This window comes from Furipterus horrens, unplaced genomic scaffold (assembly GCF_987537825.1).
Source record: "Furipterus horrens unplaced genomic scaffold, mFurHor1.1.pri manual_scaffold_11, whole genome shotgun sequence".
Classification (NCBI taxonomy): domain Eukaryota; kingdom Metazoa; phylum Chordata; class Mammalia; order Chiroptera; family Furipteridae; genus Furipterus; species Furipterus horrens.
In genome coordinates, this window is record NW_028327181.1 from 88666908 (window position 1) to 88735812 (window position 68905).

Here is a 68905-nt window from a genome sequence, read left to right on the forward strand (position 1 = left end):
TATAGTACAGGAGGGGTCGACACAGCTCTGAAGCCACAGCCATTCTGACACAGCCCCCCTTTGGGGGACCAGGTGGGCCCTCTTCATCCCAGGGGACACTTACACAGCGATATCCTGCCAGTGCACACCTGGACTCAGATTATGCCTTTCTGCCCTCCACCCCTTAAAACGAGAACAGATTGGATAGTCTCTCCAGTTGAGACCCTGTGTGCCCAATCTTCACAGGGCTGGTGACGGTGGAGAGGGGAGCAAGCCTGGGGGACATGACCCCAGGAGAGGAGCGGGAACAGGATGAGTGGGAGGAGGTTCTAAATTATCCATCAGCAGAGGCCCACCAGCGGGACCGTACATAAATGCATAGAGAACACAGGCAGGGGCGGGGGGTGGGAGGAAGAGCGCCGGGGCCAGGGTATAAAAAGGGTCTGCAAGGGATCAACTCCAGGATCCTAGGACCCAGCTCCCCAAACCGCTCAGGGACCTGTGGACAGCTCACCCAACTGCGATGGCTGCAGGTAGGTGCATCTAAAACCCCCTGGGCTTGCAGATGGCTGGGGGCACTACCCTGGGCTGTGGGGCTTCTGAATGAGAAATAGACATCCATCCCCAGACATGTGGCTGAGTTTCGAATGCTCTCAGTTGCTGGGGGACGGAGAGGAGAAAAGGAGGCCCCTGGGGCAGAAAAAGGGCTGGCTGGACACTTCAGCTTCCTGCTCTCTGCGGCGCCACCCTCAGCCTCCGTGTCTCCCTAGGCCCTGGAACCTCTGTGCTCCTGGCTTTCACCCTGCTCTGCCTGCCTTGGCCCCAGGAGGTGGGCGCCTTCCCCACCATGTCCTTGTCCAGCCTGTTTGCCAACGCTGTGCTCCGGGCCCAGCACCTGCACCAACTGGCTGCTGACACCTACAGAGAGTTTGTAAGCAACCCAGGAAACTGGTGGGGGGAAGGTGGCAGGAAGGGGTTTATCCCAGTGAAGATGCTGTCAGGTGAGTGAGTATAAACTGAGGCACGTTCCAAAGAAAGCAGTGATGAGAACTGAGCACCGGCTTAGACGGGGCCAATGTTCCTTCTCCCAGGAGCGCATGTATATCCCAGAAGGACAGAGGTATTCGATCCAGGCTGCCTTCTGCTTCTCGGAAACCATCCCGGCCCCGACAGGCAAGGAAGAGGCTCGGCAGAGATCTGTGAGTGGCCTCCACGACCCAGCAAAGGAACAGCCACCTCCCTCTTTCTAAGAAGGCAGCCCCATCTCTCCACAAGAGCCTGGGCAGCGGCACCTGCACCCGGGCCCTGGGCTGCCTTCTCCCCCAGGTGGTGGAGGGTGGCAGTTGGTGGCGGGATGAAGGGGACAGCCTGCAGAGGCTGCCATTGGTGGGGCTGCCCGGCGCCCACCACAAACCCCTCCCTGCAGGACGTGGAGCTGCTCCGCTTTTCCCTCCTGCTCATCCAGTCCTGGCTCGGGCCCGTGCAGTTCCTCAGCAGGGTCTTCACCTCGAACCGCGTCTATGAGAAGCTGAAGGACCTGGAGGAAGGCATCCAAGTTCTGATGCGGGTGGGATGGTGTTGTGTGTCCCCAACCCTGGGGCCATCCCTGCCCTCCCAGGGGCTAGGAGGCCCCGCTGGCTTAGCTGAGGGGTGGGGGCCACCCATCTGCTGGAGAAGAGAGATACCGCTGCTCTCTTTGAAGCAGCCCAGCCCTGACCCAGGGGAAGTCATACTCCTCATTTCCCGTTTTGAACCCTCCAGCCTTTCGGAGTCCGGGAGGGGAGGAAGGGACACAGAGGGGCAAGGGCAAGGACTGAGTCTCTCTCTCCTTCCCTTTTGCAGGAGCTGGAAGATGGCAGCCCCCGGGCTGGGCTGATCCTCAGGCAAACCTATGACAAATTTGACACCAACTTGCGTGGTGATGACACAGTGCTCAAGAACTATGGGCTACTCTCCTGCTTCAAGAAGGACCTGCACAAGGTTGAGACATACCTGCGGTTCACGAAGTGTCGCCGCTTCATGGAAAGCAGCTGTGCCTTCTAGCTGCTGGGCATCTCTGTGACCCTTTCCAGGGCCTCCCCTGACCCTGGGAAGGGACACTCCAGTGCCCACGGTCCTTTCCTAATAAAATTAAGTTGCATCATAATGTCTGAGTAGGTGTCGTTCTGTTATGGACGGGGTGAGCTAGTGTGTACGGGACAAGGGGCAGCTTGGGAGAACAACCTGCGGGAATCCCGTGGGGTGCGTTAAATAGTACCAGGACACTGAAGGATGACTGACCTGGAAATTCTTCCTGGGTTAGAAAGAGGCTGACACATTCACTCCTCTCTGCTACACACCAGGTTCAGTCCCCAGCTCCGTGGTCCCAGATTACCATAGGTAGGATCACCCCCATAAGGTCCTTGGAGGCATTTCCCACCATCCATCCCAGCACCACAACCCCAAACCTAGCCCCCAAGAGTCGGGGGGAAATGAAAGCAAGACAGCTATTAAGTACAGAAGCGAAACACCCCAACACAATGAGAGAAATCAGAGAATTACTTTTGTGCAGAAACTTTAAGGGGAACATGCAACGGGCCCCGCTCCCCTTAGGAAATGGGAACAAGGCGAAAATGACTTTGGGATATGAACTGGGGCAAGAACTGGAGAAGTTCTAAATTAGGGGTTGCAAATTCAGCGTAAACAGGTGCCTGGTAGATAATTACATAAGTAATGGGGGCTGGATATGAAGAGATAAATCGCAACTGACACTCAGCCTCCTTGTGAGGAATACAACACGAAGGGGTGGGGACTGGAGTAACATAAGGAACTCAGGCCCTAGCTAAGGCGGGGCCCATCCAACCTTGTTCAGGACTGCAGGAGGAGGGCTGCCAGACCTGCTGATTCTTTGAGACAGACAGGACATCTAGACCTTAATGTGAAATCTAATTTTTAAACAGCATTTCATATTGAAAACATTTTTAGGGGAACAATTAACCCATATACATTGGTCTTCAAGCAGCTGGTGAGCAATTTGTTCTAAGAGTCGTGAACTCAGATAACTTGGTGTAAGGGAAAGAACCTGAAAGACTTTGATTTGAATTTATGCTCATGAATAGATTATGCAACCCTCCAGAGACCTAGTTTCCTCATCTACAGGATGGAGATTATAATAAATCGTCTTATAGGCCATATGTGAAGGTTAAATGAATTGATGTTTCTGAAGGGGTTGACACATTACAACACTCAAGAAATTGCAGCTGTTTTTGTATTGAATTTTGGGTAGTCCACGTTTTCTGATGGAATGTTTAAATACTTGTTATTGAGTCATATTCCGTAGTCTAATTTTTTTAAAAATTTCCAAATGAACTTAAAAGGGCACCCAAACACCTTGGCTAAGTAACCAGTAAATCGATACTTACATCCTCAAAGTAACTATATCACCCAAATATAATTTTACAAAATCAGTAATTCTTTTACAATCCAAATAATCACCCTCCTAATTAATCTTCCTGCAAAGTTCATATTTTTTATATGCTATAATTCATTTTCTTTAAAACAGGACTCACCAGTATTTATTTTTAATATTTTACACTTAGTAACATAAATATTTGGGAAGTGGTTGAAAATGAAAATAATCAAAACTCCAGAGTTTCATTTCTTTCTTTTGTCTTTTTTTTAAAAAAATTTAAGTATATTTTATTGATTATGCTGTTACAGTAGTCCCAATTTTTTCCCCCTTTGCTCCCCTCTGCCTGGTACCCCCCTTCCCTCCAGCAATCCCACCTGTTTAGCTCATGGCCATGCATATAAGTTCTTTGGCTTCACCCTTTCCTATATTACTCTTAACTTCCCCCTGTCTATTTTGTACCAAACAATTATGTTTCCTAATCCCTGCACCATTTCCCCATTTCTCCCTCTTCCCCCTCCCAGCTGATAACCCTCAATACAATCCCTTATCTATGATTCTGTTCCTATTCTGGTTTGCTTAGTTGGATTTCGTTTTTATTTTTTAGATTCAGTTGTTGATAGTTGTGAGTTTGTTGTCATTTTAATGTTCATAGTTTTGATCTTCTGTTTCTTAAGTAAGTCCCTTTAACATTTCGTATAATAAGGGCTTGATGATGATGAACTCCTTTAGCTTCACCTGGTCTGGGAAGCACTTTATCTGCCCTTCCATTCTAAATGATAGCTTTACTGGATAGAGTAGTCTTGGTTGTAAGTCCTTGCTTTTCATCACATTGAATACTTCTTGCCAGTCCCTTCTTGCCTGCAAAGTTTCTTTTGACAAATCAGCTGATAGTCTTATAGGCACCCCTTTGTAGGAAACTCTGCTTTTCTCTTGCTGCTTTTAAGATTCTCTCTTTATCTTGAACCTTTGACATTTTAATGATGATGTGTCTTGGTGTGGTCCTCTTTGGATCTAGCTTGTTTGGGACTCTCTGTGCTTCCTGGACTTGTATGTCTACTTCCTTTGCCAAATTTGGGAAGTTTTCCTTTGTTATTTTTTCACATAAGCTTTCGATTTCTTGCTCTTCCTCTTCTCCTTCTGGCACCCCTATGGTTCAGATGTTGGCACATTTAAAGTTGTCCCAGAGGTTCCTAAGCCTCTCCTCATTTTTTTCAATTCTTGTTTCCTCATTCTGTACTGTTTGACTGCTTTTTTCTTCCTTATATTCCAAATCATTTATTTGAACCCCAGTTTCCTTCCTTTCACCATTGGTTTTGTGTGGCTTTTCCTTTGTTTCATTTAGCATAGCTTTCACTTCTTCCCTTATGTATTTGCCATACTTAAGCATATCTGTTAAGTCTGTGAGCATCTTTATCACCAGTGTTTTGAACTCTTCATCTGTTAGGTTGGTTATCTCCTCACTGCTTAGTTCTCCCACTGGAACCGTGATCCGCTCCCTCTTTTGGGCCATATTTCTGTGTCTCCTCGTCTTGACAGGCTCCTGTGTTTGTTTGCCTCTGTGTCGTAGGTAGAGCTGCCACTTTTGTTATGTTGTAAGGGGTGGAGCCTTAGGTATTCATCATAGAGGGCAACCTGTTTCACCATGTGGTGGCACTCTTTGTGGGGGAGGGGTCTGAGAGGGAACAATGCCGCCTGCTCAGCACTTGCCCCTTTTCCAGGCACTTCTATCACTTCCGTATGGGACAGGCACCTCTCTAGCTGTTGCCCTGGCTGTTGTTCCCAGAGTGAGTGGGTCTGCAGATGCTCTAGCACTGTGGGGGGCCCTTTAAACAAGCAGACTCTGCTGAGAGACTGGCAGTTTCTTCCTCCACCTCAACCCCCACTGGTTTGCACAGTCAAAAGCAATAAGGTTCTATTTTCCCCGGCACTGGGACCATGAGCTTCGAGGTCTGGTCTGGTGCTGGGAGTGCTCCCCAGGTGTCCCTCACAACTCTTTAAATTGTGTGACTGTGCTTTCTGCCAGCCAGCTGCTGCCTCTGCTGCTGCTGCCGCTGCTGCCACCACTACACCACGTCCTCTCTGCCCCAGCTCCACCCTTCCTACCTGTCTGGATGAGTATTTCTTCTTTATATCTTTGTTTGTTGGACTTCCATGCAGCTTGATTTTCTGGTGGTTGTCTCTAGTTTTGAGGCAGTTGTATCCTTCCTAGTTGTAGAGGGAGAAGCAGCGTGTCAGTCTAGGTCTTCATCTTGGCCGTAAGTTCAGAGCTTCATTTCTTAGCTCAGGAATCATTCATCTGCCTTAGGTCATTCTTTTATTTGTCTGACTTTAAAATCGTGGCATTTTGGAGCTAGAAGGGCCCTTTAAGGAATCTTACTCTATAGCATCCCTTACAGATGGTATTCACTTGTGTAGCACTAGCATCAAGGAAATCACTCTTTCACAAGGCAACTCACTCTACTAAATCTCTCTAGTTTCAGACAGGTATTTCTTACATTAAGCTGAAATAAATATCCCTATAATATCCGTCATTTGACCTTAGAATTATTTGGAAATCTCATGGTCTTTAGAAGATGATGTAATTGGCACAAATATATTATTATGTCTTGGCTTGAATACGTGTCCTAAAAAGAAACATGAGCCATCTTAAGTATTTGTTGAATGAGTATAGCCGCAGAGGGATTCCTAGAAGGATGTTTTAGCTACTGGTAAGAGGATTCTATGTTGTCATGACAGTAGTCGACTGCAGGGGGAACCACACTCCAGGGAGTTTCAGCTCAGTTTCTTCCCAGGATGGCTGAATCAACTGCACCCCTGCTGGTTGAGGATTTCAAAGAAGCGAGTAGATTTTGCAAAATTTTAGAATTTAAAAAGACCTTGAAGACCATCTACCCTAAACTCTTTGATTTAACAAATGTTGTTCTGTCTTTCAGCTCTTCAATTAGGCAACCTCTGCTGCAAATTAGCAACGCCTGCAATGTTTTCTAAACAACTCTGCAGGTAGCTTCAACTCCCTATGATTCTGATTTAATTGGTCTGCAGAAGGATCCAAGTAAGAATATATATATATATATATTTTTTTAAACAGATTTTAGAGAGAGATAAATCTTTTTGTTTGTTCCACTTATTTATGCATTCACTGGTTGCTTCTTGTATGTGCCCTGACCTGAGATCCAGTGGCAGCCTTGACATAAGGGGACAATGCTCTAACCTAATAAGCTATCCCACTGGGGTAGCAAGAGTGTTTTTCACAACTCCCGAGGTGAGTCTAAACTGCAAACTAGGTTGAGAACCACTGACTTCAGGACCACAAAGGTAAGATACATGTGTCTCAGCTATTATATTGGTTTTTTTTAAAAGGGGGAGGGGGTGGTGGCGGTAAAAGGAGTTGTGAGATCTGGGCCAATTGTGGTTCTTGCTAATTCTAACCAGTCATTCAAATTTTTTTCTAATAAGCTAGTAACAAATAGGTAAATTCTATATGGTTTCATTCAATTTTTTTCTAATAAGTCAGTAACAAAAAGGTAAATACTATATGGTTTCTTTCATATCAGGTACTTAGAGTGCTCAATTCAGAGACAGAAAGTAGAATGGTGGTTACCAGAGTCTGGGGGCAGGGAAACAGGGAGTTGTTTAGTGGCTTCAGAGTTTCAGTCTTACAAGATGAAAAAGAGTTCTGGAGATTGGTTGCAAACAATGTGAATGTGCTTCACACTATTGAACTATACACTTAGAACATTTAAGATGGTAAATATTATGTCTATTTTACCACAAGCTTTTAAAATTTTAAGTATTTTTTCTTATTTATTGATTTTAGAGAGAGAGGGAGAGAGAAACATCAATTTGTGTCTGCGTATGCATAACATTTCTCTCTCTCTCTCCCTTCCTCTCTCTAAAATTAATCAATAAAAGAAAAACAAAAATCTTCCCAAGAGTAAAATTAGCAAGATTTGCACAAGAAAATTCAACAGGCAGAGTTCAAGCAATCCTAGAGGCCTGGAATAATGTTCTTCCAACTCAATGTAAACTTTTATTTATTTGTTTGTTTATTTTCAGTATATTTTATTATGCTGTTACAGTTGTCCCAAATTCTTTTCCTTTGCTCACCTCTGCCCAGTACCCCGCTTCCCTCCAGGAATCCCACCCCTTTAGTTCATGTCCATGGATCATGCATAGAAGTTCTTTGGCTTCACCCTTTCCTATATTGTTCTTAACTTCTGTCTATTTTGTATCAACCAATTATGGTTCTTAGTCCCCGAACTACTTCCCCATTTCTTCCCTTTCCCCCTCCCAGCTGATAACCTTCAAAATAATCTGCATACTTATGATTCTGTTCCTGTTCTGGTTGTTTGCTTGTTTTGTATTTGTTTTTACTTTTTTAGGTTCATTTGTTGATAGTTGTGAGTTTGTTGTCATTTTAGTGTTCATAGTGTTAATCTTCTTTTTCTTAAGTCCCTTTAAAATTTCATATAATAATGGCTTGGTGATGATGAACTCCTTTAGTTTTCCCTTGTCTGGGAAGCACTTCATCTGCCCTTCCATTATAAATGACAGGTTTGCTGGATAGAGTAGTCTTAATTGTAGGGCCTTGCTTTTCATCACATTGTATACTTCTTGCCAGTCCCTTCTTGCCTGCAAAGTTTCTTTTGACAAATCAGCTGATAGTCTTATAGGCACCCCTTTGTAGGAAATTCCCTGCTTTTCCCTTGCTGCTTTTAGGATTCCCTCTTTATCTTGAACCTTTGACATTTTAATGATGATGTGTCTTGGTGTGGTCCTCTTTGGATCTAGCTTGTTTGGGACTCTCTGTGCTTCCTGGACTTGTATGTCTACTTCCTTTGCCAAATTTGGGAAGTTTTCCTTTGTTATTTTTTCACATAAGCTTTCGATTTCTTGCTCTTCCTCTTCTCCTTCTGGCACCCCTATGGTTCAGATGTTGGCACATTTAAAGTTGTCCCAGAGGTTCCTAAGCCTCTCCTCATTTTTTTCAATTCTTGTTTCCTCATTCTGTACTGTTTGACTGCTTTTTTCTTCCTTATATTCCAAATCATTTATTTGAACCCCAGTTTCCTTCCTTTCACCATTGGTTTTGTGTGGCTTTTCCTTTGTTTCATTTAGCATAGCTTTCACTTCTTCCCTTATGTATTTGCCATACTTAAGCATATCTGTTAAGTCTGTGAGCATCTTTATCACCAGTGTTTTGAACTCTTCATCTGTTAGGTTGGTTATCTCATTTGTTAGGTTGGCTGTGTCTTCATCACTTAATTCTCCCACTGGAACCTTGATCCATTCCCTCTTTTGGACCATACTTCTCTATCTCCTCGTCTTGACAGGTTCCTATGTTTTTTTGCCTGTTTCTTAAAGCTGTTACACCTGTTACGTTATAAGGGGCAGAGCCTTAGGTATTCATCAGTACAAGGTGACCCGTTTCACCACATTGTGGCACTGTGTGTGGGTAAGGGGTTCGAGAGGGAACAATGCCGCCTGCTCAGCACTCACCCCTCTTCCAGACACCTCTTCCACTTCTATATGGGCCTGGCACCTCTCTAGGTGTTGCCCTGGCCATCGTTCCCAGAGTGAGTGGGTCTGCAGATGTTCTAGGACCATGGGGCCCTTTAAACAAGCAGACTCTGCTGATAAACCAACAGGTTATGCCTCTGCCCCAACCCCTACTGGTTTGCACAGTCAAAAGCAATGAGGCTCTGTTGTCCCTGGCACTGGAACCACAAGCCGCACAGTCCAATCTGGTGCTGGGAGCACTCCCCAGGTTCCCTCTTGACTTTTTAAAATGTTTGACTGTGCTTTCTGCTGGCCTGCCGCTGCCACACTGCATCCTTTCCCTCCTGGCTCTGCCCTTCCTACCTGTCTGGATGAGTATTTCTTCCTTATATAATATCCTTGTTTGTTGGACTTCCATGCAGCTCAATTTTCTGGATCTTCTTGTTGTCTCTAGTTTTGAGGTGGTTGTATTCCTTCTTAGTTGTGGAGGGAGATGCAGTGTGTCTGTCTGGGCCTCCATTTTGACTGGAAGTCTATTTATTTATTTTACTTTATCAATTCCTTTACTCAAACATTTTTTAACTTTTTTATTGAATTTATTGGGGTGACATTTGTTAATAAAGTTATACAGGTTTCAGCTCTGGCTGGTGTGGATTGAATGTTGGCCTGAGAACCAAAAGGCCACTGGATTGATTCCTGGGTCAGGGCACATGCCTGGGTTGCATGCTGGCATGCGGGAGACAACGAATTGATTTATCTCCTGTACATTGGTGTTTCTCTCCCTTCTTTTCTCTCTCCCTTCCTCTTTTTCTAAAAATAAATAAAATAAAATAATAAAATAGGTTTCAAGTGTACAGTTCTGTAATACCTTTCAAGTAATCTTTTAAATTTAACCTAAACGACCACTTCTGAATTTCTTCTTTCAGTGTTGCTCAATACAAGCAGTGAGTGAGTTTTGTCCCCTTATACACATTCGAGGACAGAAATGACCCTTTCCCTTTTCTTCACCCGCCCTCCTCAGAATTAGAATTACAAGACTTGGGCTTCTGGGTCAAGCAAACATGATACTTTGCCTTGCAGCCTTTTATATTCTGAACCCCCACCCCAGCCCCACCCAAAGCTGAGAAAAGACTTTAAGTGATACCAGTATTACAGTCACCAACTCATTTTGGTTCGTACCACACTTTCTCAGTTTTAGTGCTGGGAAATCCCATGTCCCAGAACTCTTCATCGCAATGCAAACTGGAACAATTGGTCATCCTACAAGTAGTCCTAAATCTTGGGGAACAAAAAAGGAGGAAAGAGAGAAAAAAGAGGAATAGAAAAGAAGAGAGAGCACAGTGGGAAAGAAAAAGGAGGTGTCTGCGATATATATGACTTTTGATGGCTGTCAGTGGTTGCCATGGTTTTCTGTTTTGAGTTTCTTATAATTATGGTATGATTACCACCAGCATTATGGGTGTAATAATAAAAACTAATACTTGTTAACACATGTATACAACACCATGCTAGTGTTTTTACAAGTACTATGTCATCTCTTTCCTACTATAATCCTATAATATAATAGGTAAATACTATTATCCCTATAGTAAGAAACCCCACTTAAGATTTAGCATTTTTCTCCTCAGGTTTAAAAAGAAAGACACCAAAAAGTTACCTTGACTTTTTTAAGAGGATAAACTTTTGAAGTTTATCCCTTCCCTTGAAGATAATCAAGGGAATAGCTGCAGTTGAGTGTGAGCTGGTTGCTCTATTGTTTAGAAGAAAAAAAGGTATGATCCAAACGTTTCAGGGGGTGGGGACCCTGGAAACAAGAAAGCTACCCTTAGAAGAGTGGGCAGAGACTAGCTCTATTATTTTAGAAGAGATGTAATGAAACCCTTTGTGCTTTCAGAAGTGACTAGGAAGGGGCACCTGCTCTCTGGTTGTGTGGCTCTCTGGGGAGGGCAAGGGGAACCGAAATTCCAAGTCTACAGGAGGGACGGGTCTACCTAAATCTGGAGAGCCTTGCTGGACAGCTAATCCAAAGTACTGAGCTCTGAGACGGTGACCCTGGACATGCATGCGGGGTCACCCCTAGCTTGAGCAAGCCCTGAGGAAGCGCATCAGGCTCCTGAAAGAGCCACAGCAGCTGACCCGGACCCTGGACCTGCAGAACCGCGATGTTTCGTGAAATGTGTGAGACACTGTCAACAGCGACACCACGTGTCAGTGAAAAGCAAAGGCAGAGGCCACCTAAGCTTGCAAGTTTTCCCCAAGGTGGAACCGGGAAGTCCAAAGGAACACCCTTCCTCACTCCTGTTTAGTATTCACTGTGCTTTGGGGCACTGCGGTCACTAAGTGGGGTGTGTAGACTGAAATAACTCCAGACCTGAGGCAGCTGATCCCAAGACACCGATGTGGCGGGAACTTCCTGGATTAGACAGCTCTATACTCATCTCCTAAACCTGCTTCCTATTTCCCCAAGTGCTCAATTCAGAAAAGTGAATAATTTATATTACTCTCATTATGAGAGAGCAGTAACTACTATATTTAGTGGAAAATTGAGGCTGAAAAGGTCATTTTGGGGGCATGCTGTTTTGCAAAATCAAGGTATTTCCAATCTCCTCCCAGGAATCCTTGGTCCTAAATTGTTACCCATGTGTGCTTTCCCGGTCATAGGAGTTAAGGCAAAATCGTAATTTCCTGTTGACTTGCTCCAGCTTCCCTCAGAGACCGTAAGCTTGTAGATGGCAGACAGCGTTTTGTTCACCATTGTATCCCCCGTCTGGTATGAGTTGAAACCAAAGTGTTCATACCTAATCTACAAGCCAAACTCAGGAAAGGTCTGGGAAGAATGAACTTTTTCACGTTGATGCCTGATGCTGTGTTCTTTCTGTGTGAAAGGCTGTGGACCTCTCTCTATCTGGAAGTCTGAACTTGAGTTTTGAGGGCACGTCAGATAGGCTGCTGCCCTGAGCTAACGTACCACCTGCCCTGGGCTGGTTGCTTATGCTATCGACTTGACATTCTTAGAAATTGTACTTAAAGCGCAACCATGTGGCTTTTACCAGCTCCAACATTTCAGTGACCCACATGTGACTGATTTGGGAGGAAAGATCTGGTTTTATGGTTCCTGAAGTTTTCTCTTCCCAAAGAACCAAGAAGGAAGCTGAATCATAAAATCACATGGTAAACATTGTCACAGGAGGAGCCCTCCTAAAACTTAAAGGAAATAGTTTGCAAACATATGAAAATACATATTTATTTATGGAAAGGGGGCATAAACATTGAAACTCTACCTAAGAGCCTGAATAAGTAAAAATAATAATAATAATAATTATATATATATGTTAAATGTGAACTCACAGATGATTACTTTATAATGGATTCTGAAAAGGAATTCAGAAATGTTTGGCACCCTTAATCTATGAGGCCAATTTCATGGAAGAACTCTTAACTTCCACAGCAGGGACAAAACTCTGGGCTAGGTAAAACCCCACATGGAACGTCTTAGGATTTTTATTCTCCTCCAAGGAACACCAGATGGTTAGTGAGCTGAAGTCTAACAAGCTTGGGTCGGGAGCTGACATTCCGGAATCCCAGGTTAGAGAAGCCAGGGAGTGCATAGGCAGGAATAGGGTTCTGATTTCTACTCCTCTGTTTGGTACTTACTCCCTTCAAAGTTCTGTCCCTGCACTAAGAAATTGGTTTCCACTTAGTTATGAGGAAACCATAAGAAATGAGTTGCATTTCTGCAACATTTCTATCTCTTCAGTATGATATTTGGGAGCAAAGGGGAGTGGTAATGGGGACAACAAGGCACAGACAGAACCTTCTTTTCTGAATCGGAGTGGAATGATTGAGCACACAGTCCGAAGCAGCAGCCCCACTGAGAACTTCCTGGAGACTACAGCGAACTCAGAGGAGTGCAGCATATGGATGGACTGGATACAAGGGACATGGGGCCAATAACACATTTTACGGGACTTCATAACACAGAGGATGTCTCTTCCTTTCTCCTCTACCCCCTTCCTCCCTTAGAAAACCCCAGCAGTAGAGGTCACCTTCAACCAAAGAGCTGTTTCTATTTAACAATTATTTGCAATGCACATTTCTACTTGACTGCAAACTGGCTTCCCTCTGTATCTCGAAGCGCAGGTAGTCCAAATACACTGCTATGAGCGTTACACTCCCTACGAGGGCGAGAATGGTGATCACGTAGGTGAATCTCATGTCTTCAGCCAGTCCTGCCCAAGCACAGAAGACACAGAATTGGAAAGGTTCAATGGCAAGAGAATCACCCTGTCCCAGCCCACCAAGCCCACTTCTCGGTCTCACCCTCCCCAGCCCAGTGAAATCTTTCTTCTTCACGTATTTGGATAAGAATCCCCACACCCTGGGCCATTTCCATCTTGGGCCTGGCAGCAGGGGACCCACAGTCACCTTGAACAAGGAGAGAGATGTCTTTGCTGACAGAGCCCAGCTGGTTAGTGGCTGTGCAGTAGTACGTCCCAGTCTGGTTCTGGGTTGCCTTCTGCGGTACTTCAAGGTCGAAGATCACTCCATTCCAGGTACACACCAACGACGGCATTGGGTTTCCCTTCGGGACACAGGTGAGCGTCTGTTCCATCCCTTCCATCCATGTCTGGTTGCTAGGGCAACCAGATTCCTCCAACCGTGGCCCATCTGGAAAAAAGAAATCCCAAGGGAACAGAGCTCATTGTGCACCTTCCTTCCTTCTTGGTCATCCTCACCTCTCCCTCCCCTAATCCAAATGCTGTGTCCCCTCCACCCAAGGGCAGATCATCAACTTCCTGCTTTTAGCCACTCTTATTTCCTCCTGTCCCTAAGGGCAAGGAGTCTGAGGCGCAGCACAGGGCATTTTCACAGACACTGACTCAGTGGGGTGGAGTGCTCCGCCAAAGGCGGCCCTGGGGCCCTTGCTTCTCAGTCAGTGAGAACATGGGTAGTGGTGAGCCCGGAGATGAGAACTTCTCCATTTTTCAAAATACAAACTTTTATGTGGAAATTTCCTTTCTCAGAATAAACTCCAGCTATCACTTCCTATGTTCTCAGCCAACTGGCCCACAACTAATGCCACCTGATCACTAACCCATTTCCTCTCTTCTGTGCCCAATTTCCCTCACATTTCTCCCACTCATTTGCTGGGGGTAAGGTAAGCTTGGAGCGCTTTAACTTTTTTCTTTTGATTTTTTTTTTTTTTTAAAGAGAAAAAAATATGGCAACTCTAATAATGAAGCTGCTGGCAAGGATCTCTGGAAACAGGACAATAGTGAGCCTTGCTTTGAGAAGAAGGACCGGGCCTGTACTCACATAAGACACGGAGCTGGGCTGTAGTGGTTTTGATCAACTGCTGACCCTGAACCTCCAAAGAGGCCTCACAGGAGAAATTCCGGCCGTCGTCTTCCTCCGTGGTGGTCAGTAAAAGCCAGGCAGGCTCCCCAGGGGCAGGGAGGTCTGGGGCTCCCTGAAGCCGAAGAGTAGGGCTGGGTGATGTTAACACGTGCCCTGAACAGGTCACATTCATGTCTGTCCCTACCAGTGTTAATTTTTCTGCCTCCAGGATTGGTGGTGGGAAGCCTATAAGAAAAGAAAAGACAACCAAACATCCTTCTCAAAACTGGCAGCTGCTTTGGCGCTCCTGCTACTGGTGGCATCCCTTGGGTAGGCAGACAACAGGGGGAAGACTATGGAGACCATTACTGCTCCGTGCAGAATGGCAGGAGCCGCAAAGTGGTTTGGGAATTTGGGAGCTTTTCCTACAACAAATGCGACATGCCCACATCTGGCTTTGTCTCTGCTGCACGGAGAGCAAGAAGTCTTTTCATCTTACAGACTTCCCCCTCACCTTCAGTGATTGTCCCTAGAAACAGGTCCAAGCATTCACAATCACTCTGTGTAGGCTGGCCTAAGGCAACAGGGTGAAGGTTAAATAAAACTAGTCTCAACACAGGTCTCCTACCTGCCTGCACTTATCAGAAAACCCCCAAGGCTTTACTGTGGAAGTTTTCAGTGGCAGAAGACCCTCAGGGGAAGGAAAGGAAAGAGCCTGGTAACTTACTATAGACGTGCACCAGCTCTCTTGTTTTCTGTTCCATCGGACCCAGAGATACATGGCAGGACACCTCCTGATCGCCAGTCTCCCTGGCCCGAACAGTGGCGTTGGCCCACACAGTGTCTCCCTCCCAGGAGAGGAAGGGGCTCAGCTCCTGGTCTCCCAAGAACATGTGGAATATCACCTCTTTGGCTGGGAACACCCTAGCCAGCTCACAGCTCACGGTTTCTGCTGTCCCGACCTCCAGAAGTGGAGAGATCCAGATTTGGGGGCGCTGAGAGAATTCTGCCAAGAAATGAGGAAAAGGAAAGAAGGGGAAAAAAACCATAATAAATCATGTCATGTAAGAGCCCACAATGTTAGAAGAAAGTAGGGCAAAAAGGTCTCTGTCCCCCAGGGTGAACTTAAAGTCCAAGAAGAGGTGAAGCTCAATTACCCTCACACCCACACCCTAAGTGCTGTGAGAACTTAGTCCTAAAGGCCACAGTAAGGTGAGGAAAATGAGCCTCAGGATTCCTTCCACACCTGAGCGCCTACTCACCAAAAATCCGGAGCACCCTGCTGGCGGAGCTGGAGTGAAAGAGCCTGCCACCATGTGAACGTAGGTCCAGTTCTGCGTGGCAGGAGAAGTTGCAGCTGTGATCCTCCCTTTGCGCTTTGATGTTGATGGTGACCTCAGCTCTCCGGGAGGCCACAGCCAAGCTCCCGATGTTCTTTCTGTATAGTTCTTTGTTACCCTGAAGAAGGGTAAGGGTGAGGTTCTCCAGGGGTGCTACCTTGGGCGCATGGCACTTCACTGTAAAGACTTCATCTGAGGCCACCCATGCAGGCTGCAGCTCCAGGATCACCTGCTTTGGTGGCTCTTTAAGACAAAACGTGGGTTTGATGAGAGAAGGCTACTCACCTTTCCAGAAGGAAATAGTATAGGACAGGGAGCCCATGATAGAAGGTGACTGCTACCCTTAAACCATCTGACCATCAATGTCAGATGGGACAAGTTAGCCTCTGGCTCTTCTTCTGCCCATCAAAGGTGGCTAAAGCCATAAGCAAGAAATATGACTGCTGAGAAGAGGGGCCTTGCTTTGATGGTTGCTCCCATTTTGGGGAGCTTTTACCTCTAGCCAGAGTGCTTCAGAGGTGTGAGCAGCTTCTGAGGGGCTGCTGAGAATCACACAAAAACTATACCAAGTTAACCACACTCTTACCCCACAGGGATCGCACTTGTTCTAAGAGCCATATCTTTGCCAATGCTGTCTGCCCACTTGAAAGACCCTCTCACCCATCCCTATCACTTCAAATCCTAACCATTCTGCAGGAATGAAGCTCAGGAGCCTCCTCTTCCAGGAAGACTTCTCCAACTACCCCAGCCCACAGAGACCCTCCTTTCTCCAATCCCTATTTATTTTAAGAATTTGTGGCAAATAATTCAGCTTTAATTTTATACTTTTTTGACCATTTATAAGTGAGCATTATTAGCATATGCCTCCTGTATGTGAACGTATTCTAAAGGACAGATGTCTGGATGCCCTCCGTAGTATGCTCCTAATTTAAAAGTCTACACCAAATGGAAATAGAAGTAATTGGCTCTAGAATTCCCACAGTATGATGGAAATCTTTATTAAGGGCCCTAACTCTCTCCCCTAACCCTAAAAGAAATCTCTAGTTTCCCTCTAAATAAGGCACAGTCACATTCCCCCATGCCTCTCTTCCTCCCCTGCCCTCAGCCCCACTCACGATACATGGCGATGCCCAGGCTTGCGTCCTTTTGGATCCCTGCGCAAGAGAAGAAGCACTGCACGATGGCACTCTCTGTGACGCCTTCCAGGAGAAACTCCTTCCACTGAGGCCCTTTGCCCACCTGGGTTTTCTTCAGAGAGGTCTCAACTCCACTGGGTCCTGGGTCTGGACAGGTAGTGCTGCAGTTGACCATTAGGGATTGTCCAAACTTTACCAGGGCCTGTTCCGGCTGAACAGAGACCTCAAATAGCCCTTCTGTGGCCCCTGAAATGACCAACCATACATGCCAAAGACTCTGGTGAGGATCACAAGATCCAAACAAAATACAGAGCCTACTTATCTAGTTAGAGAGAATAGAAACATACCCTGAATGAAGAGGTACAGGGGACAAGCCAAGAAAAAGACCCTTAATGAACAAGTTAGAATCCTGAGTCCACCACCAATCCCTCCACTCATCACGTTCCTCGGGATCTGATTTCCTCATTAGTGTCACTGTGGAAACCAGAGCGCCACTAGAAATTCTGCCCGGGAAATCATTCTCTTCCTAGACTTCCAGAAATCTTGGAAGCTCCCAGGATGAACCCCAGGGTCACTCATTTTCCATGGACCTTTCACCTCTTCTTAAAGTGAGACTTCCATTTTGCTTTGGTGCTAAGGCAACGGATGTTTTTGAATGCTTAGTCTGTTTGGGAAATCTCATGTACAGTGAGAGAGACATCTGTCTCGGGTAAATTTTAGATGCCTGATGTAGGTGAGGAGCACGGTCTCATGAAAGCTTTGATACAGTCCCCTTTGGCTATGCCAAGTCCACCATCTACTTCATCTCCCAAATACCAGTCCCCTCTGAGAAGAGACCCTCTTGTAGCAATGTTACCCACTGAGGCTCCAGTTCCTTTCTTGCCATTCAGAGAACTCACTCTTCACACCTGAGCTATGGGCTCTGTCCTATCAAAGTCCTACTGTGGCTCTTCATGACACAAAGGGTGGCAACAAAGAAGTGAAAATATTTTCAAGAGAAGAAAAATAGGACAGCCCTGGGCAGCAGGGAGCCAAGCCAAGAAGTAACATTTCTTATGGAGACTTCTTGCTGGTGGTCTAGTATCCTGTCCCTTAATCTGGGTTATTCCAATATAACCAGAGACTCCTAGATTCTGCATCCTAGTGATCCAAAGAATAGGAATCTCTCCCGAGGGTCCAGATGTGTGAAATACTAGGGTGTTGCCCCATTCAGGACTTCCTATCCTCTTCCTCATTGACCAGCCACCTTGTGCCCTGGCTAAAGGAACTTTTGCAAATAGCTTCACCTGGGGAAGAGATCAAAGCCAGCAGGGTCCAGACACCAAACAGTAGCATTTCCATCCTTATGAGAAAGGCCAACAGCTGGAGAAAAAGAAATAGCAGTGTTTTAAGTCTTTCTTTCCACATTTTATATAAGATTTGGAAAATATCAATTGTTTATATCAAATGTTATTTTGAAAGTGGCAAGAGAAAGGCACAGGAAAAAGGCCTGCCTGCTGTTTCAAGGGCATGCATAACATTATTCAGCTGAATTATTTTTTAATGTCAGTCACATTAACTCATACATTATGGAATCCCAATTAACTTTTGAATTTCTTGAGATAAAGTGCTCTCTTCATAACACCTACTCCAAGCTAGGCACTCCCTAATGATCTGTAGACACTTTCTCAACCACATCTTATCTAATAATTTTAACATTTAGTAAATAAATACTAAGTTCCAAGCACTGGACTGAGTGCTTTACTTTAATAATTCCTCCCCGCTCTTTTACAGATCAGATGGAGGCTAAAAGAAGTGAGGTAACTTATCCCAAATCACACAGCTAATTAAGAGGTGGAGCCAGAATTCAAACCCAGGCATGGTAACTGCTGGGCAACGTTCTTAGTACTTCACTGCTCCTATATATTTGATGAGTCCGTATTATCTGTGCTTTGATGGGGCCACTGTCACAAACAATTCCCAACAGAGGTTAATCAAAAAGCTTCTTCTATTTTATTCATCTGCCCTTAGCTTGCTGATGTTACCTTTCTCTGCAAAGCCCAATCTTATGAATTAATCTCACAGACTATGTTCTGCTCCTAGAGCCTTAGCTAAAAATAGATTTCCCAACTCTGACCACTATAAGCCAAGCTAGTTGGTTTTCCCTTGTGGCTGTCACCAGTATATGTCCATGCCACATACAAAGATATAAGAAAATGGCAGAGGGGCGTCCCTTTTTATTTCATACTCATATACTAACACAAACCCCCAATGTTCCCACAGCGCCAATATTTCCTCCTTATTTTCAAGTGGCATGTTATGAGCAGGTACTAAACCATGAAATTTTATATTCCTTTTCTGAGAAGAAAGATAGCGGCATCCCTAAGGGAAAATACTTTTAAAATCTCTGAACTTCCTTTTGCTTCATCTGTAGATCACATCCCCAACTAAAGGGTTAAACTCTACATTTCTAGACTTGTCCTCCAGCCAGGGAGAGGGGTGGGCAGCGAGGGGAGGGCGGCAGACACTGGGATGCAGTTGGATTGCTTTTTGGCTTCCTGTCCCAGTTTAGGATTCTCACCGCCCATTTACATTCCAGGGTTCCTCGAAATCTCTTGTACACGCCCGAGTCGTGTTCCAGCCTTCCCGCGCTCTCGCGCATGCGCTCTCGGACTGGAATGGGCCTCCTCCCTCACCCCGTTCAACGTCTCTCTGCAATCAGGGCCGCCGCCACTACCCTCTTCTCAACCGCAGTGCCCCGCCACACCACAGCACGCCCCGTAACCGGGGACACTGCTTTCCGTTCCCGCAGCACCTAACACTCTCACCTACCGCTTAGGCCTGTTAAGATGGCGGCCTCCCTCCTTCCCTGGATGGCAGGCCTCACGAGGGCAGGGCCCTTAGTTTTTTTCACTGGTGGATCCCAAGCACCCAGAACGGTCGTAGGAGTTCAGCAGCTCTGACCCAGTGAACGAACAGACTAGACAGGATATTTACAACAGGATATTGGCAAATACTGTGTGAGGACCTGTGCCCGCCATTCGATACAGGGCCTGAGACGGCCCGTTCTTGCTCAGAGGAGTTTCCTCTCCAGTGTGTCCACATGTGGCTCTCGCGCTCTCAGCCCCGCAGGCCATGACGGCTTTTAAAGGGGGATGGTATTTAAAACATTTTTTAAAATATGTGGAAAAGAGACAATCAATGAGCGACCCTTACGGTTTCCAGCCCACTACCGTGTGAGGAGGCGAAGCTCGCCATGAGGCCAGATCTCTATAAATTTCACAAAAAAATCCGGGAGGAGACACCGGCATGAACCCAAGCAAACAAAATAAAATCTAAATCCTCACTGAGGGCCGCTCCTCGCTGCTCCCGCCGCTCATCGGGTCGCTCCGCGGGCCCACCGATTCGCCGGCTTCGCTTGAGACGCTCTCAGGGACAGCCTCGCACCAAGACCGTTAGGTCGCGCCAAGACCGTTTGTTCTCAAGACCGTTTGGTCGCGCCAGGCGGGGGCGCGCGAGGACGCTCCTGCTGAGAAGAGCTTCCTAATCTGCCTAGAAACTCGTGACGTAAGGAACGCGGCTTAGCAAGGGTTGGCTGAGACAGGTGCTAAGACGAGAGGAGGGGTGCGCGGGGAAGATGAGGGTAGGGATGTCTGAATCCTGCTTGGAAGGGAGTGCCTATTTGACCCAAGATAATCGCAACTAAATAAAACAGAAAGAAAGATTTCGTTGCAGAAAATAATGGTTCTATGAGGAAAAGGAAGGGGCTGTCTTCGCCTGTGCCTGTTCCTCTCGCGGTGCCCTCTGAACACTCCAGCCGCTTCGCGCGGGAGAGGGCTGCGCGCGCAGCTGCCTTCACCCCGTGGGTGGCGAAGCTTGCTTGGCGTTGGGCTTCGGTTCTTCACTGGCTCAAGAATCCTATCGGGATCCTCTCTTGGCTCATTCTGGGTGTACTGAGAGACGGATGTGGCGGGACTCTACCAATATCCGAAAGGTCCCTTTCGTGCCCCACCCTCCATATACAAGTCACACACTTCAGCGCCCTAGAATTTCCTTACTTCCTACCAAACGTGCCTGCGTTCTTGCTCCTCTGAACCACGACGGAGCAGTGAGTCGTAAACATGGGGTGAGAGAGTAAATCCATCTCTCTTTCATCTCTCCACCCGGTATCCCTTTCCTCAGCTTCCATGTCAGATGTCTTCCTGGGGTTGGTTCTCAAAACAGTTTCCCTGAGTCCAGATTGGGCCATTCTCATGGCCATCATGTTATGTCTTTGGTTCCTCTGCATTGTTGGTCTGACTGTGAGCCATGCACTGAGTTCCTTGGTGCAGTGAGATTTGAGGACTTGGGTTTTTTGTTTGCTTTCAGAAAGACAGTAATTATGTGCATCCACTTTCTCATTTAATATACCTACTTTCACAGGACACATTACTATTAACCCCATTTTATGGATAAGGAAACATACCGGGGAGGCTTCACTATTCTCTATCAGGGTGGCAGGCAGGGACATTATTAATGTAGTTGGCAATTTTTGTGTCCAGTGTAAGTGTTAAGAACCAACATTTTTCTTTTACATTTACTGGCGGTTTATACAAGAATTGTGTATATGATGTTAAAAATTGCTTTCAACTTTCCTCCTAACCTGCTAAAGAAAACTTTGCCACATCCAGGCCTTCGATATCCAAAGAGGTTGCTGATGTATGACAAAGTAGAGTTAGAAGATCACATGTTTTGAAAATGCCCGTTTTCTTTAAAAAAATCAAGAAAAATGTCTTCTGGAGATGAGTTTCTGAAATAGAATTGTTAGACTATCTTTCCAAACACTTTAAAAAGAATAGTTATGTTTTAGCTTCCTTCTTCTAGTACCTAGCATACTCCTGCTATATTAGGTACTCTCATGTATGTGGAATTAATAATGAATAAATTAACAATTCTTTCCACAAGGAATGTCTTAATGAATTAAAAAAATACAGAAACATATGTGGGTTATGTTACATAAATTAACATGTGTTTTCTGTTTTCAAAGGGCATAAGCCTATGACCGCATTACCTGAGTGATTGTCTGTACGTATAAGCCTCACTTAATCTTGTCTGCATCGCTGCCTCCTGAGACTCAATGTTTTGGCTGAACTAAGTAGCTGGGTTGGTGAAGAATGGGGTGGTCTGTGGGCTTCGCTTTAAAACTGGTTTCTCTTTTCTATCCTAATGGCTTGGACAGAAAGAGCCCAGAGGTCTGAGAGGGGGGGAAACCTAAAATATTTCCCTCAGCACAAACTAAGTATAATGGGCAAAAGGGTTTTGGACAGGTGAGATGTGCCTGGCACACCTTCCTCCAAAGAAGCCCTTCTTTTCCCTAATGTAGGACATTGAAAAATTAATACCTGCCTTTTGTCATCTAGTGGTTATGGACTGAATGATGTCTTTTAACCCTGTTGCCAGATCTGTTGCCCCCAGAATACAACAAAGATGCCAGCCTGTTAAATCAAGCATGCTGTTGTCTGGGGACAGCCAACTGACCTGGAGTCTGCACGATCCTTCCCCACTCTTATTAGGGATTTCTGGACCCAAGGGTAGGTAGGACAATGACCATGTCCAACTTGAAGCAGCTAGAGGAGATCGAGGCCTTCGCCCATTGTCCTTTATAAGATTATAAAGGGTCTTAAGTCTGAGAGGGAGGGATTGTTATTTTTTATTGTTAAAATATTTATTTATTTATTTAAAATATTTATTTATTTATTTACTTATTTTAAAAAAGAAGAATATATGAAAGGGTGAGGCAGGAGAGCTTGTATGTCCGACCCATGGGCACAGACTTGGCGGGGGGGATTGTTGGGGGAGGGGGGGTGCTGGGTGGAGGGGAGCAAAGGAGAAAAAATTGGAACTATTGTAACAATATAATCAATAAAATATACTTTAAAAAAAATAAAGAAACATCTCCACTGTGGTCCTCTCGGTTTACACATGACAGTCAGGAACCAGGGGCCTGGGCCTGGATAGGAACAAGAAGAAAGCCCTAGAAAATCATTTATGCCTGGGACTCTGGTCAGTTTTATTTGTAATGGGGAAGGGAAGAAAATAACAGGAAGTGGAAGCAAGAGAAGAAGGGAGGAAGCATTCGGAAGGGAGGAGAGGGGTTTTGGAATGACCCCACCGCAGGCCTGCACCCTGTCTCATGCCAGGCGACATCCTGTCATCCAGTAGGAGAGTGGCCAGCCTGAACAGTGCATCCTCCAGGCTGCCCTGTGGAGAGAGAAAAACCGGTTCTTGCTTCCCGCACAGTAGCTGCTTCTCCACCCACGTGACCCAGTGCTTAGCCAGTCTTCCACGCAGAGCGCCTTCGTTCCTAGCTCTCATCTATCTTCCTCCGGCCCCTCTGATCCTTCCCTTATGTTTCCCTTGTCCACGGTGTTCGCACTCTTCCCCAGTCAGTGTGCTTTGGCATTTTCAAATCCTCATGTCCTTCTGAAGAGGGCGAACACTGTTTTACAGGGCTGAGAGTTACTATATTTTCCAGGGGCAACTACTGACTGTCCCTCCAGAAAGGTTCAGCCTTGTCACCATGTTCCTTCTTCTTCTTTTTTTTCATTTATTTTATTTTGTTGTTGTTCAATTACAGTTGTCCCAATTCCGCACCCTCAACGTTGCTCTCCCCTCCCTACAGTCAATCCCCACCCTGTAGTTCATGTCCATGGGTCTTTTATACTTGTTCCTTGACTAGACCCTTCCTTATCTTTCCCCAGTTATCCCCCTCCCCATTGTTGTCCCTTCTGTTGCAAGGTGTTTTTAGAGTATGCAAGGCACTTAACTCCTTCCATCTTCACAGTTGCCTGCGAAGGCAGCCATTGATACTATTTATACACCCAGTTTAAAGCTCAGAAAAGTTAAGTAATCATGCCAACATCCTGTGTTGGTAAGCTGACAGCTTTGGGGGTGACTGCCCAGCCAATGAGAAACACATTTTTATGGAAACTGTTGCTGCCAGTTATGGAGTGAGGAGCCCTGTGGCAGCCGTGACAGTACTGCCTTAATTGTTCCCATACCTACAGTTGATGGAACCAAGTGGGGCACAGGGTCCAAGGTGCACCAATCGGATTCTCTGGCCCAGGCACTTAGACTGGGACTGAGCTTAACCACTTAGACCATAGTTTGTCTTGTGGACCGTGGAGCAGAGAAAGCTGGTCTGCAGAGAAATAGTGAAGCAAAGGCACCAAGAGGAGCAGAACCCTGCCAGGGAAAGCTTGCTGACAGCTTCCAGCCCAAGTTCCATTCTCTTCCTGAGGCCACGCTGCACCTTTGTGTGGGCTCAGCAAGACACCGTGTCCTTGCAGACGAACTCTCCCTCAGCTAGCTCAAATTAGTTTGTTACTGTAACCAAAAGGCTTTTGTTTAATACAAGTCAGAGTCCTGAGACCTGTCACTATCCCACTCCTTTCTAGACTGCAGAAACCACCTGATCCTGGCCTACTGTCCCTCCCACACCCCTCCTGGGGCTCTGCCCACTAACTGAGTCCTACAGTGTCCTTCTCACCAGTTCTTCATCCCCCCTGCTCTGGACACAATCTTTTTTGCACAGTGGATGGCTGAGAAAAGATTGGGGCTCAGCAGCTCTGAAAAGGAGAAAGAAGATACCTGTGAGAGCAGGTGACAGTCGCAACAACTGAGGCAGACACTCACTCTCCCTGCCTAGGCATGTGCCTCCTGGGGGCTGGCTATCCAGACTAGGTAAGCCCTCCCTTCCAGAGGCCCTTTTAGACATCCCTACAATGGCTGCTGGTGGTCAGGGTGGCCCAGGCTGGGGGAAGGAGGACTGAGTTTTGGGCCTGTTTACTGCCATAGTTTTTAGCCAGAGTGGATGGTGGTTCACCCAAAGTTTGAGAGTTTCTAGGGAAAGGAAATGCCAAAGAGGCAGCACAGAGACCAAGGTCAAGTCCTGCCTAATGAGGGCTCTTCAGGTGAAGATCCAGGGACATTAATCAGAATACAAAAGAGGAAGTGAGGGGCAGAGTCAGGCACCTGTGGAGTCTCCTGGATCAGCTCTGAAATGGGGAGTTTGTCCTCGACCTTTGGTCAGATCGTTAACCAAAGAGGGTACCGCTTATTAATGAGAGCTGGGCCCCCAGGATCACCAGTCTGGCTACCACTGATTCTACAAGCCTCAGTTTGCTCTTCTGTAAAGTGGGAATAATAGTTTTTACTGCATGGAAAGTTGGATGAAACCAGCTATGCGTGAAAAGTGCTTAGTACAGAATGCGCTGTCAATAAATGTTAGCTGCTGCTCTCCTGCTACAGGCTGTGCAGAGCCTTTCTGGAAGGTGCTCAAGGACACCGCAGCATCTCCCAAATGGGTGGGCATTGGGGCCACTAGTCACACCCGCTCAGCAAAGGAACGCCCTGATTCCTTGACCTACCCCTCTGGGGACGTTCTCAGACTGCAAGTGGAAAAGAGAAGTTTGGTGAGTAGAGTCTGGTCCCCTCTCCCTCCTCCCACCCTGGGGCCCAGGACAGACCTTGACAGACCACGTGGCAGATGTTTTCCGAGTGACTCTGGTGATCGTTGCACCAGTAGCGGCTGTTGATCTGGAAGATGCCATAGTCAAAGCTGCCATCTGTATTTTCATTTACCTTTGATATGTTGAAGTTGCTTTCTACAAAAGCCAGGCACAACCCTTGGGAAAAAAGAGAGGAGGGTATTTAGAGGGGGCCAAGCTAGGGAGAAGGAGGATGAAGGGAAAGAGAAATGAGAAATGAAAAGGAAGGAACAAGGCCTAAGAAGCTAGCAGACTAGAAACACCCCCTAGCTTCTCCTTGAATCCTTTGGTCCATCACCCAACCATCACCTTAATCATTCATCTGTCCATCCATGCTTCCGGCACCTACTAATCATCTACTGTGTGCCAGAAACTGTACAAAGCCCTGCAAGGGGTTTTTAGTTGGGTCAAATGCAGATGCTGTCTTCAAAGGGCCTATAGTACAAGAATGAAGATATATACCTGAAATAAAACCCACAAAGCAAGTTAAAAGAAAAAAGTGTTGTAAGACAGGTGTGCCCAAATTCTGGGCAAAATGGAGATATCCCTAACATGCAGTAGGATGAAGCCTTTGCAATGGCAGTTCCCTTTGCCTGGAATGCTCTTCCCTAAACCTTTGGGTGACCAGCACTGCTCAATGTAACCTCCTCAGAGAGGCCTTCCTTGACTTCCCCTTCTAGAACAGTAACCCCCATCACTCCTCCTGCTGTGTTCTTCTGCTTAGCATTTATCACCACCAGGAAGTGCTTTATATTTTTTTGTGTTTGTTAATTGCTTATCTCTTCCCCAAGATGTGAACACTATAAGGGAAGGGGCTTTGTTTATATCCCCAGCACCTAAAATATTTCCTGGCACATAGTAAGTCAATAATGGCTGAATGACCATGGAATGTTGGGAAAGGTTTCTTGGAGAGGGATGCTTTTTTTGAACTTGACTTTCATAGATGAAAGAGAAAAAGAAAGATGGCCACATAGGGTATGACCAGTAGAGTAGAAATCAGGGGGAGGGGGTGAGAAAATGGCACTCACAGTCACTCAGGGAGTACCCCTCGAATCCATCCAACTCTTCCTGGTGCAGCACCTGGGCCAAGTCACAGCGGTTGATAAGACTGGCCTGATTTCTGGCAACGAGGCAGCTGACCAAGGCGATGAGTAACGCCCCCCTCATCCCCAGAGGGGAGCAGGTGCGTTGGAGGGCCTGCAGAGCTTAGGGCCTCACGGGATTCCTGCTGGTCTTCTCTGAGAGTCTGAGGAATCAGGAGAGAACAGCCCATTGTCCTCGCTCACTCACTCACTGCTCCCCATCTGGCCGTTTCCGGTCTCTTCTCATTTATTCTGTAGTATTCTGGCTGGGGACCTGTATCTAATCCTAGGAAACATCAGGCAAAGCCAAACAGAGGGAACGTCTCTAAAATAAACCAGTCTATATTCTTCAGAACAGTCAGTGTCGTGAAAACAAAGAGGGGGGCTATTTCTGTCACTAGCAGTGTGTGTGTGTCGTGTGGGTGTATCTTTCCCCTTAAACTAGGTCTGTGTTCCTGAGGTCAGAGGACTCGGTTTCTCCAGCCACCAACTACATGAGTCAGGCATGAAGCAGCTTCTGCTCAGACAAGGTGGCTACCCTGGTGGCCATGTCTCCTCACGGATCTTTTGTTCTATCTTCTAAGACTGACCCTGTGCTATTCTGAGCTTGCAACCATTCTTTTGTTTTTCTCTCCCACCCTAGAGTTGCCAGATTTAGAAAATGAAATTATAGGATGCCAACTTACATTAGAATTTCAGACAAGCAACAAATATTTTCTTAGTATAAGTACGGCTCATGCAACCCTACCCTGCCCTGACTCGGTAGATTCCTTCAGGGACAGGTGTCCCTGAGCCCTGGGAAGCACTGAAGTTCACTCTTGGGATCCCCTTGGGGAAGACAGTTGTTCTGGCCGGTACATTCCCCTTCTGAAGCTTACCTCTCTCCTGCCCCTCTCTGATCCCAGGTCCCAGGCAGCCTAGGGATTTCTCTGAGAATCTGTAGAACAAAGCTGTTTGGGTAGGAACCTACTCTTTTTCATGAACTACACTCTAGCCCCACCCAGCTTACAGCTCTTCATGTTCTAAACAAGGTGGGAATTCTGGGCCCCACCCTACCCTGCCTTCTGGAACCCCTTTTTTGTGACATCATTACTCTCCTGGAAATACTCTGTCTGTGACTTGGGGCCTATTTCAGCTTCAGACAGAAATGGCAGATGGGCCTGGAAGGAGAGGTGACAACTATGATGAAGACCACTGGGTAGGACAGGGTAGAAAGTGCTCGTTGTTCTGTCTGTCCACCTCCTCCCCTCCTGTGAACAGGACTGCCTTGGTGGGGAGCTCCATTCCACATTAGGTTTTAGCGGGGCTGCCAGTCACAGGGCTCTGCCCTCCAGGTGACAGTGTAATTTGAGTTGAAGCAGAGGAGAGCAGCTCATCTGAGGGGATAAGCCTCCTTGAGGAGGAAGCAGAGTCCAGACAAACTTCCAGTCCCAGAGTCCACCCTTTCTAAACACAGTCTTACCTTTATTGTAATCCTGCAATTTGATAAATGTCCTTTCTTGTGGAAAACAAGTTTGAGTTGGGTTTCTGTCACCTGCATCCCAAAGTGCACTGCCTAGTAAGTCGGCATGGGGTTAACCATCTATGGAATGATGACCTGACAACCTGACACCTCTGCGTGAAGGCCAGCCGCAGCCGGCAGCCGTCCGTCTTGAGAGACGATGGTGTAGCTTCTTAAGAGTCTATCTGCACCGCCGAAAATGGCTGTGCAGTCTGACTCGGGAGTGACACGGTATCTGTCTCCTCCCGTGTTGAATCGACATCTTGCGATGACGCTGGAGTGTCCTCTCCAGTGGAGCTGAAGCTACAGAGCCTGGGCAGGGTGATATGGAGGGTCTGCTGTTGCCCATGCAGCAGACCCCCCCTCTCTTCGCAGCTGAAGGGTCCAAGGGAAAGACGGAGTCGATACAGCTTGGCTTCAGGTGCGCCGCAGGAGTTGCCGGTGTTGACTACAATGTCAAACCGCCTTAGGGACTCCGGCTCCGGATTTTCTGTCGGGGTTTACTCCCTTAGCCTTTCCCCTGAAGAGGTATGCCGCAAGGCAGCGGAGGTTTTTTGGAGTCAGAGTTTTCCTTCTCTGATGTGCCCTGACTGGAAGATCGAACCAGCGACACTTAGCTCGCAGGCCGACGCTCAATCCACTGAGCCAAACCAGCGAAGGCCACACATATCATTATCATTAGTCACCAAGGAAATCTGAGAGAGATTTCTATCAACTGGAGCAAAAAAGAAGCAAGAGAAAGTTTTGTTACTGATGGCCACTCTACCCCGTGAAGCAAGATGGCAGGGTCTGACAGAAAGAAAGTAGAAAGGGCTTTCTAAGTGGGCAGTGCTGCCCCATGCCCTAGGCCTGCAGACTTCTCCCAGTAGGGCAGCAGCACATTGCATCTTGGGATATGAAGCCAGTGGGAGCTGGGGTGTGGGTAAAGCCCTAGGAGGAAGGAATCCTTGGAGTACTGTTACCAAGCCCATCCAGTAGAGGAGGGGCGGATCCTACCACTCACTACCTACCAGGCAAATCTCCAGAGATGGACTTGGGTGGAAAAGAAAGGAGTCTTTTACTTAATGGGAAGTTTCTGCCTCAAAGTATCTGGGTAACAAAAGTAAAGGGGAAAGGGAAAGTCAGAATATGACATCAAAAATAGCTATTTAGGACTTTCGGCTAAGATGGAGGCCTAGACTGACATGCTCTGTGTCCCTCCACAACTAAGAAGGAATAGAACAACCACAAAAACCAGAAATAACCAGAAGTTCCAGAAAATAAAGCTACATGGAAGTCCAATGTGTTAAGTTATAAACAAGTGGTACTCGTCCGGACAGGTAGAAGAGGCAAAGCCGGGATGGAGAGGTCAAGCTGTGCTGGTGGTGGCAGCTGCAGTGATGGTGGCAGGATCGTGGTAAGCACAGACACCTGTATTTAAGGGGAGGTGAGAAGCGCCTGGGGAGCACCCCCAGCTGCTGACCAAACATGTCAGCTCACGATTCCAACACTGGGGAAGGCAGACCTCCACTGTCTTGAATTGTGAGGGCCAGAGGGCATGGGGATGGAGGAGGAGGCTCCCCATCTCTCAGCAGAGAGTGAACGGCAGGAATCCATCTTGGAACCCCGTCCCCACACAAAACGCCACAGTGTGGTGAGAAGGGTTGCCCGGTAGTGATGCATGCACGGGGCTCCACCCACTATAGTGCAGGAGGTGTGACAGCCCCACCCAGGAAGCAAAGGTAAACACAAAACTGTGGGGATGGCACAGATCATGATAGAGAGCCCAGTGATGCAACTGACCAGCTGGCAAATATCTGATCTAACAGATCAGCAGATAGGAAATCTTTCTGAGACACAGTTCAGAGCTTTGGTTATACGAATGCTTACAGACCTAACAGCAGACCTTAAACAAGAGAGGGAAGGAATGAAGGCTAGTCCTGCTGAAATGAATGAAAGCACATATGAAACTAGTGGTGAGGGAAAGAAAACCAGGGATCAAATCAACAAATCAGAACGTAGGGAAGGAACAGTCAACCAGTGCAGAAAGAGCGAACGAAAAGTGAGGAAAATGAGGAGAGGCTCAGAAACCTCTGGGACAGCTATAAGCGGGCCAATAGTCGAATAATAGGGTTGCCAGAAGGTGAATAAGAAGAACTAAAAATTTTAAAATTATGTGAAAAAATGATGAAGCAGAACTTCTCTAACTTGGGGAAGGAAATAGACTTACAGGTCCAGGAAGGACAGAGAACTCCAAAAAAACTGGACCCAGGGAGAAACACACCAAGACACATTATCATCAAAATGTCAAAAATTAAGGATAAAGAGAGAATCTTAAAAGCAGCAAGAGAGAAGAAGCGAATTATGTACAAAGTGGTCCCAATAAGACTATCAGCTGATTTCTCAAAAGAAACTCTGCAGGCAAAAAGGGACTGGCAAGAAATATTCAAAGTAATGAAAAGCAAAAACCTACAACCATGATTACTCTATCCAGCGAAGCGGTCATTTAGAATAGAAGGGCAGAGAAAGTGCTTCCAGAACAAAGTAAAACTGAAGGAGTTCATCAGATCTAAACCACTGTTATATGAAATGTTAAAGGCACTTGTTTAGGAGAAAGAGGATCAAAACTATGGTAGCTTTTTTAATATTAAAAAGTATTTAATAATTCAAAAGGCAAAATACAAATTAGAATTAATGCTTATCAAATTTTTATATCAAAATTATTTACATAAATCCAAACATTTTACTTCATTCTTTGAAAGCTTAACTCAATTTTAAGTAACTTTCAATTGTAAAATTTAAATTTTATTTAAATTAGACATCTAATTGAAATTTTAATTTAAAGTGTAAATAACTTTTTAAGCAAAAATGTTAAAATTCATAATTCTAGCATGCAGTTTCCATCTATGTGTCAATGTGAAGAATTGGTATCATGTTATGTCTAAAGTCGAAACCTATAGACAAATTTAAAAGCAATGTGTAATGTGATTTATGTAATATCACAAAAATGTCCTCAGCTTCCATTTACAACTGAGGCAAATACCATACTGATTCATGTGTACCTCCAGAACCACTAACAGGAACACAAAAACAAGAAGAAATTGTACACTCAGCATTATTATAAAGTGCTTTTTCATTGCACTCATATCTATTGCTATCTTAGAGGAAAGCTGACAAGTTCCTTGTCTTTTCTCTCCCCTAAGTACTTTTCTGCTCAAAGTTTCTTGGCACTTCCAGACAGTACCTAGCAAGGGCCCCATTAAGCTTTCATTAAACCTGCAGAGGCATTTTCTCCCCCTCGTGGACTTAGGGTAAGATGTTAAGCACTGCCCTGGGCCTTGAACATTATTAGTCAAGAGAGTTGGATGCTTAGGGTTAGGTCCTGCTGTGCCAGGGCTGTGTGCCAGATCCTGAGTGACAGAGCCACCTGTGGTCATTAATAAATTTAATTATTTTGTATGAGGGGGACTTAAAATATAAGGTCAAGGTAGGGGTTCCTCTAGCCGGTTCTAAAGGTGATAGTGAAAAAGAATGTTCTGGAAATAAATTGCTATAGAAAACTGAGGAAAATGTGAGGAAACGACCACTTTGAGTTTTCAATAAAATATGCAAAAACCTCCAAATGATGCAGGCTGCTGAAATGCAGAACACAAAGAACTAAATCAGTGACAGATGACATCTGCCCTGAAGGCAGAAGAGAGCAGGATCCACGTGGCAGAAAATTCAGCCAAGGGTGCAGTCGCACATTTGAGAAGTTCCCCAAATGCAGAGCAAAAAGGCATGTGGAAAACAATGAGACAAAAGCGGATGGATGTGGATGATGAAGATCAGAGACTTATACTGGGACAAAGATACTAGTGCTGAAAAGGGTGAGGATGTGAATCTGACAGGTATCCTACATCCCAGGGAAATATGCAAAAGGACAGCTACCACTTATACATATTCAAAACATATATTACTAAGATTGTGAATTTTTGGCTTTATTATCAGGCTTATACTTTACCCTATAGGATATATACCTTCTCAAATACTTTACACGCTGACTAAAAACTAGACTACAAATACCTCAACTCCACGCCCCCCACAAAGGAGGAATTATATGGGTTCCATATTCTGGCTACAATTAAAAAAAAAAAACGATTAAACATACACACACTGAGTAATAATTGAGCCAAAGGCAAGTTAAAATCTGGAATAAAATGTTTCTAAAACCATAATAATGACATTAACGTATCAAGTTTATGAAATTATGAAGTTGATAACAGTTTATGAAATCATAAAGTTGATAATAGTTTATGAAAAGGGGAGTTATGGGTCTGTCAAGGTTGAGAACTTCAGCATCAGGTAATTTCGGAAGTGGGGAAAAGCATCTCTCACATCCCCATCTTCAGGCCAACTCACTGTGCAAGTTACCCAGTGGCCATTAGAGGGCAGAAGCAGCCCACGCACAGGTAGTGGGGGTTGGGGCACCAACACCTAAGAATTCCCTCCTCTATGCTTACCAGCTGGGGAGGTGGGGAGTTGATATCTCCATTTTACATGGTGGTAGAACAAGGATTTGGGGTGTGGTCTCTTTAATTCCCAATTCCAGATTCCACCTTGTTGGTTCCTTAACACCAAGAGGCCTCCCTGTGCTACCATAAATTTAAAAAGAGTGTCCTGCTTTCTGTGGGTCAGCAGCCATAGCCCCAGTCTGTCTTCTGCAGGGCTGCTGTGGAGTAGTTGGAAATGGTATCAAAGATATGTGAGTCTCAAAGTGCCTCTGGAAGACCTCCCAGCCTGGGAGTACTCTCTGTATTGACTTTCCACCTTGCGTGAAACCCCACCATTTTAAACCAAAGCAAGAGGGGGTGTCCATTATCAGACATTGCAACATCACAGACTTAGCCGACCAGCCTAAAGAATAAAACACTGGAAAGATCCTTTTTATGTGGGAGAGGGAAGGTTTAAGTGGGGATGGGGAGGTAATGGTGGAGCACTTAAGAGATGCTACAATATGGAGGCCTCAATAAAAATGATTGATGACAATATTGAGCTCTCTCAGTGTGGTAGGCAAGAGGCTAAACTGTGAATGCAGTAAATCAAGACCGAAGTCAAGATAGAGCTCGGGACTTAGCCCCAGGTGCAAGGCTGTAGCTGTTTACATCCCTGCTGCCCTAGGTCCAAGGGCTTGGCTGTGGGGAGAGAGGAGCTGCAGAGGTTTGCCGCAGGGCTTGATGTTGGTGAGTACCTGCTACTGCAGCCACAGTGAGGAATTTGTAGCTAGCTGTGGCATCAGCCCAGGAAGAAGCATCAGGGTGAGAGAGCAGGTGTGCTCGTTGTCAAGGACAGACACAGACTCAAAGGCCAACAGCTGCTGGATGTTATGAAAAGCATCCTCAAGATGGTGAGTCCAGGACCTTTTCCCAGGGGGCAGTGAAGTGGCTAATGACAACTGCTGTTTTTTCTCAAAAACTTCAAAAATTAGTTTAGGACTTCTGGCCAAGATGGAGGCCTAGACAGACAAGCTGCATCTATCTCCCTCCACACCTAAGAAGGACTACAACTACCTCAAAACTAGAGACAACCAGAAGATCCAGAAAATCGAGCTGCATGGAAGTCCAACAAACAAAGATATAAAGAAGAAATACTCATCCGGAGAGGTAAAAGGAGCAGAGCCAGGGTGGAGAGGATGCGGTGTGGTGGTGGCAGCAGCAGTGGTGGCGGCAGCAGGCCAGCAGAAAGCGCAGTCAAACATTTTAAAAAGTAGGGAGGGACACCTGGGGAGCGCTCCCAGCACCAGACCAGACCGCACAGCTCACGTTTCCAGCACCCAGGACAAGAGAGTCTCATTGCTTCTGACTGTGCAAACCAGTGGGGGTTGGGGCAGAGACAGAAACTGCCGGTCTCTCAGCAGAGTCCGCTTGTTTAAGGGGCCCCCATGGTCCTAGAATGTCCGCAGACCCACCCACTCTGGGAACAAAGGCCAGGGCAATGGCTAGAGAGGTGCCAAATCCATGCAGAAGTGGGAGAAATGCATGGAAAAGGGGTGAGTGCTGAGCAAGCGGCATCGTTCCCTCTCAGACCCCTCCCCCAAACACAGCGCCACCACGTGACGAATACCTAAGGCTCCGCCCCTTACAGTGTAAAAGGTGTGACAGCTCTACCTAAGACACAGAGGCAAACAAACACAGGAGCCTGTCTAAATGAGAAGACTGAGAAGTATGGTCCAAAAGAGGGAATGGATCAAGGTTCCAGTGGGAGAACTAAGCGATGAGGAGACAGCCAACCTAACAAACGAGGAGATAGCCAGCCTAACAGATGCAGAGTTCAAAACACTGGTGATAAAGATGCTCACAGACTTGACAAGTATGCTTAAGTACGGCGAATGCATAAGGGAAAGAGTGACGGCAATGCTAAATGAAATGAAGGAAAATACACACAAAACCAATGGTGAAGAGAAGGAAGCTGGGGTTCATATCAATGCTTTGGAACATAAGGAAGAAAAAAACAGTCAATCAGTACAGAATGAGAAAACAAGAATTGAAAAAAATGAGGAGACTTAGGAACCTCTGGGACAACTTTAAACATGCCAACATCCGAACCATAGGGGTGCCAGAAGGAGAAGAGGAAGAGGAAGTTGAAGGCAGCAGCTTCAACTCCAGGTGCTTTTAACCTGTTCAGGGGCCCCCCAGAGGAGAACTGTTCCCTCCTGAGAGCTACAAGCAAGTAAGTAAAAGTGTTTAGGCAGATGGGACTCCAGGAGGAGCAATCAATGTTCACCTGAATGGCCTGAGATCTCCCCAGAGAAATCCCAGGCAGTGATGAATGTTTCTTTAGACGTATTCTATTAGTCTGGTGGGAAGTAGCTGCACTTGAGCATGGACTTTGGAATCTCTCTAAGACTTTAATCACCATAGCCAATGAAACTGCCACCTCATTTGCTAATATTCAGAAATCTCTGGACTCTCTAGCTAAAGTCATCTTAGATCATCAAATTAGCTTAGACTATATACTAACAGAATAAGAAGGAGTTTGCATGACCATCATCGCCTCTTGCTATACTTACACTGACACCTCAGGTCAGGTGGAAACAAGCATCATGAAAATGAAGCAACAGGCTACTTGGCTTCAATAAACATTGGACCATCACACCCCCGTCTCTGAGGGAACTGGAGGTTGGTTTGCGAGTCTATTTCCATGAATACCACAAGGACTTGGCTCCATATTAGGAGAAATTTTTAAGTTTAACCATTTTTTTCTTTATAATGCTTGTCTTTATTGTTTCAAAACTCTTTATGACTTGGTTTTCCCACACCAGAAATGTTGTACCTGTTCAACAGGTGCCTCTAAAAATACATATCTCTGCTTTTAACTCATGAGGTTTTGCTCGACAACACGGTAGTTTTTCACTGCCCTAGAAGACTCAGAGGACATCAGTAGCTCCATAGATATGGAGGAAAAATTGACAGTGGGGAATTGTAACAGTGATTGAAGTAAACATAATATACTAATCAGGTGGTAATTATAAAATAGGATATACTAACAAATTCATAGAAGATTCATGTATTAAAAGTTTCCTTACAAGGATTTTATAGACATCAGCAGTGGCAGCTCCTGCTTAACCAAGGAATGACCCTGACCCCAAGAAACTGGGCAAATGTCAGTGACTCATATAAGAACCAGCAGAAACACTGTCCGCACATCCTGTTCTGAGATATCAGCAGTGGAAATGTGGCTGGAGCAATGAAACTACAGGATGACGCACGCAGGAGATAACATTGAAACATCCAAGAGCAGAGCTGAGAAACTGCACATCGCCAGGAATTCCTTGCTTCCCTTCTTCCCACAGTTCACCTGTATAAACTAGCCAGGATGCCTGAGATGCTCAGGTGGGCTTTGAGACAAGAGTCCCTCATCTTCCAGGTGGCCAGTGCCTGAATAAAACCACTTTCCTTTATATCAGCTCCTGCCTCTCGAGTGTTGGCTTTTAGGCAGCCGGACTTGCGTTCAGTTACAGAAGTAAAGCGTAAGTAAAGTTGTCCTGGGGATAATCCCAGACTCTGGCCTTAAGGATGTCAGGACAGAGTGAGCAGTGGGAAGTGTGGGCCTCAAGTGACCAAGGGAGAGCGGGAAGAACTGCCGCCAGTCCCTCTGAGGCTATTGCTAAGATCAGGGCAAGTGTGGCTCTGAATAATGAGATAACCCTAAAGTTCACAGACTTGAGCCTCAAAGGGGCTCTTGAAGCCTGAAAGAGGCCACTTTTGGATCAAGAACAGACCTGAGAGTTTCTACAATAGGTACAGAGAACCTCAGAGATGGTCAAATATGGAAACATGAAAGGCTTCCCAAAACACTGAAATTCACAGATTCCAACATAATGGGAGGCCCATCCCAAGCCTTTCGAGGCTAACCTCAGAGATGCTAGTCAGAGCTTCTCCTCACTGGCCACCATGCCGAAGTTATTTGGGGGTACTCTCAGAACCTGGAGAAGCCAGGGGCCTGGCCCCAGGTGGTACCCCAAGAAAGGGTGGGTGACTTCCTGCACTAGAGGGAAAATCCCATCTAATTCAAAGTTTAGCTTCTATAATCATGAATTATGTCCATGGTCTTCATCACTGAAGGCCCTGAAAAACTCCAGACCAGAGGAGAGGATCACCAACATTCACCCACACCCTTTAGTTCTTCCCTCTCTGGGTCCAATAGTTGCCACCATGGTGACGTTTAGGAAAAGGTTTATCCCTAAGGGTCCCCAGAGCCCCATTGGCCAACCTAGTCCTAGGGTGAGCAGACGTAGGTTTGCTGAGAGGAGACACTCCCTGCTCCTGCTGGTCCCATTTGTTCTTGGCAGTAACCTGCCCGATGAGGAGCCTCAGCCACTCCTCTCTGTGCCACACGTGTGTGGCTCTCAAGCAGTCCTTCACACCTAGGGGAGGCCTGGGGCTTTTCTCCTATGGTTCACTGTTCACATACAAGTTCCCCCAGCATTAGCAAGAAGCCTTCATGAGGGGCTCCGCAGCAGAGCTCCTTCCCCCAGGTGGCATAGGAGGAAGGAGTGGCAAGGGAGGCAGAAGGCTGTGAAGAAGGGTCGCCCCCCCCTTCCCCAGAGTCTGTAGCTTTGATGACACTCCGCCCTGTTTCTCCGACAGTCCTGCCTGGAGAACAGCTCCCACAGGCCCCAGTGCCCTCACTAGCAGATAACGAATCAATGGCATGTTTGGGCAATGGTTCAGGAATGATGGGAGAAAATGGAGCTCTACTGGTCCTAAAACGGGGAGGTGGCAGGGCACAAGTACCCACATTGTAGACCATGGGGGTAACTTTTCAATGTTGATTGCCAGTACCCTAACCAATGACCTCTAGGAGGGTTTGCTTGCTTGTTTGCTTTACCACAGGATCAAGTACTAAATGTTGTTAGACTCAAGGGGCAAAAAGTGTAAACAAAGAAGAATGTGTTCTTTCCTGCTCTTATCCCTGGGGGCTAGTAACACCCAGATACTGAAATAGCCAGGACCCTGGGCACAGAGAGGCTGCAAGGCAGCAGCGCTACCTTTCCCAAGCCCTAGCCTTGCCTGCTGCGTGGTCTCCAACGTGTACTCTGTGTCTCCGGGCCATCCTCACCTGGGAAATGAGGAAAACAATCTGCCCGTTAGGAGAGGACAACATGAGACAAAGGGACCCTTGTGATTAGGGGAAGGATCCCTGTGTTCAGAGTGACGGGAAATTAAAATATCTAGGTGACACCCACCCAGTCTGCTTCGGAGAAAGGGCTTAGGATGATGCAACATGGGAAGAGGCTTTGGAGATCTGCCGCCTTGGCCAAGGTTGCTCATGCAAGTCAACCTCTCTGAACCTTGGTCTGTAAAACAGAGTGATAATAATACTTCCTTCACAAGATGGCTGTGAGGGTCAAATGTGAGAAAGCATAGGCATGCTCTTCACAATCTAATACACCTCATACAAATATCAAAAAGAGAAGACAGAATGGGAGAAGACTACAATGAGTGGAGAGGGCATCTTTCAGGGTGCAGTACCCTGGGTTCCAGCCCTGGGGACAAGGCTCAAACTCTCAAGTTCTCTTCCAACTTTGAGATTCTCTGATGGAAAGAGGGCTGCGGGAGGAAGCACTGTTTGTTCCCAGGACTGCTGCTTCTTAGTCTGCATCCCTGTACAGGTCCAAAGGAGCACCCGTCTCTAAAGTTTTGGTCCTTTGCCCACCCACCTGGGGGAGCCCCAACACTCAGGAAAAGGAAGGGCAGTGTGGGGCTGATGCCCTCTAGTGGTCAGTATTAGCACTACATCCAGTGCCTGAGGCAGGGCCAGGTGTTGAGGTGGTCTGATGCTGGTAGAGGCGAAGGTAGAATCTGGGGCTGAACCTTGCCCAGAAACCCCAGAATCTATTGCTGTCTTGACCCTTTTTCCCAACATACACATTCTCTGCGGTGGGCAGAGGGAGACTGCACAGGGAAGAAAAAAGGGATATAGTACAGGAGGGGTCGACACAGCTCTGAAGCCACAGCCATTCTGACACAGCCCCCCTTTGGGGGACCAGGTGGGCCCTCTTCATCCCAGGGGACACTTACACAGCGATATCCTGCCAGTGCACACCTGGACTCAGATTATGCCTTTCTGCCCTCCACCCCTTAAAACGAGAACAGATTGGATAGTCTCTCCAGTTGAGACCCTGTGTGCCCAATCTTCACAGGGCTGGTGACGGTGGAGAGGGGAGCAAGCCTGGGGGACATGACCCCAGGAGAGGAGCGGGAACAGGATGAGTGGGAGGAGGTTCTAAATTATCCATCAGCAGAGGCCCACCAGCGGGACCGTACATAAATGCATAGAGAACACAGGCAGGGGCGGGGGGTGGGAGGAAGAGCGCCGGGGCCAGGGTATAAAAAGGGTCTGCAAGGGATCAACTCCAGGATCCTAGGACCCAGCTCCCCAAACCGCTCAGGGACCTGTGGACAGCTCACCCAACTGCGATGGCTGCAGGTAGGTGCATCTAAAACCCCCTGGGCTTGCAGATGGCTGGGGGCACTACCCTGGGCTGTGGGGCTTCTGAATGAGAAATAGACATCCATCCCCAGACATGTGGCTGAGTTTCGAATGCTCTCAGTTGCTGGGGGACGGAGAGGAGAAAAGGAGGCCCCTGGGGCAGAAAAAGGGCTGGCTGGACACTTCAGCTTCCTGCTCTCTGCGGCGCCACCCTCAGCCTCCGTGTCTCCCTAGGCCCTGGAACCTCTGTGCTCCTGGCTTTCACCCTGCTCTGCCTGCCTTGGCCCCAGGAGGTGGGCGCCTTCCCCACCATGTCCTTGTCCAGCCTGTTTGCCAACGCTGTGCTCCGGGCCCAGCACCTGCACCAACTGGCTGCTGACACCTACAGAGAGTTTGTAAGCAACCCAGGAAACTGGTGGGGGGAAGGTGGCAGGAAGGGGTTTATCCCAGTGAAGATGCTGTCAGGTGAGTGAGTATAAACTGAGGCACGTTCCAAAGAAAGCAGTGATGAGAACTGAGCACCGGCTTAGACGGGGCCAATGTTCCTTCTCCCAGGAGCGCATGTATATCCCAGAAGGACAGAGGTATTCGATCCAGGCTGCCTTCTGCTTCTCGGAAACCATCCCGGCCCCGACAGGCAAGGAAGAGGCTCGGCAGAGATCTGTGAGTGGCCTCCACGACCCAGCAAAGGAACAGCCACCTCCCTCTTTCTAAGAAGGCAGCCCCATCTCTCCACAAGAGCCTGGGCAGCGGCACCTGCACCCGGGCCCTGGGCTGCCTTCTCCCCCAGGTGGTGGAGGGTGGCAGTTGGTGGCGGGATGAAGGGGACAGCCTGCAGAGGCTGCCATTGGTGGGGCTGCCCGGCGCCCACCACAAACCCCTCCCTGCAGGACGTGGAGCTGCTCCGCTTTTCCCTCCTGCTCATCCAGTCCTGGCTCGGGCCCGTGCAGTTCCTCAGCAGGGTCTTCACCTCGAACCGCGTCTATGAGAAGCTGAAGGACCTGGAGGAAGGCATCCAAGTTCTGATGCGGGTGGGATGGTGTTGTGTGTCCCCAACCCTGGGGCCATCCCTGCCCTCCCAGGGGCTAGGAGGCCCCGCTGGCTTAGCTGAGGGGTGGGGGCCACCCATCTGCTGGAGAAGAGAGATACCGCTGCTCTCTTTGAAGCAGCCCAGCCCTGACCCAGGGGAAGTCATACTCCTCATTTCCCGTTTTGAACCCTCCAGCCTTTCGGAGTCCGGGAGGGGAGGAAGGGACACAGAGGGGCAAGGGCAAGGACTGAGTCTCTCTCTCCTTCCCTTTTGCAGGAGCTGGAAGATGGCAGCCCCCGGGCTGGGCTGATCCTCAGGCAAACCTATGACAAATTTGACACCAACTTGCGTGGTGATGACACAGTGCTCAAGAACTATGGGCTACTCTCCTGCTTCAAGAAGGACCTGCACAAGGTTGAGACATACCTGCGGTTCACGAAGTGTCGCCGCTTCATGGAAAGCAGCTGTGCCTTCTAGCTGCTGGGCATCTCTGTGACCCTTTCCAGGGCCTCCCCTGACCCTGGGAAGGGACACTCCAGTGCCCACGGTCCTTTCCTAATAAAATTAAGTTGCATCATAATGTCTGAGTAGGTGTCGTTCTGTTATGGACGGGGTGAGCTAGTGTGTACGGGACAAGGGGCAGCTTGGGAGAACAACCTGCGGGAATCCCGTGGGGTGCGTTAAATAGTACCAGGACACTGAAGGATGACTGACCTGGAAATTCTTCCTGGGTTAGAAAGAGGCTGACACATTCACTCCTCTCTGCTACACACCAGGTTCAGTCCCCAGCTCCGTGGTCCCAGATTACCATAGGTAGGATCACCCCCATAAGGTCCTTGGAGGCATTTCCCACCATCCATCCCAGCACCACAACCCCAAACCTAGCCCCCAAGAGTCGGGGGGAAATGAAAGCAAGACAGCTATTAAGTACAGAAGCGAAACACCCCAACACAATGAGAGAAATCAGAGAATTACTTTTGTGCAGAAACTTTAAGGGGAACATGCAACGGGCCCCGCTCCCCTTAGGAAATGGGAACAAGGCGAAAATGACTTTGGGATATGAACTGGGGCAAGAACTGGAGAAGTTCTAAATTAGGGGTTGCAAATTCAGCGTAAACAGGTGCCTGGTAGATAATTACATAAGTAATGGGGGCTGGATATGAAGAGATAAATCGCAACTGACACTCAGCCTCCTTGTGAGGAATACAACACGAAGGGGTGGGGACTGGAGTAACATAAGGAACTCAGGCCCTAGCTAAGGCGGGGCCCATCCAACCTTGTTCAGGACTGCAGGAGGAGGGCTGCCAGACCTGCTGATTCTTTGAGACAGACAGGACATCTAGACCTTAATGTGAAATCTAATTTTTAAACAGCATTTCATATTGAAAACATTTTTAGGGGAACAATTAACCCATATACATTGGTCTTCAAGCAGCTGGTGAGCAATTTGTTCTAAGAGTCGTGAACTCAGATAACTTGGTGTAAGGGAAAGAACCTGAAAGACTTTGATTTGAATTTATGCTCATGAATAGATTATGCAACCCTCCAGAGACCTAGTTTCCTCATCTACAGGATGGAGATTATAATAAATCGTCTTATAGGCCATATGTGAAGGTTAAATGAATTGATGTTTCTGAAGGGGTTGACACATTACAACACTCAAGAAATTGCAGCTGTTTTTGTATTGAATTTTGGGTAGTCCACGTTTTCTGATGGAATGTTTAAATACTTGTTATTGAGTCATATTCCGTAGTCTAATTTTTTTAAAAATTTCCAAATGAACTTAAAAGGGCACCCAAACACCTTGGCTAAGTAACCAGTAAATCGATACTTACATCCTCAAAGTAACTATATCACCCAAATATAATTTTACAAAATCAGTAATTCTTTTACAATCCAAATAATCACCCTCCTAATTAATCTTCCTGCAAAGTTCATATTTTTTATATGCTATAATTCATTTTCTTTAAAACAGGACTCACCAGTATTTATTTTTAATATTTTACACTTAGTAACATAAATATTTGGGAAGTGGTTGAAAATGAAAATAATCAAAACTCCAGAGTTTCATTTCTTTCTTTTGTCTTTTTTTTAAAAAAATTTAAGTATATTTTATTGATTATGCTGTTACAGTAGTCCCAATTTTTTCCCCCTTTGCTCCCCTCTGCCTGGTACCCCCCTTCCCTCCAGCAATCCCACCTGTTTAGCTCATGGCCATGCATATAAGTTCTTTGGCTTCACCCTTTCCTATATTACTCTTAACTTCCCCCTGTCTATTTTGTACCAAACAATTATGTTTCCTAATCCCTGCACCATTTCCCCATTTCTCCCTCTTCCCCCTCCCAGCTGATAACCCTCAATACAATCCCTTATCTATGATTCTGTTCCTATTCTGGTTTGCTTAGTTGGATTTCGTTTTTATTTTTTAGATTCAGTTGTTGATAGTTGTGAGTTTGTTGTCATTTTAATGTTCATAGTTTTGATCTTCTGTTTCTTAAGTAAGTCCCTTTAACATTTCGTATAATAAGGGCTTGATGATGATGAACTCCTTTAGCTTCACCTGGTCTGGGAAGCACTTTATCTGCCCTTCCATTCTAAATGATAGCTTTACTGGATAGAGTAGTCTTGGTTGTAAGTCCTTGCTTTTCATCACATTGAATACTTCTTGCCAGTCCCTTCTTGCCTGCAAAGTTTCTTTTGACAAATCAGCTGATAGTCTTATAGGCACCCCTTTGTAGGAAACTCTGCTTTTCTCTTGCTGCTTTTAAGATTCTCTCTTTATCTTGAACCTTTGACATTTTAATGATGATGTGTCTTGGTGTGGTCCTCTTTGGATCTAGCTTGTTTGGGACTCTCTGTGCTTCCTGGACTTGTATGTCTACTTCCTTTGCCAAATTTGGGAAGTTTTCCTTTGTTATTTTTTCACATAAGCTTTCGATTTCTTGCTCTTCCTCTTCTCCTTCTGGCACCCCTATGGTTCAGATGTTGGCACATTTAAAGTTGTCCCAGAGGTTCCTAAGCCTCTCCTCATTTTTTTCAATTCTTGTTTCCTCATTCTGTACTGTTTGACTGCTTTTTTCTTCCTTATATTCCAAATCATTTATTTGAACCCCAGTTTCCTTCCTTTCACCATTGGTTTTGTGTGGCTTTTCCTTTGTTTCATTTAGCATAGCTTTCACTTCTTCCCTTATGTATTTGCCATACTTAAGCATATCTGTTAAGTCTGTGAGCATCTTTATCACCAGTGTTTTGAACTCTTCATCTGTTAGGTTGGTTATCTCCTCACTGCTTAGTTCTCCCACTGGAACCGTGATCCGCTCCCTCTTTTGGGCCATATTTCTGTGTCTCCTCGTCTTGACAGGCTCCTGTGTTTGTTTGCCTCTGTGTCGTAGGTAGAGCTGCCACTTTTGTTATGTTGTAAGGGGTGGAGCCTTAGGTATTCATCATAGAGGGCAACCTGTTTCACCATGTGGTGGCACTCTTTGTGGGGGAGGGGTCTGAGAGGGAACAATGCCGCCTGCTCAGCACTTGCCCCTTTTCCAGGCACTTCTATCACTTCCGTATGGGACAGGCACCTCTCTAGCTGTTGCCCTGGCTGTTGTTCCCAGAGTGAGTGGGTCTGCAGATGCTCTAGCACTGTGGGGGGCCCTTTAAACAAGCAGACTCTGCTGAGAGACTGGCAGTTTCTTCCTCCACCTCAACCCCCACTGGTTTGCACAGTCAAAAGCAATAAGGTTCTATTTTCCCCGGCACTGGGACCATGAGCTTCGAGGTCTGGTCTGGTGCTGGGAGTGCTCCCCAGGTGTCCCTCACAACTCTTTAAATTGTGTGACTGTGCTTTCTGCCAGCCAGCTGCTGCCTCTGCTGCTGCTGCCGCTGCTGCCACCACTACACCACGTCCTCTCTGCCCCAGCTCCACCCTTCCTACCTGTCTGGATGAGTATTTCTTCTTTATATCTTTGTTTGTTGGACTTCCATGCAGCTTGATTTTCTGGTGGTTGTCTCTAGTTTTGAGGCAGTTGTATCCTTCCTAGTTGTAGAGGGAGAAGCAGCGTGTCAGTCTAGGTCTTCATCTTGGCCGTAAGTTCAGAGCTTCATTTCTTAGCTCAGGAATCATTCATCTGCCTTAGGTCATTCTTTTATTTGTCTGACTTTAAAATCGTGGCATTTTGGAGCTAGAAGGGCCCTTTAAGGAATCTTACTCTATAGCATCCCTTACAGATGGTATTCACTTGTGTAGCACTAGCATCAAGGAAATCACTCTTTCACAAGGCAACTCACTCTACTAAATCTCTCTAGTTTCAGACAGGTATTTCTTACATTAAGCTGAAATAAATATCCCTATAATATCCGTCATTTGACCTTAGAATTATTTGGAAATCTCATGGTCTTTAGAAGATGATGTAATTGGCACAAATATATTATTATGTCTTGGCTTGAATACGTGTCCTAAAAAGAAACATGAGCCATCTTAAGTATTTGTTGAATGAGTATAGCCGCAGAGGGATTCCTAGAAGGATGTTTTAGCTACTGGTAAGAGGATTCTATGTTGTCATGACAGTAGTCGACTGCAGGGGGAACCACACTCCAGGGAGTTTCAGCTCAGTTTCTTCCCAGGATGGCTGAATCAACTGCACCCCTGCTGGTTGAGGATTTCAAAGAAGCGAGTAGATTTTGCAAAATTTTAGAATTTAAAAAGACCTTGAAGACCATCTACCCTAAACTCTTTGATTTAACAAATGTTGTTCTGTCTTTCAGCTCTTCAATTAGGCAACCTCTGCTGCAAATTAGCAACGCCTGCAATGTTTTCTAAACAACTCTGCAGGTAGCTTCAACTCCCTATGATTCTGATTTAATTGGTCTGCAGAAGGATCCAAGTAAGAATATATATATATATTTTTTTTTTAAACAGATTTTAGAGAGAGATAAATCTTTTTGTTTGTTCCACTTATTTATGCATTCACTGGTTGCTTCTTGTATGTGCCCTGACCTGAGATCCAGTGGCAGCCTTGACATAAGGGGACAATGCTCTAACCTAATAAGCTATCCCACTGGGGTAGCAAGAGTGTTTTTCACAACTCCCGAGGTGAGTCTAAACTGCAAACTAGGTTGAGAACCACTGACTTCAGGACCACAAAGGTAAGATACATGTGTCTCAGCTATTATATTGGTTTTTTTTAAAAGGGGGAGGGGGTGGTGGCGGTAAAAGGAGTTGTGAGATCTGGGCCAATTGTGGTTCTTGCTAATTCTAACCAGTCATTCAAATTTTTTTCTAATAAGCTAGTAACAAATAGGTAAATTCTATATGGTTTCATTCAATTTTTTTCTAATAAGTCAGTAACAAAAAGGTAAATACTATATGGTTTCTTTCATATCAGGTACTTAGAGTGCTCAATTCAGAGACAGAAAGTAGAATGGTGGTTACCAGAGTCTGGGGGCAGGGAAACAGGGAGTTGTTTAGTGGCTTCAGAGTTTCAGTCTTACAAGATGAAAAAGAGTTCTGGAGATTGGTTGCAAACAATGTGAATGTGCTTCACACTATTGAACTATACACTTAGAACATTTAAGATGGTAAATATTATGTCTATTTTACCACAAGCTTTTAAAATTTTAAGTATTTTTTCTTATTTATTGATTTTAGAGAGAGAGGGAGAGAGAAACATCAATTTGTGTCTGCGTATGCATAACATTTCTCTCTCTCTCTCCCTTCCTCTCTCTAAAATTAATCAATAAAAGAAAAACAAAAATCTTCCCAAGAGTAAAATTAGCAAGATTTGCACAAGAAAATTCAACAGGCAGAGTTCAAGCAATCCTAGAGGCCTGGAATAATGTTCTTCCAACTCAATGTAAACTTTTATTTATTTGTTTGTTTATTTTCAGTATATTTTATTATGCTGTTACAGTTGTCCCAAATTCTTTTCCTTTGCTCACCTCTGCCCAGTACCCCGCTTCCCTCCAGGAATCCCACCCCTTTAGTTCATGTCCATGGATCATGCATAGAAGTTCTTTGGCTTCACCCTTTCCTATATTGTTCTTAACTTCTGTCTATTTTGTATCAACCAATTATGGTTCTTAGTCCCCGAACTACTTCCCCATTTCTTCCCTTTCCCCCTCCCAGCTGATAACCTTCAAAATAATCTGCATACTTATGATTCTGTTCCTGTTCTGGTTGTTTGCTTGTTTTGTATTTGTTTTTACTTTTTTAGGTTCATTTGTTGATAGTTGTGAGTTTGTTGTCATTTTAGTGTTCATAGTGTTAATCTTCTTTTTCTTAAGTCCCTTTAAAATTTCATATAATAATGGCTTGGTGATGATGAACTCCTTTAGTTTTCCCTTGTCTGGGAAGCACTTCATCTGCCCTTCCATTATAAATGACAGGTTTGCTGGATAGAGTAGTCTTAATTGTAGGGCCTTGCTTTTCATCACATTGAATACTTCTTGCCAGTCCCTTCTTGCCTGCAAAGTTTCTTTTGACAAATCAGCTGATAGTCTTATAGGCACCCCTTTGTAGGAAATTCCCTGCTTTTCCCTTGCTGCTTTTAGGATTCCCTCTTTATCTTGAACCTTTGACATTTTAATGATGATGTGTCTTGGTGTGGTCCTCTTTGGATCTAGCTTGTTTGGGACTCTCTGTGCTTCCTGGACTTGTATGTCTACTTCCTTTGCCAAATTTGGGAAGTTTTCCTTTGTTATTTTTTCACATAAGCTTTCGATTTCTTGCTCTTCCTCTTCTCCTTCTGGCACCCCTATGGTTCAGATGTTGGCACATTTAAAGTTGTCCCAGAGGTTCCTAAGCCTCTCCTCATTTTTTTCAATTCTTGTTTCCTCATTCTGTACTGTTTGACTGCTTTTTTCTTCCTTATATTCCAAATCATTTATTTGAACCCCAGTTTCCTTCCTTTCACCATTGGTTTTGTGTGGCTTTTCCTTTGTTTCATTTAGCATAGCTTTCACTTCTTCCCTTATGTATTTGCCATACTTAAGCATATCTGTTAAGTCTGTGAGCATCTTTATCACCAGTGTTTTGAACTCTTCATCTGTTAGGTTGGTTATCTCATTTGTTAGGTTGGCTGTGTCTTCATCACTTAATTCTCCCACTGGAACCTTGATCCATTCCCTCTTTTGGACCATACTTCTCTATCTCCTCGTCTTGACAGGTTCCTATGTTTTTTTGCCTGTTTCTTAAAGCTGTTACACCTGTTACGTTATAAGGGGCAGAGCCTTAGGTATTCATCAGTACAAGGTGACCCGTTTCACCACATTGTGGCACTGTGTGTGGGTAAGGGGTTCGAGAGGGAACAATGCCGCCTGCTCAGCACTCACCCCTCTTCCAGACACCTCTTCCACTTCTATATGGGCCTGGCACCTCTCTAGGTGTTGCCCTGGCCATCGTTCCCAGAGTGAGTGGGTCTGCAGATGTTCTAGGACCATGGGGCCCTTTAAACAAGCAGACTCTGCTGATAAACCAACAGGTTATGCCTCTGCCCCAACCCCTACTGGTTTGCACAGTCAAAAGCAATGAGGCTCTGTTGTCCCTGGCACTGGAACCACAAGCCGCACAGTCCAATCTGGTGCTGGGAGCACTCCCCAGGTTCCCTCTTGACTTTTTAAAATGTTTGACTGTGCTTTCTGCTGGCCTGCCGCTGCCACACTGCATCCTTTCCCTCCTGGCTCTGCCCTTCCTACCTGTCTGGATGAGTATTTCTTCCTTATATAATATCCTTGTTTGTTGGACTTCCATGCAGCTCAATTTTCTGGATCTTCTTGTTGTCTCTAGTTTTGAGGTGGTTGTATTCCTTCTTAGTTGTGGAGGGAGATGCAGTGTGTCTGTCTGGGCCTCCATTTTGACTGGAAGTCTATTTATTTATTTTACTTTATCAATTCCTTTACTCAAACATTTTTTAACTTTTTTATTGAATTTATTGGGGTGACATTTGTTAATAAAGTTATACAGGTTTCAGCTCTGGCTGGTGTGGATTGAATGTTGGCCTGAGAACCAAAAGGCCACTGGATTGATTCCTGGGTCAGGGCACATGCCTGGGTTGCATGCTGGCATGCGGGAGACAACGAATTGATTTATCTCCTGTACATTGGTGTTTCTCTCCCTTCTTTTCTCTCTCCCTTCCTCTTTTTCTAAAAATAAATAAAATAAAATAATAAAATAGGTTTCAAGTGTACAGTTCTGTAATACCTTTCAAGTAATCTTTTAAATTTAACCTAAACGACCACTTCTGAATTTCTTCTTTCAGTGTTGCTCAATACAAGCAGTGAGTGAGTTTTGTCCCCTTATACACATTCGAGGACAGAAATGACCCTTTCCCTTTTCTTCACCCGCCCTCCTCAGAATTAGAATTACAAGACTTGGGCTTCTGGGTCAAGCAAACATGATACTTTGCCTTGCAGCCTTTTATATTCTGAACCCCCACCCCAGCCCCACCCAAAGCTGAGAAAAGACTTTAAGTGATACCAGTATTACAGTCACCAACTCATTTTGGTTCGTACCACACTTTCTCAGTTTTAGTGCTGGGAAATCCCATGTCCCAGAACTCTTCATCGCAATGCAAACTGGAACAATTGGTCATCCTACAAGTAGTCCTAAATCTTGGGGAACAAAAAAGGAGGAAAGAGAGAAAAAAGAGGAATAGAAAAGAAGAGAGAGCACAGTGGGAAAGAAAAAGGAGGTGTCTGCGATATATATGACTTTTGATGGCTGTCAGTGGTTGCCATGGTTTTCTGTTTTGAGTTTCTTATAATTATGGTATGATTACCACCAGCATTATGGGTGTAATAATAAAAACTAATACTTGTTAACACATGTATACAACACCATGCTAGTGTTTTTACAAGTACTATGTCATCTCTTTCCTACTATAATCCTATAATATAATAGGTAAATACTATTATCCCTATAGTAAGAAACCCCACTTAAGATTTAGCATTTTTCTCCTCAGGTTTAAAAAGAAAGACACCAAAAAGTTACCTTGACTTTTTTAAGAGGATAAACTTTTGAAGTTTATCCCTTCCCTTGAAGATAATCAAGGGAATAGCTGCAGTTGAGTGTGAGCTGGTTGCTCTATTGTTTAGAAGAAAAAAAGGTATGATCCAAACGTTTCAGGGGGTGGGGACCCTGGAAACAAGAAAGCTACCCTTAGAAGAGTGGGCAGAGACTAGCTCTATTATTTTAGAAGAGATGTAATGAAACCCTTTGTGCTTTCAGAAGTGACTAGGAAGGGGCACCTGCTCTCTGGTTGTGTGGCTCTCTGGGGAGGGCAAGGGGAACCGAAATTCCAAGTCTACAGGAGGGACGGGTCTACCTAAATCTGGAGAGCCTTGCTGGACAGCTAATCCAAAGTACTGAGCTCTGAGACGGTGACCCTGGACATGCATGCGGGGTCACCCCTAGCTTGAGCAAGCCCTGAGGAAGCGCATCAGGCTCCTGAAAGAGCCACAGCAGCTGACCCGGACCCTGGACCTGCAGAACCGCGATGTTTCGTGAAATGTGTGAGACACTGTCAACAGCGACACCACGTGTCAGTGAAAAGCAAAGGCAGAGGCCACCTAAGCTTGCAAGTTTTCCCCAAGGTGGAACCGGGAAGTCCAAAGGAACACCCTTCCTCACTCCTGTTTAGTATTCACTGTGCTTTGGGGCACTGCGGTCACTAAGTGGGGTGTGTAGACTGAAATAACTCCAGACCTGAGGCAGCTGATCCCAAGACACCGATGTGGCGGGAACTTCCTGGATTAGACAGCTCTATACTCATCTCCTAAACCTGCTTCCTATTTCCCCAAGTGCTCAATTCAGAAAAGTGAATAATTTATATTACTCTCATTATGAGAGAGCAGTAACTACTATATTTAGTGGAAAATTGAGGCTGAAAAGGTCATTTTGGGGGCATGCTGTTTTGCAAAATCAAGGTATTTCCAATCTCCTCCCAGGAATCCTTGGTCCTAAATTGTTACCCATGTGTGCTTTCCCGGTCATAGGAGTTAAGGCAAAATCGTAATTTCCTGTTGACTTGCTCCAGCTTCCCTCAGAGACCGTAAGCTTGTAGATGGCAGACAGCGTTTTGTTCACCATTGTATCCCCCGTCTGGTATGAGTTGAAACCAAAGTGTTCATACCTAATCTACAAGCCAAACTCAGGAAAGGTCTGGGAAGAATGAACTTTTTCACGTTGATGCCTGATGCTGTGTTCTTTCTGTGTGAAAGGCTGTGGACCTCTCTCTATCTGGAAGTCTGAACTTGAGTTTTGAGGGCACGTCAGATAGGCTGCTGCCCTGAGCTAACGTACCACCTGCCCTGGGCTGGTTGCTTATGCTATCGACTTGACATTCTTAGAAATTGTACTTAAAGCGCAACCATGTGGCTTTTACCAGCTCCAACATTTCAGTGACCCACATGTGACTGATTTGGGAGGAAAGATCTGGTTTTATGGTTCCTGAAGTTTTCTCTTCCCAAAGAACCAAGAAGGAAGCTGAATCATAAAATCACATGGTAAACATTGTCACAGGAGGAGCCCTCCTAAAACTTAAAGGAAATAGTTTGCAAACATATGAAAATACATATTTATTTATGGAAAGGGGGCATAAACATTGAAACTCTACCTAAGAGCCTGAATAAGTAAAAATAATAATAATAATAATTATATATATATGTTAAATGTGAACTCACAGATGATTACTTTATAATGGATTCTGAAAAGGAATTCAGAAATGTTTGGCACCCTTAATCTATGAGGCCAATTTCATGGAAGAACTCTTAACTTCCACAGCAGGGACAAAACTCTGGGCTAGGTAAAACCCCACATGGAACGTCTTAGGATTTTTATTCTCCTCCAAGGAACACCAGATGGTTAGTGAGCTGAAGTCTAACAAGCTTGGGTCGGGAGCTGACATTCCGGAATCCCAGGTTAGAGAAGCCAGGGAGTGCATAGGCAGGAATAGGGTTCTGATTTCTACTCCTCTGTTTGGTACTTACTCCCTTCAAAGTTCTGTCCCTGCACTAAGAAATTGGTTTCCACTTAGTTATGAGGAAACCATAAGAAATGAGTTGCATTTCTGCAACATTTCTATCTCTTCAGTATGATATTTGGGAGCAAAGGGGAGTGGTAATGGGGACAACAAGGCACAGACAGAACCTTCTTTTCTGAATCGGAGTGGAATGATTGAGCACACAGTCCGAAGCAGCAGCCCCACTGAGAACTTCCTGGAGACTACAGCGAACTCAGAGGAGTGCAGCATATGGATGGACTGGATACAAGGGACATGGGGCCAATAACACATTTTACGGGACTTCATAACACAGAGGATGTCTCTTCCTTTCTCCTCTACCCCCTTCCTCCCTTAGAAAACCCCAGCAGTAGAGGTCACCTTCAACCAAAGAGCTGTTTCTATTTAACAATTATTTGCAATGCACATTTCTACTTGACTGCAAACTGGCTTCCCTCTGTATCTCGAAGCGCAGGTAGTCCAAATACACTGCTATGAGCGTTACACTCCCTACGAGGGCGAGAATGGTGATCACGTAGGTGAATCTCATGTCTTCAGCCAGTCCTGCCCAAGCACAGAAGACACAGAATTGGAAAGGTTCAATGGCAAGAGAATCACCCTGTCCCAGCCCACCAAGCCCACTTCTCGGTCTCACCCTCCCCAGCCCAGTGAAATCTTTCTTCTTCACGTATTTGGATAAGAATCCCCACACCCTGGGCCATTTCCATCTTGGGCCTGGCAGCAGGGGACCCACAGTCACCTTGAACAAGGAGAGAGATGTCTTTGCTGACAGAGCCCAGCTGGTTAGTGGCTGTGCAGTAGTACGTCCCAGTCTGGTTCTGGGTTGCCTTCTGCGGTACTTCAAGGTCGAAGATCACTCCATTCCAGGTACACACCAACGACGGCATTGGGTTTCCCTTCGGGACACAGGTGAGCGTCTGTTCCATCCCTTCCATCCATGTCTGGTTGCTAGGGCAACCAGATTCCTCCAACCGTGGCCCATCTGGAAAAAAGAAATCCCAAGGGAACAGAGCTCATTGTGCACCTTCCTTCCTTCTTGGTCATCCTCACCTCTCCCTCCCCTAATCCAAATGCTGTGTCCCCTCCACCCAAGGGCAGATCATCAACTTCCTGCTTTTAGCCACTCTTATTTCCTCCTGTCCCTAAGGGCAAGGAGTCTGAGGCGCAGCACAGGGCATTTTCACAGACACTGACTCAGTGGGGTGGAGTGCTCCGCCAAAGGCGGCCCTGGGGCCCTTGCTTCTCAGTCAGTGAGAACATGGGTAGTGGTGAGCCCGGAGATGAGAACTTCTCCATTTTTCAAAATACAAACTTTTATGTGGAAATTTCCTTTCTCAGAATAAACTCCAGCTATCACTTCCTATGTTCTCAGCCAACTGGCCCACAACTAATGCCACCTGATCACTAACCCATTTCCTCTCTTCTGTGCCCAATTTCCCTCACATTTCTCCCACTCATTTGCTGGGGGTAAGGTAAGCTTGGAGCGCTTTAACTTTTTTCTTTTGATTTTTTTTTTTTTTTAAAGAGAAAAAAATATGGCAACTCTAATAATGAAGCTGCTGGCAAGGATCTCTGGAAACAGGACAATAGTGAGCCTTGCTTTGAGAAGAAGGACCAGGCCTGTACTCACATAAGACACGGAGCTGGGCTGTAGTGGTTTTGATCAACTGCTGACCCTGAACCTCCAAAGAGGCCTCACAGGAGAAATTCCGGCCGTCGTCTTCCTCCGTGGTGGTCAGTAAAAGCCAGGCAGGCTCCCCAGGGGCAGGGAGGTCTGGGGCTCCCTGAAGCCGAAGAGTAGGGCTGGGTGATGTTAACACGTGCCCTGAACAGGTCACATTCATGTCTGTCCCTACCAGTGTTAATTTTTCTGCCTCCAGGATTGGTGGTGGGAAGCCTATAAGAAAAGAAAAGACAACCAAACATCCTTCTCAAAACTGGCAGCTGCTTTGGCGCTCCTGCTACTGGTGGCATCCCTTGGGTAGGCAGACAACAGGGGGAAGACTATGGAGACCATTACTGCTCCGTGCAGAATGGCAGGAGCCGCAAAGTGGTTTGGGAATTTGGGAGCTTTTCCTACAACAAATGCGACATGCCCACATCTGGCTTTGTCTCTGCTGCACGGAGAGCAAGAAGTCTTTTCATCTTACAGACTTCCCCCTCACCTTCAGTGATTGTCCCTAGAAACAGGTCCAAGCATTCACAATCACTCTGTGTAGGCTGGCCTAAGGCAACAGGGTGAAGGTTAAATAAAACTAGTCTCAACACAGGTCTCCTACCTGCCTGCACTTATCAGAAAACCCCCAAGGCTTTACTGTGGAAGTTTTCAGTGGCAGAAGACCCTCAGGGGAAGGAAAGGAAAGAGCCTGGTAACTTACTATAGACGTGCACCAGCTCTCTTGTTTTCTGTTCCATCGGACCCAGAGATACATGGCAGGACACCTCCTGATCGCCAGTCTCCCTGGCCCGAACAGTGGCGTTGGCCCACACAGTGTCTCCCTCCCAGGAGAGGAAGGGGCTCAGCTCCTGGTCTCCCAAGAACATGTGGAATATCACCTCTTTGGCTGGGAACACCCTAGCCAGCTCACAGCTCACGGTTTCTGCTGTCCCGACCTCCAGAAGTGGAGAGATCCAGATTTGGGGGCGCTGAGAGAATTCTGCCAAGAAATGAGGAAAAGGAAAGAAGGGGAAAAAAACCATAATAAATCATGTCATGTAAGAGCCCACAATGTTAGAAGAAAGTAGGGCAAAAAGGTCTCTGTCCCCCAGGGTGAACTTAAAGTCCAAGAAGAGGTGAAGCTCAATTACCCTCACACCCACACCCTAAGTGCTGTGAGAACTTAGTCCTAAAGGCCACAGTAAGGTGAGGAAAATGAGCCTCAGGATTCCTTCCACACCTGAGCGCCTACTCACCAAAAATCCGGAGCACCCTGCTGGCGGAGCTGGAGTGAAAGAGCCTGCCACCATGTGAACGTAGGTCCAGTTCTGCGTGGCAGGAGAAGTTGCAGCTGTGATCCTCCCTTTGCGCTTTGATGTTGATGGTGACCTCAGCTCTCCGGGAGGCCACAGCCAAGCTCCCGATGTTCTTTCTGTATAGTTCTTTGTTACCCTGAAGAAGGGTAAGGGTGAGGTTCTCCAGGGGTGCTACCTTGGGCGCATGGCACTTCACTGTAAAGACTTCATCTGAGGCCACCCATGCAGGCTGCAGCTCCAGGATCACCTGCTTTGGTGGCTCTTTAAGACAAAACGTGGGTTTGATGAGAGAAGGCTACTCACCTTTCCAGAAGGAAATAGTATAGGACAGGGAGCCCATGATAGAAGGTGACTGCTACCCTTAAACCATCTGACCATCAATGTCAGATGGGACAAGTTAGCCTCTGGCTCTTCTTCTGCCCATCAAAGGTGGCTAAAGCCATAAGCAAGAAATATGACTGCTGAGAAGAGGGGCCTTGCTTTGATGGTTGCTCCCATTTTGGGGAGCTTTTACCTCTAGCCAGAGTGCTTCAGAGGTGTGAGCAGCTTCTGAGGGGCTGCTGAGAATCACACAAAAACTATACCAAGTTAACCACACTCTTACCCCACAGGGATCGCACTTGTTCTAAGAGCCATATCTTTGCCAATGCTGTCTGCCCACTTGAAAGACCCTCTCACCCATCCCTATCACTTCAAATCCTAACCATTCTGCAGGAATGAAGCTCAGGAGCCTCCTCTTCCAGGAAGACTTCTCCAACTACCCCAGCCCACAGAGACCCTCCTTTCTCCAATCCCTATTTATTTTAAGAATTTGTGGCAAATAATTCAGCTTTAATTTTATACTTTTTTGACCATTTATAAGTGAGCATTATTAGCATATGCCTCCTGTATGTGAACGTATTCTAAAGGACAGATGTCTGGATGCCCTCCGTAGTATGCTCCTAATTTAAAAGTCTACACCAAATGGAAATAGAAGTAATTGGCTCTAGAATTCCCACAGTATGATGGAAATCTTTATTAAGGGCCCTAACTCTCTCCCCTAACCCTAAAAGAAATCTCTAGTTTCCCTCTAAATAAGGCACAGTCACATTCCCCCATGCCTCTCTTCCTCCCCTGCCCTCAGCCCCACTCACGATACATGGCGATGCCCAGGCTTGCGTCCTTTTGGATCCCTGCGCAAGAGAAGAAGCACTGCACGATGGCACTCTCTGTGACGCCTTCCAGGAGAAACTCCTTCCACTGAGGCCCTTTGCCCACCTGGGTTTTCTTCAGAGAGGTCTCAACTCCACTGGGTCCTGGGTCTGGACAGGTAGTGCTGCAGTTGACCATTAGGGATTGTCCAAACTTTACCAGGGCCTGTTCCGGCTGAACAGAGACCTCAAATAGCCCTTCTGTGGCCCCTGAAATGACCAACCATACATGCCAAAGACTCTGGTGAGGATCACAAGATCCAAACAAAATACAGAGCCTACTTATCTAGTTAGAGAGAATAGAAACATACCCTGAATGAAGAGGTACAGGGGACAAGCCAAGAAAAAGACCCTTAATGAACAAGTTAGAATCCTGAGTCCACCACCAATCCCTCCACTCATCACGTTCCTCGGGATCTGATTTCCTCATTAGTGTCACTGTGGAAACCAGAGCGCCACTAGAAATTCTGCCCGGGAAATCATTCTCTTCCTAGACTTCCAGAAATCTTGGAAGCTCCCAGGATGAACCCCAGGGTCACTCATTTTCCATGGACCTTTCACCTCTTCTTAAAGTGAGACTTCCATTTTGCTTTGGTGCTAAGGCAACGGATGTTTTTGAATGCTTAGTCTGTTTGGGAAATCTCATGTACAGTGAGAGAGACATCTGTCTCGGGTAAATTTTAGATGCCTGATGTAGGTGAGGAGCACGGTCTCATGAAAGCTTTGATACAGTCCCCTTTGGCTATGCCAAGTCCACCATCTACTTCATCTCCCAAATACCAGTCCCCTCTGAGAAGAGACCCTCTTGTAGCAATGTTACCCACTGAGGCTCCAGTTCCTTTCTTGCCATTCAGAGAACTCACTCTTCACACCTGAGCTATGGGCTCTGTCCTATCAAAGTCCTACTGTGGCTCTTCATGACACAAAGGGTGGCAACAAAGAAGTGAAAATATTTTCAAGAGAAGAAAAATAGGACAGCCCTGGGCAGCAGGGAGCCAAGCCAAGAAGTAACATTTCTTATGGAGACTTCTTGCTGGTGGTCTAGTATCCTGTCCCTTAATCTGGGTTATTCCAATATAACCAGAGACTCCTAGATTCTGCATCCTAGTGATCCAAAGAATAGGAATCTCTCCCGAGGGTCCAGATGTGTGAAATACTAGGGTGTTGCCCCATTCAGGACTTCCTATCCTCTTCCTCATTGACCAGCCACCTTGTGCCCTGGCTAAAGGAACTTTTGCAAATAGCTTCACCTGGGGAAGAGATCAAAGCCAGCAGGGTCCAGACACCAAACAGTAGCATTTCCATCCTTATGAGAAAGGCCAACAGCTGGAGAAAAAGAAATAGCAGTGTTTTAAGTCTTTCTTTCCACATTTTATATAAGATTTGGAAAATATCAATTGTTTATATCAAATGTTATTTTGAAAGTGGCAAGAGAAAGGCACAGGAAAAAGGCCTGCCTGCTGTTTCAAGGGCATGCATAACATTATTCAGCTGAATTATTTTTTAATGTCAGTCACATTAACTCATACATTATGGAATCCCAATTAACTTTTGAATTTCTTGAGATAAAGTGCTCTCTTCATAACACCTACTCCAAGCTAGGCACTCCCTAATGATCTGTAGACACTTTCTCAACCACATCTTATCTAATAATTTTAACATTTAGTAAATAAATACTAAGTTCCAAGCACTGGACTGAGTGCTTTACTTTAATAATTCCTCCCCGCTCTTTTACAGATCAGATGGAGGCTAAAAGAAGTGAGGTAACTTATCCCAAATCACACAGCTAATTAAGAGGTGGAGCCAGAATTCAAACCCAGGCATGGTAACTGCTGGGCAACGTTCTTAGTACTTCACTGCTCCTATATATTTGATGAGTCCGTATTATCTGTGCTTTGATGGGGCCACTGTCACAAACAATTCCCAACAGAGGTTAATCAAAAAGCTTCTTCTATTTTATTCATCTGCCCTTAGCTTGCTGATGTTACCTTTCTCTGCAAAGCCCAATCTTATGAATTAATCTCACAGACTATGTTCTGCTCCTAGAGCCTTAGCTAAAAATAGATTTCCCAACTCTGACCACTATAAGCCAAGCTAGTTGGTTTTCCCTTGTGGCTGTCACCAGTATATGTCCATGCCACATACAAAGATATAAGAAAATGGCAGAGGGGCGTCCCTTTTTATTTCATACTCATATACTAACACAAACCCCCAATGTTCCCACAGCGCCAATATTTCCTCCTTATTTTCAAGTGGCATGTTATGAGCAGGTACTAAACCATGAAATTTTATATTCCTTTTCTGAGAAGAAAGATAGCGGCATCCCTAAGGGAAAATACTTTTAAAATCTCTGAACTTCCTTTTGCTTCATCTGTAGATCACATCCCCAACTAAAGGGTTAAACTCTACATTTCTAGACTTGTCCTCCAGCCAGGGAGAGGGGTGGGCAGCGAGGGGAGGGCGGCAGACACTGGGATGCAGTTGGATTGCTTTTTGGCTTCCTGTCCCAGTTTAGGATTCTCACCGCCCATTTACATTCCAGGGTTCCTCGAAATCTCTTGTACACGCCCGAGTCGTGTTCCAGCCTTCCCGCGCTCTCGCGCATGCGCTCTCGGACTGGAATGGGCCTCCTCCCTCACCCCGTTCAACGTCTCTCTGCAATCAGGGCCGCCGCCACTACCCTCTTCTCAACCGCAGTGCCCCGCCACACCACAGCACGCCCCGTAACCGGGGACACTGCTTTCCGTTCCCGCAGCACCTAACACTCTCACCTACCGCTTAGGCCTGTTAAGATGGCGGCCTCCCTCCTTCCCTGGATGGCAGGCCTCACGAGGGCAGGGCCCTTAGTTTTTTTCACTGGTGGATCCCAAGCACCCAGAACGGTCGTAGGAGTTCAGCAGCTCTGACCCAGTGAACGAACAGACTAGACAGGATATTTACAACAGGATATTGGCAAATACTGTGTGAGGACCTGTGCCCGCCATTCGATACAGGGCCTGAGACGGCCCGTTCTTGCTCAGAGGAGTTTCCTCTCCAGTGTGTCCACATGTGGCTCTCGCGCTCTCAGCCCCGCAGGCCATGACGGCTTTTAAAGGGGGATGGTATTTAAAACATTTTTTAAAATATGTGGAAAAGAGACAATCAATGAGCGACCCTTACGGTTTCCAGCCCACTACCGTGTGAGGAGGCGAAGCTCGCCATGAGGCCAGATCTCTATAAATTTCACAAAAAAATCCGGGAGGAGACACCGGCATGAACCCAAGCAAACAAAATAAAATCTAAATCCTCACTGAGGGCCGCTCCTCGCTGCTCCCGCCGCTCATCGGGTCGCTCCGCGGGCCCACCGATTCGCCGGCTTCGCTTGAGACGCTCTCAGGGACAGCCTCGCACCAAGACCGTTAGGTCGCGCCAAGACCGTTTGTTCTCAAGACCGTTTGGTCGCGCCAGGCGGGGGCGCGCGAGGACGCTCCTGCTGAGAAGAGCTTCCTAATCTGCCTAGAAACTCGTGACGTAAGGAACGCGGCTTAGCAAGGGTTGGCTGAGACAGGTGCTAAGACGAGAGGAGGGGTGCGCGGGGAAGATGAGGGTAGGGATGTCTGAATCCTGCTTGGAAGGGAGTGCCTATTTGACCCAAGATAATCGCAACTAAATAAAACAGAAAGAAAGATTTCGTTGCAGAAAATAATGGTTCTATGAGGAAAAGGAAGGGGCTGTCTTCGCCTGTGCCTGTTCCTCTCGCGGTGCCCTCTGAACACTCCAGCCGCTTCGCGCGGGAGAGGGCTGCGCGCGCAGCTGCCTTCACCCCGTGGGTGGCGAAGCTTGCTTGGCGTTGGGCTTCGGTTCTTCACTGGCTCAAGAATCCTATCGGGATCCTCTCTTGGCTCATTCTGGGTGTACTGAGAGACGGATGTGGCGGGACTCTACCAATATCCGAAAGGTCCCTTTCGTGCCCCACCCTCCATATACAAGTCACACACTTCAGCGCCCTAGAATTTCCTTACTTCCTACCAAACGTGCCTGCGTTCTTGCTCCTCTGAACCACGACGGAGCAGTGAGTCGTAAACATGGGGTGAGAGAGTAAATCCATCTCTCTTTCATCTCTCCACCCGGTATCCCTTTCCTCAGCTTCCATGTCAGATGTCTTCCTGGGGTTGGTTCTCAAAACAGTTTCCCTGAGTCCAGATTGGGCCATTCTCATGGCCATCATGTTATGTCTTTGGTTCCTCTGCATTGTTGGTCTGACTGTGAGCCATGCACTGAGTTCCTTGGTGCAGTGAGATTTGAGGACTTGGGTTTTTTGTTTGCTTTCAGAAAGACAGTAATTATGTGCATCCACTTTCTCATTTAATATACCTACTTTCACAGGACACATTACTATTAACCCCATTTTATGGATAAGGAAACATACCGGGGAGGCTTCACTATTCTCTATCAGGGTGGCAGGCAGGGACATTATTAATGTAGTTGGCAATTTTTGTGTCCAGTGTAAGTGTTAAGAACCAACATTTTTCTTTTACATTTACTGGCGGTTTATACAAGAATTGTGTATATGATGTTAAAAATTGCTTTCAACTTTCCTCCTAACCTGCTAAAGAAAACTTTGCCACATCCAGGCCTTCGATATCCAAAGAGGTTGCTGATGTATGACAAAGTAGAGTTAGAAGATCACATGTTTTGAAAATGCCCGTTTTCTTTAAAAAAATCAAGAAAAATGTCTTCTGGAGATGAGTTTCTGAAATAGAATTGTTAGACTATCTTTCCAAACACTTTAAAAAGAATAGTTATGTTTTAGCTTCCTTCTTCTAGTACCTAGCATACTCCTGCTATATTAGGTACTCTCATGTATGTGGAATTAATAATGAATAAATTAACAATTCTTTCCACAAGGAATGTCTTAATGAATTAAAAAAATACAGAAACATATGTGGGTTATGTTACATAAATTAACATGTGTTTTCTGTTTTCAAAGGGCATAAGCCTATGACCGCATTACCTGAGTGATTGTCTGTACGTATAAGCCTCACTTAATCTTGTCTGCATCGCTGCCTCCTGAGACTCAATGTTTTGGCTGAACTAAGTAGCTGGGTTGGTGAAGAATGGGGTGGTCTGTGGGCTTCGCTTTAAAACTGGTTTCTCTTTTCTATCCTAATGGCTTGGACAGAAAGAGCCCAGAGGTCTGAGAGGGGGGGAAACCTAAAATATTTCCCTCAGCACAAACTAAGTATAATGGGCAAAAGGGTTTTGGACAGGTGAGATGTGCCTGGCACACCTTCCTCCAAAGAAGCCCTTCTTTTCCCTAATGTAGGACATTGAAAAATTAATACCTGCCTTTTGTCATCTAGTGGTTATGGACTGAATGATGTCTTTTAACCCTGTTGCCAGATCTGTTGCCCCCAGAATACAACAAAGATGCCAGCCTGTTAAATCAAGCATGCTGTTGTCTGGGGACAGCCAACTGACCTGGAGTCTGCACGATCCTTCCCCACTCTTATTAGGGATTTCTGGACCCAAGGGTAGGTAGGACAATGACCATGTCCAACTTGAAGCAGCTAGAGGAGATCGAGGCCTTCGCCCATTGTCCTTTATAAGATTATAAAGGGTCTTAAGTCTGAGAGGGAGGGATTGTTATTTTTTATTGTTAAAATATTTATTTATTTATTTAAAATATTTATTTATTTATTTACTTATTTTAAAAAAGAAGAATATATGAAAGGGTGAGGCAGGAGAGCTTGTATGTCCGACCCATGGGCACAGACTTGGCGGGGGGGATTGTTGGGGGAGGGGGGGTGCTGGGTGGAGGGGAGCAAAGGAGAAAAAATTGGAACTATTGTAACAATATAATCAATAAAATATACTTTAAAAAAAATAAAGAAACATCTCCACTGTGGTCCTCTCGGTTTACACATGACAGTCAGGAACCAGGGGCCTGGGCCTGGATAGGAACAAGAAGAAAGCCCTAGAAAATCATTTATGCCTGGGACTCTGGTCAGTTTTATTTGTAATGGGGAAGGGAAGAAAATAACAGGAAGTGGAAGCAAGAGAAGAAGGGAGGAAGCATTCGGAAGGGAGGAGAGGGGTTTTGGAATGACCCCACCGCAGGCCTGCACCCTGTCTCATGCCAGGCGACATCCTGTCATCCAGTAGGAGAGTGGCCAGCCTGAACAGTGCATCCTCCAGGCTGCCCTGTGGAGAGAGAAAAACCGGTTCTTGCTTCCCGCACAGTAGCTGCTTCTCCACCCACGTGACCCAGTGCTTAGCCAGTCTTCCACGCAGAGCGCCTTCGTTCCTAGCTCTCATCTATCTTCCTCCGGCCCCTCTGATCCTTCCCTTATGTTTCCCTTGTCCACGGTGTTCGCACTCTTCCCCAGTCAGTGTGCTTTGGCATTTTCAAATCCTCATGTCCTTCTGAAGAGGGCGAACACTGTTTTACAGGGCTGAGAGTTACTATATTTTCCAGGGGCAACTACTGACTGTCCCTCCAGAAAGGTTCAGCCTTGTCACCATGTTCCTTCTTCTTCTTTTTTTTCATTTATTTTATTTTGTTGTTGTTCAATTACAGTTGTCCCAATTCCGCACCCTCAACGTTGCTCTCCCCTCCCTACAGTCAATCCCCACCCTGTAGTTCATGTCCATGGGTCTTTTATACTTGTTCCTTGACTAGACCCTTCCTTATCTTTCCCCAGTTATCCCCCTCCCCATTGTTGTCCCTTCTGTTGCAAGGTGTTTTTAGAGTATGCAAGGCACTTAACTCCTTCCATCTTCACAGTTGCCTGCGAAGGCAGCCATTGATACTATTTATACACCCAGTTTAAAGCTCAGAAAAGTTAAGTAATCATGCCAACATCCTGTGTTGGTAAGCTGACAGCTTTGGGGGTGACTGCCCAGCCAATGAGAAACACATTTTTATGGAAACTGTTGCTGCCAGTTATGGAGTGAGGAGCCCTGTGGCAGCCGTGACAGTACTGCCTTAATTGTTCCCATACCTACAGTTGATGGAACCAAGTGGGGCACAGGGTCCAAGGTGCACCAATCGGATTCTCTGGCCCAGGCACTTAGACTGGGACTGAGCTTAACCACTTAGACCATAGTTTGTCTTGTGGACCGTGGAGCAGAGAAAGCTGGTCTGCAGAGAAATAGTGAAGCAAAGGCACCAAGAGGAGCAGAACCCTGCCAGGGAAAGCTTGCTGACAGCTTCCAGCCCAAGTTCCATTCTCTTCCTGAGGCCACGCTGCACCTTTGTGTGGGCTCAGCAAGACACCGTGTCCTTGCAGACGAACTCTCCCTCAGCTAGCTCAAATTAGTTTGTTACTGTAACCAAAAGGCTTTTGTTTAATACAAGTCAGAGTCCTGAGACCTGTCACTATCCCACTCCTTTCTAGACTGCAGAAACCACCTGATCCTGGCCTACTGTCCCTCCCACACCCCTCCTGGGGCTCTGCCCACTAACTGAGTCCTACAGTGTCCTTCTCACCAGTTCTTCATCCCCCCTGCTCTGGACACAATCTTTTTTGCACAGTGGATGGCTGAGAAAAGATTGGGGCTCAGCAGCTCTGAAAAGGAGAAAGAAGATACCTGTGAGAGCAGGTGACAGTCGCAACAACTGAGGCAGACACTCACTCTCCCTGCCTAGGCATGTGCCTCCTGGGGGCTGGCTATCCAGACTAGGTAAGCCCTCCCTTCCAGAGGCCCTTTTAGACATCCCTACAATGGCTGCTGGTGGTCAGGGTGGCCCAGGCTGGGGGAAGGAGGACTGAGTTTTGGGCCTGTTTACTGCCATAGTTTTTAGCCAGAGTGGATGGTGGTTCACCCAAAGTTTGAGAGTTTCTAGGGAAAGGAAATGCCAAAGAGGCAGCACAGAGACCAAGGTCAAGTCCTGCCTAATGAGGGCTCTTCAGGTGAAGATCCAGGGACATTAATCAGAATACAAAAGAGGAAGTGAGGGGCAGAGTCAGGCACCTGTGGAGTCTCCTGGATCAGCTCTGAAATGGGGAGTTTGTCCTCGACCTTTGGTCAGATCGTTAACCAAAGAGGGTACCGCTTATTAATGAGAGCTGGGCCCCCAGGATCACCAGTCTGGCTACCACTGATTCTACAAGCCTCAGTTTGCTCTTCTGTAAAGTGGGAATAATAGTTTTTACTGCATGGAAAGTTGGATGAAACCAGCTATGCGTGAAAAGTGCTTAGTACAGAATGCGCTGTCAATAAATGTTAGCTGCTGCTCTCCTGCTACAGGCTGTGCAGAGCCTTTCTGGAAGGTGCTCAAGGACACCGCAGCATCTCCCAAATGGGTGGGCATTGGGGCCACTAGTCACACCCGCTCAGCAAAGGAACGCCCTGATTCCTTGACCTACCCCTCTGGGGACGTTCTCAGACTGCAAGTGGAAAAGAGAAGTTTGGTGAGTAGAGTCTGGTCCCCTCTCCCTCCTCCCACCCTGGGGCCCAGGACAGACCTTGACAGACCACGTGGCAGATGTTTTCCGAGTGACTCTGGTGATCGTTGCACCAGTAGCGGCTGTTGATCTGGAAGATGCCATAGTCAAAGCTGCCATCTGTATTTTCATTTACCTTTGATATGTTGAAGTTGCTTTCTACAAAAGCCAGGCACAACCCTTGGGAAAAAAGAGAGGAGGGTATTTAGAGGGGGCCAAGCTAGGGAGAAGGAGGATGAAGGGAAAGAGAAATGAGAAATGAAAAGGAAGGAACAAGGCCTAAGAAGCTAGCAGACTAGAAACACCCCCTAGCTTCTCCTTGAATCCTTTGGTCCATCACCCAACCATCACCTTAATCATTCATCTGTCCATCCATGCTTCCGGCACCTACTAATCATCTACTGTGTGCCAGAAACTGTACAAAGCCCTGCAAGGGGTTTTTAGTTGGGTCAAATGCAGATGCTGTCTTCAAAGGGCCTATAGTACAAGAATGAAGATATATACCTGAAATAAAACCCACAAAGCAAGTTAAAAGAAAAAAGTGTTGTAAGACAGGTGTGCCCAAATTCTGGGCAAAATGGAGATATCCCTAACATGCAGTAGGATGAAGCCTTTGCAATGGCAGTTCCCTTTGCCTGGAATGCTCTTCCCTAAACCTTTGGGTGACCAGCACTGCTCAATGTAACCTCCTCAGAGAGGCCTTCCTTGACTTCCCCTTCTAGAACAGTAACCCCCATCACTCCTCCTGCTGTGTTCTTCTGCTTAGCATTTATCACCACCAGGAAGTGCTTTATATTTTTTTGTGTTTGTTAATTGCTTATCTCTTCCCCAAGATGTGAACACTATAAGGGAAGGGGCTTTGTTTATATCCCCAGCACCTAAAATATTTCCTGGCACATAGTAAGTCAATAATGGCTGAATGACCATGGAATGTTGGGAAAGGTTTCTTGGAGAGGGATGCTTTTTTTGAACTTGACTTTCATAGATGAAAGAGAAAAAGAAAGATGGCCACATAGGGTATGACCAGTAGAGTAGAAATCAGGGGGAGGGGGTGAGAAAATGGCACTCACAGTCACTCAGGGAGTACCCCTCGAATCCATCCAACTCTTCCTGGTGCAGCACCTGGGCCAAGTCACAGCGGTTGATAAGACTGGCCTGATTTCTGGCAACGAGGCAGCTGACCAAGGCGATGAGTAACGCCCCCCTCATCCCCAGAGGGGAGCAGGTGCGTTGGAGGGCCTGCAGAGCTTAGGGCCTCACGGGATTCCTGCTGGTCTTCTCTGAGAGTCTGAGGAATCAGGAGAGAACAGCCCATTGTCCTCGCTCACTCACTCACTGCTCCCCATCTGGCCGTTTCCGGTCTCTTCTCATTTATTCTGTAGTATTCTGGCTGGGGACCTGTATCTAATCCTAGGAAACATCAGGCAAAGCCAAACAGAGGGAACGTCTCTAAAATAAACCAGTCTATATTCTTCAGAACAGTCAGTGTCGTGAAAACAAAGAGGGGGGCTATTTCTGTCACTAGCAGTGTGTGTGTGTCGTGTGGGTGTATCTTTCCCCTTAAACTAGGTCTGTGTTCCTGAGGTCAGAGGACTCGGTTTCTCCAGCCACCAACTACATGAGTCAGGCATGAAGCAGCTTCTGCTCAGACAAGGTGGCTACCCTGGTGGCCATGTCTCCTCACGGATCTTTTGTTCTATCTTCTAAGACTGACCCTGTGCTATTCTGAGCTTGCAACCATTCTTTTGTTTTTCTCTCCCACCCTAGAGTTGCCAGATTTAGAAAATGAAATTATAGGATGCCAACTTACATTAGAATTTCAGACAAGCAACAAATATTTTCTTAGTATAAGTACGGCTCATGCAACCCTACCCTGCCCTGACTCGGTAGATTCCTTCAGGGACAGGTGTCCCTGAGCCCTGGGAAGCACTGAAGTTCACTCTTGGGATCCCCTTGGGGAAGACAGTTGTTCTGGCCGGTACATTCCCCTTCTGAAGCTTACCTCTCTCCTGCCCCTCTCTGATCCCAGGTCCCAGGCAGCCTAGGGATTTCTCTGAGAATCTGTAGAACAAAGCTGTTTGGGTAGGAACCTACTCTTTTTCATGAACTACACTCTAGCCCCACCCAGCTTACAGCTCTTCATGTTCTAAACAAGGTGGGAATTCTGGGCCCCACCCTACCCTGCCTTCTGGAACCCCTTTTTTGTGACATCATTACTCTCCTGGAAATACTCTGTCTGTGACTTGGGGCCTATTTCAGCTTCAGACAGAAATGGCAGATGGGCCTGGAAGGAGAGGTGACAACTATGATGAAGACCACTGGGTAGGACAGGGTAGAAAGTGCTCGTTGTTCTGTCTGTCCACCTCCTCCCCTCCTGTGAACAGGACTGCCTTGGTGGGGAGCTCCATTCCACATTAGGTTTTAGCGGGGCTGCCAGTCACAGGGCTCTGCCCTCCAGGTGACAGTGTAATTTGAGTTGAAGCAGAGGAGAGCAGCTCATCTGAGGGGATAAGCCTCCTTGAGGAGGAAGCAGAGTCCAGACAAACTTCCAGTCCCAGAGTCCACCCTTTCTAAACACAGTCTTACCTTTATTGTAATCCTGCAATTTGATAAATGTCCTTTCTTGTGGAAAACAAGTTTGAGTTGGGTTTCTGTCACCTGCATCCCAAAGTGCACTGCCTAGTAAGTCGGCATGGGGTTAACCATCTATGGAATGATGACCTGACAACCTGACACCTCTGCGTGAAGGCCAGCCGCAGCCGGCAGCCGTCCGTCTTGAGAGACGATGGTGTAGCTTCTTAAGAGTCTATCTGCACCGCCGAAAATGGCTGTGCAGTCTGACTCGGGAGTGACACGGTATCTGTCTCCTCCCGTGTTGAATCGACATCTTGCGATGACGCTGGAGTGTCCTCTCCAGTGGAGCTGAAGCTACAGAGCCTGGGCAGGGTGATATGGAGGGTCTGCTGTTGCCCATGCAGCAGACCCCCCCTCTCTTCGCAGCTGAAGGGTCCAAGGGAAAGACGGAGTCGATACAGCTTGGCTTCAGGTGCGCCGCAGGAGTTGCCGGTGTTGACTACAATGTCAAACCGCCTTAGGGACTCCGGCTCCGGATTTTCTGTCGGGGTTTACTCCCTTAGCCTTTCCCCTGAAGAGGTATGCCGCAAGGCAGCGGAGGTTTTTTGGAGTCAGAGTTTTCCTTCTCTGATGTGCCCTGACTGGAAGATCGAACCAGCGACACTTAGCTCGCAGGCCGACGCTCAATCCACTGAGCCAAACCAGCGAAGGCCACACATATCATTATCATTAGTCACCAAGGAAATCTGAGAGAGATTTCTATCAACTGGAGCAAAAAAGAAGCAAGAGAAAGTTTTGTTACTGATGGCCACTCTACCCCGTGAAGCAAGATGGCAGGGTCTGACAGAAAGAAAGTAGAAAGGGCTTTCTAAGTGGGCAGTGCTGCCCCATGCCCTAGGCCTGCAGACTTCTCCCAGTAGGGCAGCAGCACATTGCATCTTGGGATATGAAGCCAGTGGGAGCTGGGGTGTGGGTAAAGCCCTAGGAGGAAGGAATCCTTGGAGTACTGTTACCAAGCCCATCCAGTAGAGGAGGGGCGGATCCTACCACTCACTACCTACCAGGCAAATCTCCAGAGATGGACTTGGGTGGAAAAGAAAGGAGTCTTTTACTTAATGGGAAGTTTCTGCCTCAAAGTATCTGGGTAACAAAAGTAAAGGGGAAAGGGAAAGTCAGAATATGACATCAAAAATAGCTATTTAGGACTTTCGGCTAAGATGGAGGCCTAGACTGACATGCTCTGTGTCCCTCCACAACTAAGAAGGAATAGAACAACCACAAAAACCAGAAATAACCAGAAGTTCCAGAAAATAAAGCTACATGGAAGTCCAATGTGTTAAGTTATAAACAAGTGGTACTCGTCCGGACAGGTAGAAGAGGCAAAGCCGGGATGGAGAGGTCAAGCTGTGCTGGTGGTGGCAGCTGCAGTGATGGTGGCAGGATCGTGGTAAGCACAGACACCTGTATTTAAGGGGAGGTGAGAAGCGCCTGGGGAGCACCCCCAGCTGCTGACCAAACATGTCAGCTCACGATTCCAACACTGGGGAAGGCAGACCTCCACTGTCTTGAATTGTGAGGGCCAGAGGGCATGGGGATGGAGGAGGAGGCTCCCCATCTCTCAGCAGAGAGTGAACGGCAGGAATCCATCTTGGAACCCCGTCCCCACACAAAACGCCACAGTGTGGTGAGAAGGGTTGCCCGGTAGTGATGCATGCACGGGGCTCCACCCACTATAGTGCAGGAGGTGTGACAGCCCCACCCAGGAAGCAAAGGTAAACACAAAACTGTGGGGATGGCACAGATCATGATAGAGAGCCCAGTGATGCAACTGACCAGCTGGCAAATATCTGATCTAACAGATCAGCAGATAGGAAATCTTTCTGAGACACAGTTCAGAGCTTTGGTTATACGAATGCTTACAGACCTAACAGCAGACCTTAAACAAGAGAGGGAAGGAATGAAGGCTAGTCCTGCTGAAATGAATGAAAGCACATATGAAACTAGTGGTGAGGGAAAGAAAACCAGGGATCAAATCAACAAATCAGAACGTAGGGAAGGAACAGTCAACCAGTGCAGAAAGAGCGAACGAAAAGTGAGGAAAATGAGGAGAGGCTCAGAAACCTCTGGGACAGCTATAAGCGGGCCAATAGTCGAATAATAGGGTTGCCAGAAGGTGAATAAGAAGAACTAAAAATTTTAAAATTATGTGAAAAAATGATGAAGCAGAACTTCTCTAACTTGGGGAAGGAAATAGACTTACAGGTCCAGGAAGGACAGAGAACTCCAAAAAAACTGGACCCAGGGAGAAACACACCAAGACACATTATCATCAAAATGTCAAAAATTAAGGATAAAGAGAGAATCTTAAAAGCAGCAAGAGAGAAGAAGCGAATTATGTACAAAGTGGTCCCAATAAGACTATCAGCTGATTTCTCAAAAGAAACTCTGCAGGCAAAAAGGGACTGGCAAGAAATATTCAAAGTAATGAAAAGCAAAAACCTACAACCATGATTACTCTATCCAGCGAAGCGGTCATTTAGAATAGAAGGGCAGAGAAAGTGCTTCCAGAACAAAGTAAAACTGAAGGAGTTCATCAGATCTAAACCACTGTTATATGAAATGTTAAAGGCACTTGTTTAGGAGAAAGAGGATCAAAACTATGGTAGCTTTTTTAATATTAAAAAGTATTTAATAATTCAAAAGGCAAAATACAAATTAGAATTAATGCTTATCAAATTTTTATATCAAAATTATTTACATAAATCCAAACATTTTACTTCATTCTTTGAAAGCTTAACTCAATTTTAAGTAACTTTCAATTGTAAAATTTAAATTTTATTTAAATTAGACATCTAATTGAAATTTTAATTTAAAGTGTAAATAACTTTTTAAGCAAAAATGTTAAAATTCATAATTCTAGCATGCAGTTTCCATCTATGTGTCAATGTGAAGAATTGGTATCATGTTATGTCTAA

The 68905-nt window shown here is 46.3% G+C and overlaps 4 protein-coding genes and 2 long non-coding RNA genes across 12 annotated transcripts; 2 read left to right on the forward strand and 4 right to left on the reverse strand.

Annotated features, from left to right (window-relative positions):
• The first annotated feature begins 456 nt into the window (after positions 1 to 456).
• GH1 (growth hormone 1) lies at positions 457 to 2125 on the forward strand. Its single transcript, XM_090290903.1, has 5 exons — positions 457 to 512; positions 750 to 910; positions 1071 to 1178; positions 1406 to 1546; positions 1822 to 2125. The coding sequence occupies exons 1-5, from the start codon at positions 503 to 505 to the stop codon at positions 2020 to 2022; spliced, it is 621 nt and encodes a 206-aa protein (XP_090147029.1). The 5' UTR covers positions 457 to 502; the 3' UTR covers positions 2023 to 2125.
• A 10097-nt stretch (positions 2126 to 12222) lies between these two features.
• Positions 12223 to 20041, reverse strand: LOC149998786 (intercellular adhesion molecule 5-like). Its single transcript, XM_090292021.1, has 8 exons — positions 20009 to 20041; positions 17969 to 18044; positions 16662 to 16928; positions 15469 to 15789; positions 14934 to 15212; positions 14186 to 14452; positions 13295 to 13537; positions 12223 to 13098 (listed from the first exon to the last, which is right to left on the reverse strand). Exons 1-8 carry the CDS (start codon positions 20039 to 20041, stop codon positions 12947 to 12949), a joined length of 1638 nt encoding a protein of 545 aa, XP_090148147.1. The 3' UTR covers positions 12223 to 12946.
• Positions 20042 to 22685: 2644 nt separating this feature from the next.
• LOC149998787 (uncharacterized) lies at positions 22686 to 27893 on the reverse strand. Of its 4 annotated transcripts, none has more exons than XR_016513988.1 (4): positions 27734 to 27893; positions 26218 to 26435; positions 24190 to 25327; positions 22686 to 22901 (listed from the first exon to the last, which is right to left on the reverse strand). It is a non-coding gene; the product is annotated as an uncharacterized LOC149998787 (long non-coding RNA). The 4 variants fall into 4 exon arrangements; XR_016513986.1 differs by having other exon boundaries at positions 26218 to 27208; XR_016513987.1 differs by lacking the exon at positions 27734 to 27893 and adding an exon at positions 27150 to 27727 and having other exon boundaries at positions 26218 to 26557.
• A 10773-nt stretch (positions 27894 to 38666) lies between these two features.
• Positions 38667 to 40335, forward strand: LOC149998788 (somatotropin). Its single transcript, XM_090290971.1, has 5 exons — positions 38667 to 38722; positions 38960 to 39120; positions 39281 to 39388; positions 39616 to 39756; positions 40032 to 40335. The coding sequence occupies exons 1-5, from the start codon at positions 38713 to 38715 to the stop codon at positions 40230 to 40232; spliced, it is 621 nt and encodes a 206-aa protein (XP_090147097.1). The 5' UTR covers positions 38667 to 38712; the 3' UTR covers positions 40233 to 40335.
• A 10096-nt stretch (positions 40336 to 50431) lies between these two features.
• On the reverse strand, positions 50432 to 58250 carry LOC149998789 (intercellular adhesion molecule 5-like). The gene is made up of 8 exons (XM_090292151.1): positions 58218 to 58250; positions 56178 to 56253; positions 54871 to 55137; positions 53678 to 53998; positions 53143 to 53421; positions 52395 to 52661; positions 51504 to 51746; positions 50432 to 51307 (listed from the first exon to the last, which is right to left on the reverse strand). The coding sequence occupies exons 1-8, from the start codon at positions 58248 to 58250 to the stop codon at positions 51156 to 51158; spliced, it is 1638 nt and encodes a 545-aa protein (XP_090148277.1). The 3' UTR covers positions 50432 to 51155.
• A 2644-nt stretch (positions 58251 to 60894) lies between these two features.
• Positions 60895 to 66102, reverse strand: LOC149998790 (uncharacterized). Of its 4 annotated transcripts, none has more exons than XR_016513984.1 (4): positions 65943 to 66102; positions 64427 to 64644; positions 62399 to 63536; positions 60895 to 61110 (listed from the first exon to the last, which is right to left on the reverse strand). It is a non-coding gene; the product is annotated as an uncharacterized LOC149998790 (long non-coding RNA). The 4 variants fall into 4 exon arrangements; XR_016513982.1 differs by having other exon boundaries at positions 64427 to 65417; XR_016513983.1 differs by lacking the exon at positions 65943 to 66102 and adding an exon at positions 65359 to 65936 and having other exon boundaries at positions 64427 to 64766.
• Between the last annotated feature and the right edge of the window lie 2803 nt (positions 66103 to 68905).

What these genes read in the sequence shown, in the direction of transcription:
- GH1 (XM_090290903.1), top strand. An exon ending in CTGACACCTACAGAGAGTTT is followed by an intron (nt 911 to 1,070) that starts GTAAGCAACCCA and finishes TCCTTCTCCCAG; the next exon opens with GAGCGCATGTATATCCCAGA. An exon ending in GCATCCAAGTTCTGATGCGG is followed by an intron (nt 1,547 to 1,821) that starts GTGGGATGGTGT and finishes TCCCTTTTGCAG; the next exon opens with GAGCTGGAAGATGGCAGCCC.
- LOC149998786 (XM_090292021.1), bottom strand. Translation starts at nt 20,041, where the DNA reads ATGAGCGGCGGGAGCAGCGAGGAGCGGCCCTCA. An exon ending in AGAGCTGGTGCACGTCTATA is followed by an intron (nt 14,453 to 14,933) that starts GTAAGTTACCAG and finishes CTTTTCTTATAG; the next exon opens with GCTTCCCACCACCAATCCTG. An exon ending in AGCCCAGCTCCGTGTCTTAT is followed by an intron (nt 13,538 to 14,185) that starts GTGAGTACAGGC and finishes TCTTTTTTCCAG; the next exon opens with ATGGGCCACGGTTGGAGGAA.
- LOC149998788 (XM_090290971.1), top strand. An exon ending in CTGACACCTACAGAGAGTTT is followed by an intron (nt 39,121 to 39,280) that starts GTAAGCAACCCA and finishes TCCTTCTCCCAG; the next exon opens with GAGCGCATGTATATCCCAGA. An exon ending in AAGAGGCTCGGCAGAGATCT is followed by an intron (nt 39,389 to 39,615) that starts GTGAGTGGCCTC and finishes CCCTCCCTGCAG; the next exon opens with GACGTGGAGCTGCTCCGCTT.
- LOC149998789 (XM_090292151.1), bottom strand. Translation starts at nt 58,250, where the DNA reads ATGAGCGGCGGGAGCAGCGAGGAGCGGCCCTCA. An exon ending in GCAGCGAGGAGCGGCCCTCA is followed by an intron (nt 56,254 to 58,217) that starts GTGAGGATTTAG and finishes CTTTTTCTCCAG; the next exon opens with CTGTTGGCCTTTCTCATAAG. An exon ending in CATCTCTCTCCTTGTTCAAG is followed by an intron (nt 51,308 to 51,503) that starts GTGACTGTGGGT and finishes GTGCTTGGGCAG; the next exon opens with GACTGGCTGAAGACATGAGA.